Source organism: Euphorbia lathyris, chromosome 2 (assembly GCF_963576675.1).
Source record: "Euphorbia lathyris chromosome 2, ddEupLath1.1, whole genome shotgun sequence".
Lineage (NCBI taxonomy): Eukaryota > Viridiplantae > Streptophyta > Magnoliopsida > Malpighiales > Euphorbiaceae > Euphorbia > Euphorbia lathyris.
Window position 1 is genome coordinate 95,808,638 of NC_088911.1, and position 71,910 is coordinate 95,880,547.

Here is a 71,910-nt window from a genome sequence, read left to right on the forward strand (position 1 = left end):
TGTGACATAGGTATAGGGGCAGTACTTATGCAGGAGGGGCACCCTATAACTTTTATCAGTAAGGCTTTGGCACCTAGACATCAAGGTCTATCTGTCTATGAAAAAGAATTGCTAGCAGTGGTACATGCAGTGAAGAAATGGGACCATTACTTAGGGCACAATAAATTTATAATTAAAACTGATCACAGGAGCTTGAAGTTCTTGCTGGAACAAAGGATTACCACCACACATCAACAAAAATACATAGCAAAGCTGTTTGGCTATGATTTTGAGATAACCTATAAGCAGGGCAAGGAGAACATGGCTGCAGATGCACTATCCCGGCTTCCAGTAGCTGAATTAATGGCACTCACGGTTTCTTCTCCCACTTACAGCTTGATGCCAGAGATCGAAGCAAGTTGGCAGACAGATCCCAAATTACAAATTGTTATCAAGGAATTGCAGGAAGATAACAAAAAGGACAGCCCTTATACATGGCAAGGAGGCCTCTTACGAAGGAAGGGTAAATTGGTGGTAGGAAATAGGCCTGATCTCAAACTCAAATTATTGCAGCTTATGCATGATACTGCTTTAGGAGGGCACTCTGGAATGCAGGCAACCTATAAAAGATTGCATTTGTTGTTTTACTGGAAGGGCATGGAAAAGGACACCAGGAATTACGTTCGAAATTGCACTATATGTCAAACGTGCAAATATGAAACAGTGAAGAGTCCAGGGTTGCTGCAGCCACTTGCAATTCCAGAAGGAATTTGGACAGATGTTAGCATGGATTTTATAGAGGGACTCCCAAAATCCAATGGTAAGGAAGTCATTTTGGTGATTGTGGACAGGTTGAGTAAGTATGCTCATTTCCTGAGCCTTAGCCACCCATACACTGCACATTCTGTGGCCTTACTCTACTTGAACAATGTGTTTAAACTACATGGTCTGCCTACAACCATAGTGAGTGACAGAGACCCCGTATTCTTGAGCACCTTTTGGAATGAACTTTTCAAATTACAGGGAGTTGAGTTAGCTTGATCCACCGCTTACCATCCACAGTGAGATGGACAAACAGAGGTGGTTAACAGGTGCTTGGAGACTTATTTGAGGTGTATGACTCATGGCAATCCTAAGAAGTGGGAGGGATGGCTTCCATTGGCAGAATGGTGGTATAACACCAATTTCCACACCTCTACACAGATGACTCCATTTGAGATTGTGTATAGAGTGCCACCACCAATCCATATTCCTTAGTTTCTAGGTGACTCTAAAGTAGAAACATCAACTACTGAGAGATAGGGAATTAGCTTTGGGAATCATGAAGTATCAGTTGCAGAAAGCCCAGAATAGGATGAAACAGCAGGCTGATGGAAACAGGACAGATAGAGCCTTTGAGATAGGGGATTGGGTGTATGTCAAACTCCAAGCTTATAGGCAACAAAGTGTAGTGCAGCGGGGTAACCAAAAATTAGCCCCCTTGTTTTATAGTCCCTACCGTATTGAAGACAAAATTGGACCAGTGGCTTACAAGCTTGAATTGCCTGCTACCTCTGCTATACACCCTGTATTTCATGTGTCTCAGCTTAAGAAGAAGATGTCGGACTCTGCAGTGTCTTCTACTGAATTACCAGGAATTACAGACCCACTTCCAACTCCCATGATGATTTTGGACAGGAAAATGGTAAAGAGAGGTAATAAAGCTGCAACTAAGCTGTTGGTGCAGTGGACTGGAGGAACCATGGAAGAAGCTACCTGAGAATTTGCTTATGAACTGCAGAAGAGGTTCCCGAAATTCGACCTTGAGGCAAGGTCTTAAGGAGGGTGGAATGTTATGTGTTAATTTCATCTAGTTATCTTTAAATTGCTGTTTGCGTTTTACTCTTTGAACTCTGCGTTTTGGTAATTTTGTCTGTAGCGTTTAAGTTGTCAGGGTTAGTTATGCTGATTAATAGAAAGTTCATGTTCGTCCTCCTTAGATTTCTCTCTGTTTCTTTCTCCCCTTTTCTTAGCTTAATTTACCAGGCATCAAAATGCTTATTCTGATTGTGGAAATCGGGTTAGCAAACAAGTACACAACACTATGATTATCACGTCGATCCCTCTTATGGAACATTTCCGAACTAACTCCCTGCAATTGGACCGGCGTTATTTGTCAAGCAAACAGAGTTGTTGAGTTACGCCTGCCTGCTATGGGTCTCTCCGGCCGCCTTCCTTTAACTATCGGGAATCTCTCAGAGCTTCAAACTTTGTCTCTCCGCTTCAACGCCCTCTCTGGTCCGCTCCCTGCTGATATCGCCAATCTTGCTTCTTTACGCAATTTGTACTTGCAGGGCAACTTTTTCACTGGGGAAATTCCTGTCTTTATATTCAATTTGCACAACTTGGTAAGGCTTAATCTGGCTAATAATAACTTCACTGGTCCCATTTCCCCTGATTTTAATAAATTGAAAAGATTAGCAACTCTTTATTTGGAGGGGAACCAGCTCAATGGTTCAATTCCAGACCTCAATTTGGGATCTCTTGATCAATTCAATGTTTCTTCTAACAACCTAACTGGTCCTATTCCTGAAAGGTTAGCTAGTAAGCCTGCAAATTCATTTGAAGGGAATTCTCTATGTGGGAAACCCTTGTTACTTTGCAATGCTACTTCAAACGGGGATAATAGTAAATTGTCAGGTGGAGCTATTGCTGGGATTGTCATTGCTTGTGTTATTGGATTTTTGTTAATTTTGATGATTTTGATCTTCTTATGTCAAAGAAAGACAAGTAAACAACATGGAGAGGTTGGGGTTTCCGGTGAAAAACCGGTGGCTGATAGTGGCAGAGCACCAGCTTTGGCGGCGCAAAAAGGTGGAGCTAAGAGTAGTGGGACTAATAAGGGTTTGGTTTTCTTTGGGAATATACCAAAGGAGTTTGATTTGGAGGATTTGTTAAGAGCTTCTGCAGAAGTGCTTGGGAAGGGGACTTTTGGGACAACTTATAAGGCTAGTTTAGACGTAGGAATGATAATGGCTGTGAAAAGATTGAAGGATGTGAACGTATCAGAGAAGGAATTCCGTGAAAAGATTGAGGCGGTTGGGAAGATAAATCATGAGAATTTAGTCCCCTTAAGAGCTTATTATTTTAACAAGGATGAAAAGCTTCTTGTTTGTGATTACATGCCTATGGGAAGCTTATCTGCTCTTTTACATGGTCAGCCTTTCTTTTCTTTCTGTGTTTGCTTTTGGTTTATGTGCTCTTTTACCTATATAGAATCATATTTCAGTGACATTGTTTTTCCAAGTCTAGTCTCAGTATTTAATCCTAAATATAAACTTGAGGCAAGTAGAATTGCTTTGGAGAATTGAACTATTCTTGAATTTACAGAAAACTTTTAGACAATCTCTGAGATGCTGTAGAATTGATTATGCAAATGGATTTCTTATATCACAAGTGCAGGAAACAGAGGTGATGGCAGGACTCCAATAAATTGGGACACCAGGTCTGGCATAGCCCTTGGAGCTGCTAGAGCAATTGCACACCTTCACAGTGAGGGCCCTAGAATGTCTCATGGAAACATAAAATCATCAAATATTCCCCTTACTAGGACATTTGAAGCTCATGTGTCGGATTTCGGGCTGGCGCATCTTGCAGGAGCTACACCTGCTCCTAACCGTATTGACGGGTATCGTGCCCCAGAGGTGACTGATTCTCGGAAAATATCCCAGAAAGCAGATGTTTACAGCTTTGGCGTAGTGCTGTTGGAATTGCTTACAGGAAAGGCTCCGAACCATTCACAGTTGAATGAGGAAAGAGTAGACCTTCCAAGATGGGTGCTATCTGTTGTAAAAGATGAATGGACATCAGAGGTGTTTGATCTGGAACTCCTACGATATCAGAATGTAGAGGAAGACATGGTTCAGCTGTTGCAGGTAGCAATCAGTTGCACTGCTCAGTATCCAGATAATCGCCCTTCAATGCAACAAGTCAGCACCCAAATTGAGGAGCTGTGCAGCTCACATGACAAGTCATCTTCATAAAGTTTTCCCAATTTTATATTTTTGATTTTTGATTTGATGGGCTGTGCATTTCCATTTGAAAAGAACAATGTGATTTTTACTTGGTGTGAAATGTGAATAATTAGCACTGCAAGTTTCTGAAACAAACAGTTATTTAACGGAGGTAGGTGAGTGGAAGGTCAAATTGATTAAGAATAAGAGGTCAATTCATTTCATGGATAAGATAAGGACTTTGCTTTGTTTTTTAGCATTCATCACTAAACCACTCTTTATATAATGTTTGAAAGCAATTTTCATTTATTAATATGTAAAATGTTTGTTCAAACTGAATTGTATTGTTAGAACAAAACCTCATGATTGTGATATGTAATGAAACTGAAAAGAAATGGGATTTGATTAAAAAACAACCTCATCAAAGCTGAAGCACTTATGGGATTATACGTAACCACATAATTTCCATCATAGTAGGTCTGGAAATGCGGTGGTGATGGAGATCGGCAACATTGCCGGTTAGCGAACGGCTGCAGTGGATTTTTAGTTGACAGAACGAGGAAGAGAAAGGAAAACGCAAAGAGAGAGAAAGAGAATTAATAAAGAAAAAAAAAGTGTTTCATCAGATTTTAGGTTTCGGTATTATGAAAAGAAGAAGGAATTCAACATCAAAGACTGCAATTCTTGGTTTCGGTTCCTCCTCCTCGTGACGTCTCTCATTCCCTCAAATTCGAATAATCTTTTATTTTTTATTGTGGATTTTCGTTTCAGAAAAGGGATCCTCCATTAATGAAAGAGAGAGATGAAATATGAGAGAGAGATGAGTTACAGTGAGAGAGAAAGGAAAAAAAGGGAGAGAGAGAGAGGAGTTGTAAAGAAATGAGACAAGTTATTTTAGTAATTTTATAATAGGGTGTTAGTTTTTTACTTTTTAAAGTGGTCAAATTGATGACATGACATAGTTGACTAGCGTTGACAGGTCATAAAAACCGGCTATACACTTTAGTGGGAGGTGACCTGAAGCTTGTACAGTTTAGTGTGACAAATTTTTGATTGTACACCAAAGTATGAAAATGGGTAAAAATTGTATACCATGTATGTAATTTACCCCTCTAAAGATAGAGTAAGGTTTTAGAGTACCATTGGAGAGTACTTTTTACTCTAAAAATAAATGGAGTATGGTTGGAGACGACCTTACATATGAATACAACATTACCCCTAATTTATTTTTAAAAATTTAATTATTACCATCAACTATTCAAATATTTACTAGGGTAAATTCCAAAAAAAACCCATGTGGTTTGACGTTGTTCCAAAAAAACCCTTGTGGTTTGCTATTACAAAAAAAAAAGGACTGTAGTTTGCGCCGTTACCCGAAAAACGGAAATGGGCTTAACGGTGTTAATTTGCTGACGTGACACAGAGGTAGAGTTGGAAATTCAAATTTTTTTTTTATTTTTTATTTTTCTCTCTCCTCTTCTTCTCCTTCCTCCTTCTCCTTCTTCTTCTTCCTTCTTCTCCTCCTCCTCCTCCTTCTTCTCCTCCTTCTTCCTTCTTCTTCTCCTTCTTCCTTATTCTTCTTCCCCCTCCTTCTTCTTCTTCTTCCTCCTCCTTCTACCTTTTTTTTTAAGTTTCGGAAATTTCCAGATTTCTGGAAATTTTCCAGAAATCTGAAAAATTTCAGATTTCTTCGGAAATCTGGAATTTTTCCAAAAATCCCACGGTTGGTGCGATTTCATCCCTTCGTCTACTGTATTTGATTCCAAATTAGGTTATCTTTTCAATAATGATTCTGTTCTTATCACTGCCGAAATTTTAATCCTTAACGAATCTGTTAGTTTTATCCGCGACAATAATGACTTGCAGTCAACCTCATCATCAATGATTATCATCCTCTGTTGTTAATGGTCCAGTATCTGATGTGTTAAGCGGCAAATTTACTTGGAAGGTGCATAATTTTAGTTCCAGAGTTCCGTAAATGGAAAAGGATTGAACGTCTGAATTTCAGACGTAAATTTCAGAAATTAAAAAAAAATAGAAGAAAAGAGAGAGAGAGGAAGAAGAAGAGAAGAGAGAGAGAGAAGGAGAAGAAGAAGAAGAAGAAGAAGAAGAAAAAGAAAAAGAAAAATTTAAAAAAATTTAAAAAAAAAAAATTTCCAACTCTACCCCTTGCCACGTCAGCATTTTTAACGGTGTTAAAGCCTTTTCCGTTTTTCGGGTAACGGTGAAACCACGGTCCTTTTTTTTTGTAAAAACAAACCACAAGGGTTTTTTTGGAACAACATCAAACCACAGGGTTTTTTTTGGAATTTACCCTATTTACTATATATTAAAAGTGAAAAAGGGGAAAACACGAAAAACATAAAACATGAGAAACCCAGAAAGCACGAAAGCGCAAAATACAGAAAAAATGCAAAATAAACGAAAAACGAAAAAAATGCAGAAAACGAAAAAACATAGAATATAGAAAAAGGGGTAAAAAATACGAAAAACAAGAAAACGGAAAAACACAAAATAACGTATAATATGAAAAAATGCAACAAACAAGAAAAATAAAGAATACGGGAAAAAACGAGAAAAACAGTAAAAACTGAAAAATGCAGAAAACAAAAAACAAAAAAACGCATAATATAGGAAAAGGGTAAAAAATACGGAAAACGAAAAAAACACAATAACGTATAATATGGAAAAATGCAACAAACGAGAAAATCAGTAAAAACTAAAAAATGCAGAAAACAAGAAAAATAAAAAACACGCGAAAACTCAAAAACCAAAAAAATGCATAAAATCATGAACAATGAAAAAATATGAAAATGGAGAATATAGGAAAACCGCATTAAAGAATGGTATTCTGTACTTTCATGTTTTCCTATATTCTGCATTTTTCCAGCATTCTTTTTCTTCATGTATTATGTGTTTTTCACATTTTCACATTTTCTCCATATTCTCCGTTTTCCATGATTTTTCTTGTTTTCATATATTATGTGTTTTTCATGTATTCTACATTTTCCTCGTATTCTATGTTTTTTATTGTATTTTGTGTTTTTCTCGTATTCGCCCTTTTCACATTTTTCCATTATTCTGCGTTTTTTCGTATTTTTTTTTATTTTTCGTGTTTTTCCTGTAAATTTCGTTTTCATGTATTCTGTGTTTTTCCGTATTTTCCGTATTTGTAATTTTCTTGAATTCTATATTTTTCTCATATTTATATATTTTTTTATATTCGGTGTTTTTCGCGTTTTCTACTTTTTTTCCTATTGTTCGCATTTTCTCCATTTTCTATGTTTTTATTTACTGTATTATGCATTTTCTTGTATAATATCTTTCATGTATTCTGCGTTTTCCTTGTATTATGGTTTTTTCCATTTTTCACGTTTTCGACGTGTTTCACATTTTATGTTCTTTCTTGTTTTCCCCATTTTTCACATTTTTCCATTTTCCATGGTTTTTTGTTTTTTACGTTTTTCGTATTTTTTTACGTTTTCCCGTGTTCTATGTTTTTCCTATTTTTTCCGTTTTTTGCATTTTTCTACGTTTTCCAGTATTTTGCAATTTTCCTCTTTTTTCCGTTTCTTGCATTTTATTTCTATTCTATGTTTTTTTGTCATATTCTTCATTTTTGGCTTTTTTCGCCCTTTTCTCGTTTTCATTTTTTTATGTTTTTCATATTTTTCTCTATTCTGTCCTGTTATTGTTATTTTGATTGGTAGATAAAGAGGTATTTTTGGAATGTAATGATAAGTCCGAAATTTACTTTTTTATCGCATGCATTTTCACGTTTATATTCATGCATTTAGCTTAGTTTATTAAATGTTATTGAAAGATTTCACATGGTTGTTTGTTATTTGAAATAAATAGGTTTAATGAGGGTGACAGCTCAATATTAAGGAATATCAGCAACAAACGAGCAAAAGACAAAAAAAGAAGTGTGAATTAGGGCAAAACTCTTTGTCACGTTTGTGACACTACTCACATTCGTGACACGCAAAATTCCACCACCTTTGTAGTTTTCACATGTCGCGAACGTAACACCACTGTCCCATTCATGACAGGTACTCCTTCAGCAAAAAGACATGATTTTTCATGTCTAAAGCACATCCTTTTGTCTGGATCAACGTTTCTCTTCACTATTGGCTATGTTCGTTCATCACACTTTTATCGAAGAGTATTATACCAAAAGACATAATCTTTCATCATATATAAGAAGAAACTTCCTCTCCATTCAATGGTATAGATTGATAATTACAGAGATATACTGAAGTTATCAATTTATAAATATTTTTAGAGATTTAAATCCAAGCACAGAAAGAAGTGAGGTCAAGAGATTAACTTTCTCGAAATACAAAAGAGAAGACGAACCCAAGGCTTGACAACCTTACAGAGACAGTAAAAGGATTCACAACCCATATACTTTCATATGTTACAGTCTTTGTTCCATGTATTCTTTACTTTTGACATATGACCCACGGTATCAATACTTGTTTATCATAAACAAATCAATCAAATGCAAATTATTCTATGTTTATTATCTTATTTATTATTGATTTATGTATATTCTAGGAAAATCCATATAAGCAAGATATAGAAATAGTTATCATTTTATGAATCTAGAAGAGATTCAGTTTATAAAAGGATAATTGCATCACATCATTTACTTATTCTGTTTTTAATTCTTAATTCTAATTCACTACGATAGGTCAAGGAATTAGAATTATCTATCTAAAAACACTTAAGTCATTTAATCATGGATCGAGAGATTGGATTAAACATGTTCTGTCTAATACAATTGCATAAAGATTGAAAAGTATTAACATGTTTATATTTAGTAAAACCATCAATATATCCCGAGCTATGTGTTGTCCTTTTAACAGACTCTAGCAAGTGCACTAGAAACAAGTAATAAAGTGATAAATAGAGTATCGTCTCCATAGGGATTGATGACCAAATTTTACTAGAAAAACCTTGTAGCACAGGGTGTTCGTGGTGTGTGACTTCGTGATCTTGAGATATATTGTGAAATGGTAACAAAGTCAATGTTTTAACTTATGAAAAAGAGTATTTGATAATGATAAAAGGTAGAACAGGCTAGGCACAACTGAACATGTTACTTTCAGTCTCTAAACATCCTATTTATTCATGAATGAAGTAAAGTGAAGTCAAGGTTTCTGCTTTAATGCTCACTTAAGTCAACTCTCGTGTGTTCTTAAGATTCTAAGACTTACTACAACCGTAAGCGTCCCTAAGGTTGGTTCTTTCTTGCATTACGATCGAAACAGAATTTCAATAAAGAAAACCCTTGATACAACCTCCTAACATTCCTGCTTCGGGGTTGGACGTTTGATAAAAAGTTCCGTGAAGATGAAAGCAGTTCCCTATCATTCATCTAACACTAACATACATGCATAAGCAATAGAGTAAAAGCTTTATCACACACATCATAATATTGTATCAACATTCATTCATAAATAAGAAAATAGAGGACTTATATAACAGGCCCTAACTGGCCGAACCAGTTCAAAACGACTACTCACTCATACTACTGAGTATACAGTCTGCATTGTATCTACCAGACTCCATCAATGGAGTCATCATCTTCTTAGAGAGCTTTTCTCTCTACCAAGACTTCTATCTTCAGTTCTCAAAAAGGTGTACCCTTCCTTTCCCTCCACTACGTCTATAAATAGGAGGAAAAAGCAATCAGTACACAAAAGTATTCATAAAATATTACAAAATAAAATAGATTGTTCAACTAATACTAGATTACTAGAAGTGGTTAAGATATTTTTGACCCTTGAACACTCAAGGGTCGGACACTCTTGTCATCTTGTTACTTTTAGCCGCTATTTTCCTGCCGCTCCTTCCTGTCGCTCATGCTGTTTGTCACGTCGCTATCCGTCATGAGACACGCAGCGTTTAATTGCTGGATCAAAGGTTGCTCATCTCCTCATGGTTTCTGCAAAACAGGCTGCTTATAGTCTGTTTGACTTAATCTTTTCCAATCTGCATAAAAACACTTATAAGACCTTCTTTTACGTAATATTACTTCTAAAACACCCTTAATTCATCACAAATAGTATGTTTAATTGTAGTCATTTTCATGCCTAACACTATGCATGGAAATAAATCATAGGAACTAGTTTAGAATTTATATTAAGTTTCAACATAACCATTTACCAAATTGATTATTTTCTATAAAGAAAAAAATGAATTAATAAATTAATATTCATTAACAGTAAATAGTTTTCCCTGCGGGATCGATATCTTTTATTACTACAAGCGAAAGCGTGCACTCGTGGAATTCGCCTAATATGTAATAAAAATATAATTTAAGGAATATGGATTCCTCCACTTGTGGAATAACAATTCCATGACAAAAACAACAACAACCAAATATATGAATAGGAATAGACTAGGAATAGTTATTCTATTCTCAGCCTATTCCGTGAACCAAACAAGCCTTAAGATATCTATAACTCATATATGATGGTGCATTATATAATATGTTTTGATTTCTTTCTTCTATTACAATACCGAATTGTTTTATGCTTTGAACTTTATCTCACACATCAACACTCTGAACACTCATTAAACTGTGCATACATTACATATCTGCAGGACCTCTGATAAAAGAGTCATCCTATAAGTTGGGAATTATAATAAGTTGAAGCAATCTTAGTAGACTGAATTGCTGAAAAGCTCAGTAGAGTGAAATTGCCTCTGATATTGAAATCACCCTCTGTGTTTTATTGACTTGAGTAAGAAAAGTTTTTAATGGCGTAAATTACTTAATAGTTCTATTCATCTCCCTTTTATAACTAATTCGCCTTATTAGGGACCAACAATTGGTATCAGAGCTAGTGTTCTATCTTAAAGATATACCTATCTTGAGTTAAAGATCCCCCTAAATGGCAATCAATAGCAGATGTCACCTTCCTGGTAATGAGACCACGCAGATCCTTGTAGAAGGATTATCTATTACCAGACCCCTTCTGTTCTTTGGATCAAATTATATATTTTGGAAGAACAGAATAAAGAATTTTATCCAAGCTCAGAGCATGAGTGTGTGGCTGGCAATAGTCAAAGGGCCACATATTCCTACTGAGATAGTAGATGGGGGAAAATATGGTTAAATTAGAAGAGAAATGGACTGATGAAGATTTTAAAAAACTTCAAAAAATTCTTCAGTTCTAAACATGCTTCACTGTGCGTTAGATGCTGCAGAGTATAACAAAATTTCAAGTTTTCGAATCAACACAAGAGACCTGGAACAAGATAAAGGTTACTTATGAAGGAACCAGCAAAGTGAAAGAGTCCAAGATCAACCAGAATATGAGGTTGTACGAACCGTTTGAAATGCAAAGGAGTGAAGGCATCTTATACATGAATGCCAGATTCACCAATATCATCAACGAGCTCAAACGTCTGGGAAAGATTTTCTAATAAGAGGAACAAGTGAAGAAAATCCTCAGAAGCCTCCTAAAAAGCGGGCAAGCCAAGAAAACGACTATTGAAGAAGCTAAAAACCTGACTACCTATAAATACAATGAACTTATATGATCTCCTCTCACTCATGAGATCTTTATAAAGAATTTTAAGGTGAAAGAAAAGTCAGAAGATAAGAAGCAGAAGTCCATCATACTGAAAGTTGACTCAATAGATGAGCGCTCAAAAAATGATGAAGAAATGGCTATGTTCATTCGAAAGACGAAAAGGATGTTAAAAAAGAGTGACATATATAACAAGAAGACATTTAGAAGGTCTGACAAACCTAAAAAAGAGTACAGTGATGATAAGTTCAAGAAGGAATGAACCAACCTATCACTTGCTTTGAGTCTCATCAACTTGGGCACATAAAGTCAAACTGCCCAAACATGAAGAAGGAGAAGAGACATGTAAAGAAAGCTATGGTGATCACATGGAGTAAGAACGAGGAATCCCCATCTTCCAAAAATGAAGCATCTGATGTTGTGAACATATGCTTCATGGAAATAAAGACAAATGAGCACATAGCCTCTGAGGAAATTGGATCGTCCAATGCTACTGAAAATACAAGGAGTCTGATCAGAGTATTGAGGTAAGTCCCTCTTCCGAACTTAGAGAACAAATGATAAATGCTCTCTGTGATCTTTATTTTTTAGTGAAGAAATATAATAAAAAGATCAATGTGCTAAATAGAAGATGTGATGAAATAGAGGATGATAAACTTACTGACATCGGATATTTTCTGGAAGACAGTTATCATTTAGATGAGAATGTCAAAGTTTTAATGAAGAAAGTCAATCATGTTATGAGGAGAATAAATCTCTTAGAAACATCACATCACTTTAGAGTCACCAAGTGACTCAGAAGGCTAATAGCCATCATCAGTACTCTGGAAGGAAAATTTCTAGTGGGAAAGGATGGAAATCTAAACCGTAGGTTGCATTCAACTTCGGTAGAAAGAAAGACCATACTACTGAAATGTGTTGACACAAGAATGGCTATTATAATCAGTATGATCAAAGACATGTTAAGACTAACCTCAAAGAACCCAAAAGATTTGGGTACCTTAGAAAGATTAATTGCCTTGTAGTTAGGCATGAGATGTGCATACGAGTAAACAATATGGTATATTGACAGCGCATGCTCAAGGCATATGACTAGTGATGAAAACTCAATTAATCACAATGGAACATAAAAGATGAGGAAATGTAAGTTTCAGAGAGAACAAGAAAGGAAAGATAGTAGGATCTAGATCTATCATAACCAATCCAACTATTGACAATGTCTCCCTAGTTAGAGGACTGAAGTACAACCTTCTGAGTGTAGCTCGGCTCTGTGACAAAGGTAGCAAGGTTATCTTTGAATCTTCTGGATGTAAAAATCATTGAAAATAAGACTAATCTAACATACTTACTGTTCCAATGGTAGAAAATGTTTTCATGCTGAATCTAGGGGATAATTTTTCAAAAGACATTTGTTTAGTCTCAAAGGAAGAAAATTCTTGGCTATGGCACAGAAGGCTTGGTCATGTAAGCATGGATCTTCTTGCCAAATTAGATAAAAACCAACTTGTTGAAGGATTGTCAACTCTAAAATTTGAGAAAGATCATTTATGCAAAGCCTATCAGTTTGGAAAACAAACTCGAAAATCTTTTAAAAGCAAATATGTTGTTTCAATCGAACGTCCTTTAGAGCTACTAAATCTGGATCTCTTTGGCCCTATTTATCCTCTGAGTATGGGTGGAAAAAGATATTCTTTAGTTGTAGTATATGACTATTCTCGCTTTACATGGGTCATCTTGCTCAGTAGCAAGGATGAATCATTCGAGACTTTCTTAGCACTTTGTAAGAGGATTGAGAATGAAAGGGACTTAAAAATTTCTCACATCAGAAGCGATAATGGTGGAGAATTCAGAAATCAACCCTTTGGTGAACTCTATGAAACTAGAAGCATTGACCACATTTTTTCTGCTCCTAAAACGCCTCAAGAAAATGGGGCTGTTGAAATGAAGAACATAACCTTAGTCGAAATGGCTAGGACAATGTTGAGTGAAAATAACATTCCAAAGTACTTATTGGGAGAAGTTGTTAACATAGCATACTATGTTCTGAATAGGGCTCTCACCAGACTCATTCTGAAAAACACTCCATATGAACTCTGGAAATGGCGTAAGCCCAAGATTGGTTATTCTAGAGCTTTTTTATTGCAAATGTTTTATTTTAAATATAAAAGACAGTCTTGCAAAATTCGATTCAAAAGCTGATGAAGCTATCTTGCTTGGCTATTCAACAAACACTAGAGCGTATAGATTTTTTTCAAGGGTTAAGATGCAAAAATACCCCTAACGTTTTAGGTTATAAGCAATTTTACCCCTAACGTCTAAAATGGTTCAATTTTGCCCCTAACGTTGGAAGTCAAAAGCAATTTTACCCCTAACGTTAATAAATTAGGTCAATTTTAGACTCTATTATAAAACACAGATATTTTTATTCCTTATTCAGCACCAATTGCATAACAATTCGTTCTGAAAAACGGATTTCATGTTTTTTTATAATTTAATAATAGAATTTGAGATTAATATTTATAAATTTGGTGAATTTTTTAAATTTATTGTCTAATTCGTACAAAAAGACAGTATATTTTTTATTTTTTTTCACATCCCAACGTATGTTTGTGATTTGTTACTGATAAAATGGCACACGTATGAAGTGTAGATGACAAGATTCATGATCGAGATGACAGTTTGATGAATTATTTCTCAAATTGACCCAATTTATTAACGTTAGGGGTAAAATTGCTCTTGGCTTCCAATGTTAGGGGTAAAATTGCATCATTTTAGACGTTAGGGGTAAAATTGCTCCTGATCCCAAATGTTAGAGGTATTTTTGCACCTTAACCCATTTTTCAATAAATGGACATCTACATTAGAAGAATTTGTTCATATTGAATTCGATGAGACTAACCCTGTAGAAAAAGTCAGCAAAAGCTCTGAAGGTGAAGAACAAGCGTGAATACCTATTGAAGTAAATCAGACTACTAAACCAAGTTCAATCAGAACAAGATAGTTTTTTTGGTAACGATGATTTAACTGCAAATTTTCTTCAGCTTTCCTCAATTGTTGCTTGACGTTTGCCATCTCTATCGCATATGCAGCTCGTATGTTGCCATTTCTTTTTGCATCACCCCTAGGTTTTGCCCAAACCGACGAGAAACTTCATCTACCAGTAGTTGGTATTGACGTTCCAACTACGACCGACGGCCAGCTTCCTAAGTAAAGACTATTTGTGAGTTCTTGAATTAACATATAAGTATATGAGACTATATCTGTCTATTTATAGGATAAGTCTCAAGCCTTGCTCGTCTAGGAATCCATGTCTAGAAAATGAAAACATAGAGAAGAATTAAGTGTTCAACATAACCACTCACGCTATCACAAATGGACATGACATTATAATTGAATAGAAAAATTAATAATGAAGGTGGTGGACCGATAGTATCTGATAGTTCTTACATTTACAGTATATTATTATTATAATGTTATTTGGGTTTGATACGATACGAGGAACAAAATCATGAGTAAAAAGAACCTTGGACCTTGGTGGCAGTCATGATTTTTTTTTTTGAGTTGCATATAACATATCTAATTAATTTCAACATGATGACAATAAATGACACAAACACTAAAGGGTTGATACACATATTTGTCCTTGTATTTATCCGTTTAAACAGATTTGCGCCTATATCAAATAAACACATAAATATATCCTCATATTTTTAAAGAAGCAACAAAAATGCCCTAATCTAACAGAATAGTGATCTGGCATTGACGGTGCAACCAGTGGCGGATCCAGGATTTCAGAATCGGGGGGGCTAATTTTAGCCCAAGGTCTAAAAAAAAAAATCTTGCATATATAAAAAAGTAAAATCAAATTATACAAATTCCATAAACTATAAAAACCCTAAACTAAAATTCCTAAATCAAAACCCTAAATTAATTCACCAAATTAAACTATCAAAACCCTACAAATTCCCTAAACTAACAAAACCCTAAATTAATTCAACAAATTAAACTATCAAAACCCTACAAATTTCCTAAACTAACAAAACCCTAAATTAATTCAACAAATTAAACTATCAAAACCCTACAAATTCCCTAAACTAATAAAAACCTAAATTGATTCAACAAATTAAACTATCAAAACCCTACAAATTCCCTAAACTATCAAAACCCTAAAATAATTCAACAAATCACTAAATTAATTCAACAAATTATAAATTAAAAACCATAAATGAAAATTAACCTAATTTTATGAAAGAAATTACATACCTTAGGAGATTTAGAGGCTAGCCGGAGTAATTAGAAGAAGGAAAATGAAAAGAAAAGGAAAGGGAGGGATGAATTAGAAAATTTGTGGAGGAGAGCAGAAGAATTGTGGAGATGGAGGGGAGAGCAGCGAAGTAGAAGAAGCTGCTGAAGCAAAGTGGCTTTTAAAAGCCACTTTGCCCAAGGATTGGGGATTTTCCCCCAAATCCTTGATTTTCTTTTAATAATTTGGCCCCCAAAACGACGTCGTTTTGATTGGGGCCAAATTAAAAAAAAAAATAGAGGAGATCAGGGACCTCCCGATCTCTTTTTTTTTATTATTTTTAATTTGGCCCCAACCAAAACGACGTCGTTTTGGGGGGCCAAATTATTAAAAAAAAATACAGCCCAGCCCATTGGGCTGGGCTGTTTCTTCTTCGCTACATCTCCTGAGAAGGAGATGTAGCAGGGGCCGCTGCGCCTAAATCGGGAAGGCATGGCAGCGGCGCCGGGGGTGCTAATCTTTAGCCCTCCCTAAACTCTCAATGGCAGCTCCAGCGCCGTAGGGGCTGGAGTCCCCACGGGCGCCGGGCTGCCTCCACCTCTGATCACATCATTACAAAGATGGAGACCGCATAGAAGAATCAATCTCACGAAGTAGTATTTGGACCCATCTCAACTTGAATCAATCTCACATCATATAGTTGAATTTAAATTTTATATAAGCACATGTACTATTATATTTTTAATATAGATCCTATTTTTTTATTAATTAAATTTTATAACTTAAATTATAATTAATTTTGTGATTTAAATTATTTCCAAACCATGTTTGGGACTTAAAGTCTCGGACACTGTAATTTATGTAAAGCGTCTGGAACTATAAATCCCAAGGTCCAATGGAATTCGTAGGTATAGATATAGGAAGAAGCCCTGTTAAATAGAGATTTTTTTTTACCATCTTTCGATTGTTAATACGATATATAAGGACCACTACTACAAAGAGTACTGCACCCCTGATCATGAAATATCGATTGCTTATTGAAGTTGAACCCTGTGAATTGCGTGAAAGTAAGATACTCCAAATTCGAAAGTCCAAGAGTTTTATAAAACGTTCTTGATGGAAAAAATGTGAATGAAAGATCCAACTGAACTGAACTGGGTCTATGAATCGAAGAAATAGTGAGAATTCTTGATCTCTCTCAATTCGAAAATCCAGGATTTGAATTGATGTCCTTTCATTATTCCTCCTAAATTGCATTGATTTATCCTAAAGATTTCATTTCAATTAGAAGAATCCTTTGGGTCTTAAAATATCAATAGGTTGATTGTTTTGCTCCTGTATCTTCCAAAAGGAAAAAAGATATCTGAGAGCTCTTTCCCTGATCTGAATCTAACCGGGGTTCGCGGTGGTGGAGAGACTGGATCGGAAAAAAGAGGGATTCTAGTTGTAAGATATCTAATAAAACCGTTCTAGTTGTAAGATATCTAATAAAACCGTTCATTGGAATTAAGATCTCATTCAAAGAAAAAGATATCAAATATCTGGAGTTTCTTTTTTATATTGGCCCTGTTTGGTAAAGAGCGTTTTGGGATAAAAAGAGCGGTTTTGACCAATTTTAGAGGTTTGACCACTGAAACTGCTGATTGGAGTGTTTGGTGGAGAGAGGTTTGGGAGAGAGTTTTGAGATGAAAACGCTAATTTAGAAAAAACTCTTAAAATGAGCTTTTTCAATTAGCGTTTTGGAATATTAAAATTAATGGACTTCTTTAACCCTAATAGATAGACTCCCTCTTTTCCTGCACTAAAATTAATGCCCTTATTCGTCTTTTTGCACAAACCGCTATTATCAATCAGCTAATTTTTACCAAACAGGTCTACACAAACAGCTAGTCAAATCAGCTAATGTATAAGGTAATCAGCTAACAACTAATTCCCAAACAGGACCATTATATGGATGATCCGATTTTTGTCTGGGATTTATAGTTCCGAACGCTTTACATAAATTAAAGTATTCAGGACTTTAAGTCCCAGAAAATAATATTATTACCTTATAATCATCAAATGTTTCCACAACCCTTTAAATAGATAGATTTTTTCACAATCACAAACATATCTTTAACCCAATGAACATTTGATAGTGAATGCATAAACTGAGACAATACAAAGGATATTTCAAAACGTGTAAATGTCAAATACTCGAGGCTTCCTATCCTTAAAAACATATGAGGTATGATATGCAAATGTTCACTTGGAACAGCTTAGACTACCGACAATCTTGCATTCTCCCTTCTCCGACTTGTCTAAAATTGACTGAACATATTTAGATTGATGAAGGAGCATGCCCTTCAAATAACAGGTAGCTTTTCAATACCAAACAAGTAATGTAACATTTCCGAGATATATATGTACATATATAATTGTTAAAAATAACTATAGTATAAACTCATGTTTAAAGAAACTTGTCAAGTTATTTCTACAGGTTTCTTCCAAATACATGAGATTAAATATCCCAATTCTTTTACAATTTCGGCAGACCAATCTTCAACTTCAATTGGTGAAAATAACTTGACAAGTGCTACAACTTGTTCTCAAGCCCCCTTCAACTTTCTTCTCCATCATTGGATTTTCACTGTGGATTATAATTTTCTCCAATACTCTCCCAAACTCTAGAAAATAGTTCAGAAGCTGTAGCTCATCTTGCAACCCCACAAATTCGAATATTTCAATTATCTTAAGATTCATGCTCAAACATTCGGGTACGATTTCTGGATGTAGCCAATAGAAGCGGTTGTAATCTTCCTGGTCTAAGGTATGAGTCACAAGTCCCTAATAGCAGCACAATAATCAAAACTTCATTTATTACAAACTCAAAAGAGATTACAAATGCTAAAGGAAACTTACTTTAGGAAAGATAAGAACTTGTAGATTTGGTGAAGAGTGGAGCAAGTTAGGCAACACTCTCCAATTAGTTGGTGATGGCCATCCATCTCCGACAAGAAGCTTCAGTGTCTTCAGATTTTTAAATATAGGCAAGGTTGAATTACGAATAATATCTTCGAGACTCTATAGATGGGGCTGATTCCATTGTGGAACCAGAATTAGTTTTCGTGTTTGTCAAGACAATGATAATAATGTAATCAGTAAAATTGATAGAGATGAAAAAAAAAACAGACAGTAATATCACACAAGATCTAAAACAGAGGTGCTAAAGATCCCAACTCATATCAATTCTTTTACAAGTACAGATCACTTCTTCTTAAGGCAGCAGATTTATCAAAATTAGGCCTTTCTTTACGCACAACTTCAATCAGTGAAAATAACTTCACAGGAGCTAGAACTTCTTTTAAAGCTCATAACTTCACCAGTGCTACATTTTCTTCTCATGCTCAACACTTCAGACATAACCTTATCCTGTTTCACTTTCTCCTCCATTGTTGGACGCATTGCTGGATGCTTACTAAGAACAAATCTGTGGATTATCATTTTCTCCAATACTTCCCCACACTCTAGAAAATACTCCACAACATCTAGTTCCTCCGGGAAACCCACAAATTCAAAAATTTCAATTGTCTTAAGATGCATGCTCAAACTTCCAGGCACAGATTCTGGCCGTTGCCAATTGAAGTGGTGGAAATCATCATTATCAAAGGTAAGCGTTACAAGTCCCTAAGCAGCACAATGATCAAAATTTCATTTATTACAAAGTCAAAAAGACTATAAATGTGAAAGAAAACAAAAATAATCTATATCACAACTTACTTCAGGAAAGATAAGAACTTGTAGATTTGGCGAGGAGTTGAGTAAGTTAGGCAACACTTTCCAATCGGGTGGTGCTGGCCATTGAACAAGAAGCTTTAATGTCTTGAGATTTTTGAATATAGGTATCGCTGGATCATCAATAATATCTTGGAGACTCTATAAGTTGAGAAACATAAATTCCAAGATTATCTATTATGACATTGCATAGGAAAAAATGAATCACTTGATGCAATGAAACTTATTTCCAAAATATACCATATCATTTGTTGTCAGAATTAAACATTCAACTTGAGAGATTGCATTGAGTAGGTACATATCAACACCTATAAGTTCTGCATGAACTAAAGAAGATGTGAAGTTCACCAAATAACTTAGTGCATCATCATTACCTATCTCAAGGTGCTCCAGGCGTGGAGTATTAATCTTAGTCTGAATAGTATTACAGTAAATGCACAATCTTTTTAATGAAGGTACAGAAATATTCAAAATTTGTAAACAACCATTCAATCTTCGAATAACTAAATCTTCAAGGACCGGGCAACTAGAAAGGAGTCTTTCGAAGGAATCATCATCCACAAACATGGTCATTAGAATTCGAAGGAGTTTAAGGCATGGAAAACAAACATATGTAGGTAGGTCAATGACAAAATTTCCAAAAATTGTCAGATCCACTAAAGTATTGTTGGAAAACAACCTCCAAGGTAGTTGATAATACCAGCAGCTCAGAAAGCGGCCGTGAAGAGTTAATTGTTGGACGTTGCAAGTTATCACAGCGAAAATCCAGGTATAGAGACTAGAGGCAACATATTTGCTGTGAAATGACATATCACATGTTCGTATATTCGATCCACCATGGTAAAAAAGGACCCTATCCACGTAGTCCTGGAAGGATCTCATCTTAATTGTGCGATCATTTTCATTTGCATTTTCATATCTATAATCAAATAGCCAAGTATCGGAAAAATCAAGATCAGATGTTAATGTCCAAAGATGTTCCCATCTTTTGGACAAAATAGTGGTGGACACAGCTTGTTTTGTTGGGAGATAGGAAAGTATTTTACCGAGAATTTCATCAGGCAACTTGCTGATCCTATCTATAATATCAACACATTCAAAATACCTCCCATCTTTAGGCACCGGCAAGTTCATATCCATAATTTCTGCAAATTAACAGAACAAATACCAACATCATCAGGAAAACTAAAAAGAGAATAAAACATAGACTTGAATGTCATTAGTATTATGAGAACTTATGACCATGTTTGTGGATTATGATTCTAATGGAAATAGAGGCATGAAATTCAAAGAGAAACATGGATTACATTTAAGCATTCTAATTCAATTCAATTACAGTTCTACTGCTCTGGCTTCAATCATGACAAAATTACACAAGCAGGCATCATTTATCAAGAATGAAAGCTTTAATTAAGAAAAAGAAGACAAGTAATTCGTCCAAAATAGAACAGAATAACTAGATTTGTGAAGATGAGGGCATTTTTCATATTTCCCCAAAATAAAAGAAAAATGATGAGAAAAAGAAGAGTAGAATTAGAGTTAGGGTTTTACCTGCCTTGATTATGTGATTGTAATGGAAGAATAAGAATGGTTTTCTCCAAATTACTTTCATGGATTTCGTGCCTCACCTACTAATACCATTTCAAGCTCATACTTTCTGCATTTTTGGGCTTGATTGGATGAAGGGTAGGGAATGGTTGAAGGAAGGGTAGAGAAGGGGAAGGAAGAGTAATTTCTAACCCTTTCAAACCCACCAAATTGGAGGGTTCAAAATTGGATGCAATTTGTTAAAAAGAAACCCTTCAAAACCCCTTCAAACCCTTTACCTTCTAATTTTTTTTTATGTTTTTGTAGAAACCCTTACTAACCCTTCCTCCTTCCAAACAAGGGTTTCTATCAACCCTTACTAACCCTTCCCTTACTAACCCCTTTAAACCCTCCATCCAATCAAACTCAACTATCTTCCCTTCTCTTCCGCTTTCCATTATTTATCTCTCCTACATCCAGAAAAGGATTAATTTGACACTTTTATTTGGACTAAAAGCTTTAAAATGGTGCCTAATGTTGACAGGAATGATCAATTTAATACAAATTAGTACAAATATAATTAATTTTAATACTTAAAATTTAGCTAATTCCTAAAAAAATGAGTAGGAGTGCAAGTTAAATTTGTTACTTCCAACTTATTTTTCGAAATTTAATATTAAAAGAATAAAGTGTAAAAATACCTTCAACGTTGAAAACAAAAAAAATTTACTCTTGTCGTCATAAATATTATAGCTTTAATGTTTAAACTAGACCAATTTTACCTTTAACTATAAGATATTTTACGCAGTCATGAATCTCGATATCTTAACTTCACTTAAGTATTACGTTATCAATAATCATTAATAGATCACAAACGCATGAAGAAAAAATTAAAAAGTTTTAAAAAATATCTTTTAACGGGATTCCATATTGTACAAGTCTTTGATATTCCTTCTCGTTATCAATTTCCTCCATCAATATATGTAACTAGACAATATTTAAAACGGATCTCATAAACTGTTATGCAGTCAAGTTTTTACTAAGTTCATTACCGAAAATACTAAATTAATATTTTTAAAATTATTCTATACGAGATTTCATATTATGAAATTCTTGAATATTTTTTTCCAATATTAATACGATTAAATCTCTCTAGCAATATATATAATGAAACAATATTTTTCAAAAAAAAAAAATAATAAACAATATTTAAAAATCCATCTCCTAAATGGTTACGTGGTCGAGTTTTAACTAAGTTTTTCGCCGAAAATACTCTTTCCATCGATACAGTTAACTACAAGAAAATCGCGAATTACCAGCAGAAAATTCCGTCGGTAAGGTCCCAAATTCCGTCCGAAATTCTTATTTCCGACGGATTTCCAGCGGACTCAATCCGCTGGAAAAAGGGCCGCTGCTCCGGCACACCGACCAGGGTTTCTGTCCGCTGGAAATATATTCCATCCCATTTTTCGGTCGGAGAATTCCGTCTGTAGTTTTGGGCACCGACCGATTTATTCCAGCGGATTTCCATCAGTGAAAAATTATTACCTACGGATATTTGCCAGCGGATTCCGTCAGAAATATCAAATTCTAAATTTTTTTTTTTTTTGGTAAGAAAATTCTAAATTATTTTAAATTAAATTAAAATTATACTATTTTATTTATTTTTCAATTATAATTTTTTATCTAACTAGAAAATATTGGAATAAATTATAAAAGTGAACAATAAACTTGTCAAACCAAATATTTATATATAATTAAATAACATTCCGTTGTCATTAGCACAAAACTATTCGATCGAGATAAACCATACGGAAAAACTATATATGTCCGACTTAAATAAAACTATATATCTAGATAAAACCATCCATCCTATGTTAAATCATTCTCATCTAGCTCATCTCTATCTATAGATCTACCCGGATTGGATGATGAATGTTGTGCTTGGCTCTCACGTATCTCGGCCATCTCCAACTCAAACCGCACTATAACATTCTGCAAAGATCCAATAACAGACATTTAATTAACTAAAACAAAGTACTAATTAAGAGACAGTGAAGGAAACTCATTTTAAGTAAGGTTTTCAGCATTTCTAAATTTTGAAAAAATGGAAATATGGAGCTGCATATATTATATAAGAAAAATCATATGCAGACCAAACTCGACTGCTAATTTATGCAAACCAAACTGGATGAATATAAATTAGGATATGTATGGCATTTTTCCTATTGAATTTGGAGAGATCCCAAATCCATTTCCTAGTTGATTAACACTAGAAATAAACCAGAACCAGCAAACACATTCCAAATTTTGGAGCTGCTGCAAATGAAATTTTGGGCTACTGTTCTACTAAAAATTATGGGTGGTTGAGATTGGCACTAATTAGTGAATAAGACCTTATTGAAATCTTATGGTCATTTTATTACTCTGTTTACCATTTGTATTCTGATTTAGTTAACCTGCATTTTAGTTCGTTTTTAATGTTTTTATTCCTTGTATTTCTTTATTTTAGTGTTTAATTTAATCTAATTAGAAGTGATTAATTAGATGTTTCTAAGGTGTTTTTGGTGTTCCTCAGACATGTTGGGAAGGATCAGAGTTTCAAACAGGGATCTATGCGAGTCAATTTACACATGAACCATGCGACTCAACTCAAAGTCCTTATGGACCCTCGTTATCCTCACAACAAGAAATACAAATAACAACCTATAAACTATAAAATACAAAGCGAAAGCCATTAATATTGTAAATTAATCTATGTCATATTAAGTCAAATTCAGCTTTTGAACTTTTATTTTAAGTCATGTGGAGGACTTCTCTAATAATGATAAAGGCTTAATACAACAAAACAGAAATGTGAGGGTCTAATAAAGTGAAATCAAGAAGTTCAGAACCAAATGCCTTTCCAAGAGTATAAACTAATAAAACAGTAATGATTAGTGGAACACAATTCGCTAGCATATCAGGAAGAGAATAACAACTGAACACAGAAACCCGAATTAGGTTCCAACAATTCATTGCATAATAGGAAGTAAACAAATGACAATTAATTTCTATATCTACTGAAAATAATTTAGAATGTAAAATTATAGAGATACATACATAAATAATATAAATACAATCTAACTTGAAAGTAACATCTTATAATTTTTTGCACATTTCTTTGTTTATGCCTCATCTCCTTCCAATACTAACCATTTACTTAATCAGGGAAAATGAATGTATCATACAAAATTGATGTTAAAACATAGTATCCAAAGAGGTTTCATCATTAGAGACTTCAATTCATTCCCATAATGAGTGATAATCTCTCTAAATGCACAAATATGTAGCATCAATTAATTATTCAAATGTTGAACTACCTAAATGTGATAGTAGCAGAGTAGAAATTTGTTAATCTTTTTTTAAAGCAACTATAACTCAAAGCAATCAAACCATATGGTAAAGCTACACTCTTGACTAAACTGTATATATATGCAACAGAGACAGATCACACAGTTAAAGCTACACTCTTGAGTTTTACCATATACAAAAGAAACCTTGAAACCATTCAACAAACTGCATCGCCTCATTCACTTAATTACTAAAACGGATTCACCTTTTAATGCACTCAAACAAATTACAATTATTGCCAAAAAAAAAAGTACCGAGTACATTTATCCCTTTGCTAGGTAACACAAACAAAACTTATTCCTTTTCTCTCTCTCTCTCTCTATTTGCACAGAAATTCTGAATATCAGTCAGAAAATAGAAAACTATTGATCTGCTTCCAATGAAATCCTAATAGGGTTTTACTAATACCTTGAATTCAAACATAAAAATGTAAAAAATGTGAATCGCTAAACCCTAAATCCCAAATTAAGGGGGAAATCCTTAAACCCATCCAAAATCAAAGAAAACTCAGTCAAAATTAAGAAGCTCACTGACCTAAATTAAAGCAAAATCCAAGGCTTGTGTAGAGAAATCTAGGTCGAACTGCTGCCGTTAAAAAAAACAATGGGTCAAAAAGAGAAATATCAAACTGAACACGATTGGAGCAAAATACAACTCCCAAAATACAACTTTTATTAATGAGTAATATAAAGGGGTGAGGGGTTACCTGGGTTACCTGTTGAATGAAAAACCTAGAGACAAATAGAAAGGGTTGGCTGGTGTTTAAGTCAGAAAGAGGAAACGGTTGGCAGCTGCTGTATTCTCCATGAAGGAGGAGAGGTTTGAGAGAGAAATAGGAAAGGGCGGGTGAAAGATCGTACACTACATTTGAGAGGGAAAAGAAAGGGAAATGAAAAGGCATATGAAAAAAAGGGGGAGAACGATTTCCCATTCCCGCTAATCAAAAATCAATAAATTATTCTTAAATAATAGTAAATAAAATACATATTTTATTATTATTCATACCGACGGAATTCCGCCGGTATGTAAAATTATGCGCCGGTAATTTTACCAGCGGATATTCATACCAACGAATCCGCTGCTGAGTTTAATATTCACCAACGATTTTTCAGTTCCGCCCCAGTTCCGCCGGTGATCTGCAGCGCAATCGATTCCGCTGCTATTCCGCCGGTAATCAGCAGCGGATTACAGTCCGCCGGTAATTTTCGCTGGTAATTCACGATTTTCTTGTAGTGGTTACAACAGGTAAAATAAAAGCTAATCTCTTTCTTCACATCCTCATTCTCACTCCACAATTATAGTTTTTAGTTCAAGAAACAACATATATAATTCTTAAATTTTACTATTTCTACAATTAGATTTAGAATTTCTCATATATTATAAACTAAGAGTGAAATCAAATAATATAACACAAGAATTATAGCAAATAATAATTCCTCTTTATATAATATAAGAGTTTAAATTTAATTAGGAATATACAACTACAATTTACGAGTCTAGTCTAAATAGGAATATACAATTCAAACAATATAGGAAAATTGTCTATTATATCCTATTTAGAATTATTTACATTATTACTCCCCTCAAGTTGATTGGATGGTCACAAACTTGTAGGTTGCATCTCGAAAATATCTACTATTTCATCATTAGTGAAAATATATATTGTACAAAACAACGTTTGGATAAGACTTTATCACGACCAAAATAAAAGGCATAATATATCCATAACCCTCCAAATTGTCTAAAAACTGTAATTGACTCTCTACATTTTAAAATTTTACAACTGTAATTGATTTTGAAAAATCGGTTTAGAAGACAAGTACACATCGCTATTATTATCACACCATAACAAAGTTAAAGACCACAACAAAAAATCAATCTCATGGAGTAACATTTAGACCTAGTTGAGTTTGGATGCAGTTAAAGCAAGTGCATGATACTCGACTTCTATAGATGACTAGGAGATAGTACTTTGCTTTGGAGACAACTAGAAAACCAAAATAGGTCCCAAAAAGTCTATATATTGATAGATTTTTACATCATCATAATTCTCACTCCAATCTGCATCAAAAAATAATGTAACTACCGAATATTAATGCACATAGAAGAGATACCATGAGATATATTACCCTTCAAATAAGGTAAAATCCATTGTCACCCCTACTAAACAAGACTTTTATTTATTTTATTTATGTATTTGAATTTTCTTTTCTAAATAAATATGTTATTATTATTGATTACTTTCTATAATATCTTTATCTTCTTAACCTTTTTTTAACTTCTTTTCGTAAATCAATTTTTAAAATTTATGAGACTAAAAAAACTTAAATTTTAAATTAAATTTTACTTTATAAAAATTATAAGTAATTCATAATTAAAAATAAAAAGATAAAAGTTGTATGGTTTTTAAGATATTAGTGATGGATTTATAAAACATTAAATATATCTATTTTTTTTAGGTTTAGTATTTTTAATTTTTTAGCATTCTATACACTAATTTTTTTTTTTTGGATGAAAAAAATTTAAATTACTTTCTATATATCTTTTTTAGCTTTTTAACCTTTTTGAACTATTTTTTTTTCTAAATCAATTTTTAAAACTTTTGAGACTAAAAAAAACTTAATTTTTAATTGAATTTTACTTTATAAAAATTACAAGAAATTCATAATTAAAAAATAAAAAGATATAAGCTATATAGTTTTTGAAAAATTAGTGTTGGATGTATAAAACAAAAATTATAATATCTACTTCTTTTTTATATATAGAAATTGGGACGAGACAGAACTAGGGCGGGATGAACACCCATAACCCAAGAAAACCCGCAATATATTAATAAAAGGAAAAATGAATGTTTGAACAAGAAGAGAGGAAGGAGAACAAACAAAAGAAGAGGGGAGGACAAAAAAAAACTTGAGCAGTTTCAATTTTTTAGCATTTAATACACCAAAACAATAAAATTTTAAAGTGCTAGAGACCGAAAATATTTGTCCAGCCGTAACGGCTTGGATTTTAGAAAAAATTTCAACTCCATAAATCTAACTCCAACACCGGTTGCAATGGCCAAAATTAGCGTCTCCACGTATAAATTTCTGGCTCCGCCATTTGATATATCGTTAGATCATTAAAAACATATGAGGTATCGATATGCAAATGTTCACTTGGAACAATTGGACTACCGACAACCTTGCATTCTCCCTTCTTCAACTTGTCTAAGATTGACTTAACATATTTCGATTGATGAACGAACTAGTCTTTCAAGTAACAGATAGCTTCAATGCCAAAGAAGTAATGTTCCGACCTGAGATTACAAATATTATTTCATATATATATATATAATTGTCAAAAATGAAATTCGTAAAATAAGTATTTGGTTTTTATAAGTTGATCCCTCTAGGGGAATAAAATATTATTTTTACTCCAACACGTTTTTTTCACAAAAGTTTATAATTTCATTTAAAATAAAAAATAAATTAATTCTTCATTTTTATCTACTGGAAAATTACAATTTCAAGAGAGCCTTTGGAACAACCTGTTATAATAGGACAGCAACTCCTTAATTCTTTTTATTTAAAATAAGCAACAATTAGAATAAGCATGGAAAATCTCACTCTCTCTTTTTGTTAACCATTCCAATTTCGTTATCTTTTCCATTCATTCGATTTTTTCACAAACATATTTGTTATCTTTTCCATTCATTCGATTTTTTCACAAATATATTTGGGATTACGATCTTCCTTATCTTTCTCATTCATTCTATTTTTCCACAAACATATTTGTGATCGTAATCTCATAGATACATATGATTCTATATGAAAAACCGTATTCGATAAAAGTTGTATTTACGATTTGGAGAGAAGTAGCCCCAAAGTAGAATTGACCGGTGGTGGTTGGTAGTAGCTCCAGGAGGTAGCCACTCCCTTCTCAGGAGCTAAGACCACTCTAATGCTCCCTTTCTCCATACCTAAACTGAACCAACAATTAGAATAAGCATGGAAATCTATGAAGTTAAGACAAATGAAAACTCTCAACCCATCCAACCCCATGTGATTCGTAAGCTCTCAACCAACAGGTTAAGAGCTTCACTACCGATAAAACCTTTTAATAAAGTCGTTTTATAGTCATATATAGACATATATAACCATAAATTACTGTGGAAAATATTGGAAAAATTTCACTAAATAAGAAATGGTGAGAATAATACATAATAAAACTAGTGAGATTTATACTGAACTTTATAAGTATATATAATAGGGTTTACTGTATATAATAATATGGTAAATCTTTTCTCTAATTAATTAATTATTCAAAAGAAACCTTGCTGAATTTTATATTCATGAGTGGTCAAATGAGAAAATCAAACACCTAGCTTTCCATGTTAATTTGTCCTAATCAAAAGCCAAGAAAGCAACGATCTCAGTCAAATTCATAAGATAATCAATGGCACAACTGAATCTGATATACTGTTTCTAAGATATATTTAATATATTTATAAGCCTTTAATTTCGGATACAAATTAGACCCACTAAACATCAGTTCTTTTACAAGTTTAGGTACGGGTGACAATTTTCTGACACAAAAACACGATTTATAGAAACAACCCGACTGATACGATACGATTGACATGAAATCATTTTTCTAGAAGTTATATCATATATAACCATATGGAATATATATATGAGATAATCCGATTTTGACACGAAACTTAGAAATTACCATCTCTAAGTGCAGATCACTTCTTCAACTTCAATTGGTGAAAATAACTTGACAAGTGCTACAACTTGTTCTCAAGCCCCCTTCAACTTTCTTCTCCATCATTGGATTTTCACTGTGGATTATAATTTTCTCCAATACTCTCCCAAACTCTAGAAAATAGTTCAGAAGCTGTAGCTCATCTTGCAACCCCACAAATTCGAATATTTCAATTATCTTAAGATTCATGCTCAAACATTCGGGTACGATTTCTGGATGTAGCCAATAGAAGCGGTTGTAATCTTCCTGGTCTAAGGTATGAGTCACAAGTCCCTAATAGCAGCACAATAATCAAAACTTCATTTATTACAAACTCAAAAGAGATTACAAATGCTAAAGGAAACTTACTTTAGGAAAGATAAGAACTTGTAGATTTGGTGAAGAGTGGAGCAAGTTAGGCAACACTCTCCAATTAGTTGGTGATGGCCATCCATCTCCGACAAGAAGCTTCAGTGTCTTCAGATTTTTAAATATAGGCAAGGTTGAATTATGAATAATGTCTTCGAGACTCTATACATTGACAAACATAACAAAAAATTATTGCATGAAAAAATAATAAATCACTTAATACAGTAAAACTTATTTCCAAACATACCGTATCATTTGCTGTAAGAGTTAAACATTCAACTTGAGAGATTGCATTGAGTAGGTAAATATCAAAACCTTCAAGTTTTGCATGTATTAAGGAGGATGTGAAATTGACAGAATATCTCCTTGGTGCATTCTCTTCACCGTGATGTATCTCTACATACTCTAGGTACGGAGCATTAATGTTAGTCTGAACAGTAGTAAAAAGTCCGACTGAAATGGTCAATCTTTTCAAAGAAGGTACAGAAATATTCATAATTTTCAGACCATTCTTCATTCCACGAATGGTTAATTCTTCGAGTACTGGGCAACTAGAGAAGAGTCTTTCCATGGAAACATCATCCACAAAATCGGAATATTCAATTTGAAGGAGTTTAAGGCATGGTAAACAAACATCTGTAGGCAAGTTAATGACAAAAGTTCCAGAAATTCGCAAAACCACTAAAGTGTTGGAGGAAAAAAGCATCCAAGGAAGTTGATAATAAGTTCCGCGCTTGTATTCAAAACAGCAAAGAGATAATTGTTGGACATTGCAAGTTATCATAGCAAAAATCCAGTTATAGACACTAGAGGCAACATATTCGCTGTAAAATGACATATCGCATTTTCGTATGTCCATTCCGCAATGATAAAAGATAACCCTATCCACATATTTCAGGAAGGACATCATCTTAATCATGCGATCATTTTCATCTTTATACTGCATTAGCCAATTATCAGAAAAATCAAGATCTGAGGTTAATGTCCAAAGATGTTCCCATCTTTTGGACAAAACAGAGGTGGCCACGGCTTCTTTTGTTGGGAGATAGGAAAGTATTTTGCCAAGAATTTCATCAGGAAACTTGCTGATCCTATCAATAATATCAACACATGTACATTCAATACATTGTTCATCTTTAAGCACCGGCATGTTCATATCCATAATTTCTGCAAATGAACAGAACGAACAAACACCAATTTTAGCAGGAAAACTAAAAAAGAGAATAAAACAAACTTCAACGCCATTAAAATCATGAGAAAGCATGGTAAGTAATGAAGGTAGAAGATATCAAAAGAGAAACTCTTATGACATGAAATTCACCAGCGACTGAATTGAACTTGAATGATGTAAATAGAGAGTCAATTTTCAATTTTCAATTTTATTTACAACATTCCAAATTTCCAATTCAATTACAGCACTGTTCCTCTAGCTTCAATCATCACTAAATTATACAAGCAGACATCATTTATCAAGATTTAAAGCTTTAATTAAAAAAAAAGGAACAGGTGAGAATAACTACCGTTGTGAAGATAAGGGATATTTTCATATTTCCCCAAAATTAAAGGAACAGCTGAGAATAATAAGAGATAGATTTATGGAAACAAGCATACAGGATAACATCCACACCAGTCAAATATAACAGTAAGCAACAGCAACACAGATAGGGACACAATCTACGAAATAATGCATACTAGATTTAATAATTTATTTTTTATAGAAACACTTGTATCTTCCATAGATGAAGAAACAACAAGTACAATAGAAAAAACATAAGAATAAAATTTACAAGATCTGTAAAGGCACTAAAACGACTACAAAGAGCAACAATAACATAAAAGGTACTAAAAACATAGAAGAACAAGAAAACATATGCTTCTCATAAATCCAAATCGATAGAAAAGGATATACAATCCAATCATCATCATCTAAACCCTTATGAACATTAGGATGTAAATCCTTACTTCTGTTACAACCAAGTAGATCTATTGATCCATGAACAAGCTATTTCCGCTAGTGCTAAATTTGAAAAGATATAAACAAACAAAAATAGAAAACTGATACAATTTAAACGAATAAAAGAATTAGATGAAGTATATATAAACAAACACAAAAGAAAAATAACAATAATAAAAAAAAACAACAAATCTAACCGGTGGAAGAGGAAGAAGTAACACAAACTTCTTTCATCCTTGATAGATTCACAAAATAAGGCAACAATGTTACACCCTCGATATCCGATATCTTACCGGTAGCAGTAAGGGGAGACGGGATATCCTAGGCCTATCCTAGTCTTAAGTCAGACCTAAATTGAGAACTCGAATTAAAGTAAGAATTAGAGTTAGCGTTTACCTGCCTTGATTATGCGAGCCTGTTGCAGATGGGTGATTTTCTACAGAGAAAAGAGTAGGTCTACGGAGCTAAAGAAGAAGAATAAGAATGGGTGTGTTTTTGTAGAGAGGGAGACATTTTTATACTAGGGATAGGTATTAAAACAAGTATATGGTTTTATCTGAAGTATCAATTTAGGTTTACGTCTAAATATCGTTAATATAGATTTAATGTTTAAAAAATGTATCAATTTAGATATGGATAATGGCACGTGATATATTATTCATATTAATTCATTAAATTCTGTCAATTGCACGTGGGGAGAGAAATAAAAACTTAACATATTAATATAAATGATGTGTCATTTTTTGTTATGAAGACCTAAATTGGCATTCTTTTTTAAACGTTAAACATTCGTTTGTGGAGCTCATATTGATTATTTTTCTAAAAACCTTAGGCCTATTTTGGTATCTTATCCTTTTATATCATGGTTACAATTAGTCATGGCCCACATTGGATCGACTTTAGCAGGATTTCGTCTAAAAATCCTAGTTCGTTATTAATTTAGATTTACTCGTTATTAATTTAGATTTGTTCGGACCAAACTGAATCGGGATTTAAAAAATCAAATTTTGACCCATACAAAATCTAAAAATAATATATTAATAAAAAATAATATTTATAATTATAAATAAATATTTAGTATATATATATATGAATTTAATAATTAATATAAGGGTAATTAATTTATTAGTCCCTATATTTTGATAAAACACACTGTTTAATCCCTGTATTTTCAAAAACACATGATAAAGTCTCTAACCTTTTTCTCGATGAACTGTTTAGTCCTTAATGTTTTTCCCGGTGAACTATTTAGTCTCTGCCGTTAGACTCTCATGAAGATTTTGTTAGTCAATTTGGATTTGCGTTCTTCTTTTCATTTATTTTCTTTTCCTTTAAACTCTAATGCATCTGAAATCAACTTTGGGTGTTCTTTTTCTTGATTTTCTTCTTAATCGTTCAAATTCTTAAGCTTTGGGTCTGTTCTTTTTCTTGTTCTCCATACAAATAGCTTCTTCTTTTAAATTGGATTTCCTTTTCTAAAGTTTGAAGGTAAATAGTAAAGGGTAATTTAGTCATTTTCGAAGTCATAAACGGTTAAAAATCTAACAAACAGACGGAAGGACTAAACAGTTTGCTGAGAAAAATGTTATGGACCTTATTATGTGTTTTTGAAATTACAAGGACTAAACAGCGTGTTTTATCAAAATATAGGGACTAATAAATTAATTACCCTTAATATAATTATAAAATTTTACTATTTTTTATACATAAGTAGCTCGCCTTGAAAATAATTAGACTATTTTACTATCTTATTAAATATCATTTCATGCTCATGGTATTTTTTGGGTGTTGTTATACCTAGCCTCAAATTCCCACCACTAGCCTCGTGAAAGGACGAAAATGCCTTTTCATGGGTTAAGGGTAGGAAAATGCTATTTTTTAGCTCTCTCGACACGCGAGCGTGTGGCTATCACGCCTCACCGTGTGGTCGGGCGTGATAGTCTCACGCCTCACCTTGTGGTCGGACGTGTAGCTATCATGCCCGACCACACGGTAAGACGTGGGGCTATCACGCCCGACCACACGGTGAGGCGTGATAGCCACACGCCTGACCTCACGGTGGGGCGTGATAGCTACACGCCCGTGTGTCGGAGAGGGTAAAAAAAATTAGTCCGCTGTTGAATTAAACCCGTAAAAAAATTAGTCCGCTATTGAATTAAACCCGTAAATACCTGAATTAAACAAAATAAAATTTACAACAACTAAACTTAATTAAAATTTACAACATAAAAATTTAGTTAAACTAAATTAAACAAACTAAAATCCGCGTCAATATCTCCCCGAAAAAATTGGTTGTTCACCCTTGTGATTAACTCGAATTAACCTTTTAGAAATAAATTATGGCATTTTAACTCGGATTACCCTTTAACAAATAAAATATAACAACGTAAACATAATATCGGGCTGATCCACAATCGGACCCCTCCGCACCTGCTCCGTCGCAACCCCTCTCCGCCTACGACCAGATATATCAATACCACGCAATCTCGTATGTCGTGGTGCATCATCCTCGTCGTCCATATCTAGACGACGAGCAGATGACGGGATGGATTTCCCCCCGATAGTAGGCCGCTCCGTCTACAAAAAATTACACTAAATTAATCTAAAATTGTAACATATAAATTATAATACAAATTAATCTAAAATTGTAACATATAAATTATAAATTACAAATTACAAATTACACTAAATTAATTTAAATGTAACTATAATTTTTTTTTAAAAAAAACCCTCGGGCGTATGAACATCACGTCCGACCTATGGTTCGGGCGTGATGTTCTTACGCTGGAACCACAGGTCGGGCGTGATGTTCATACGTCCGACTACGATTCTGGTGTATAAACAGAAACGCCCACAGATCCCAATTCGAACCGTAAATCAAAAAAATAAAACCGTAAATCTTACCATTTTCTCTTTCCCTTTACGGCCTCTTTGACGATCCATGATTTGGTTCAAAAACGAGTCCGGATTTGATCGAAGAGTGTATAGGGTATTTAAGAGGTTTTGTCTTTTTTCAATTTTTGGGAAAAGGGTAGTTCGGTCAATTCCCGAAACTAGAGGTAGGAATTTGTGGCTAGGTATAGTAATTCACTATTTTTTTCATTCTCTCTGCTGCATCCAAAATTATTATGATAATTTTGAATATATTAATATAAAAAATTTGAACTTACTATAATAAATATATGTACGTAAATGTATAACTAATGTTAATTCATATATTTATTTTATAAGTTACAAATATTATTTTTCTTAAAAATTTAATAAATTTAAGATATCAAATACAATTGTATGAATAATATAATACTGAGTTATGAATATTATTTTTCTTTAAGAAATTAATAAATTTAAGATATCAAATACAATTGAATGAATATTATAATTCTCAAACTATAATGTATGTCTTCGATGCTCGAATCCGTTTCAAAAAAGTTACCGAAATTCACATTCTTTTAATAAAATAATTAAAATTTATTTTTTACCTTAATAAAATCATTTTGAACAATTCAAACTAAAAAAAGTCATTAAAATAGCGAAACAATCACGTTGGAAGGATTTAATTTTACGTATAATATGTTAGTCATCACGTGACAGGAAAAAAACATAAAAAATATTATATTTTTTTATTTACTTTTTTTTTAATGAAACCGATACCTTTATTGAATTAAATCATCAGTCAAAACTTCTACGAGAAATGAAGGTGGAATAGACCAGTCTCTACAGACAGACATTTTTTTATTTACTTAAGTATTTAAAACTGTATTATAAATAAAAAAAAAACAATTTGAAACTGCTAACTGAGAACAAATTTTTTTTTCTGATATGTGCTACACATTTAATTGTCATGTTGTGTTAAAATAAGTTATTTGTGATTTAGTTGTTGTTTGAATTCACCAAAATAATTTTATTAAAATAAATAATAGAGCTCAATGATTCCTTGGAAAAGAAAATAATGTTCAGTAACCTTTTCAAAATTTATCCAAATTACCATCTATGTAATACCTAAATATTAGTCTTTTCTAATTGAAAACACTTTATTGAAATAAAAAAATTATATATATATATATATATATATATATATATAGGGTTCTTTACATAAAATTCACAACTATAATCATATTTATTGTTTATTCAATATCAATAATTTAATTAGTATGATATCAAAAGTATGGATTTTTATTTTACAAATGTCAAATTGTGTGAGTGGTTTAGTGGGTGAAATAGTAGTGGAAATTGTTAACTGCCTACCTTGACATAATTCACAATATTTATTGATAAAGTTAGAAATAAGTTTTTTTTTTTTTTTTTTTTTTTTTTTTTTTTTTTTTTTTTTTTTTTTTTTTTTTAAAAATGTCATATCTCATTTCATTGATATAAAAGGTACAACATACAGCACGAAAATAAACCCATACAGGCTATAGCCAGTATAAGCTCCACAAAGGGAAGAGAAATGACTACAAAGAGCAATAATAACCATAAAAGGTAAAAATACAATAAACATAGAAATCATATTCTTCTCGTAAGTCAAGTCCCGTTGAAAAACCTCTGTAATCCATGCTTCATCATTTAGGCTCCTCCGGATGTTCGGATCTGAGTCCTTTCTGTTTTTGCAACCACGCAGATCTATAGATCTACGGATAAGATGAAGCTTTTCCGCTCTTGCTAAGACCGAAAAAAGACTAAAAGAAAGAAGTATAGAGAACAGTTGTAGATCTGACGGAAATAGAAGTTCAAGAAGAAATATAGATTTCAAACGAACAAGAAAAAGTTAGAAATAAGGTTTTAATTATGAATTTTCGTGTAAATCCCTCATATATATAGGGGAGGGATCAAGTGAGAACCTCCTCTTAGGTAAGGACACTTTCTTAGGTGAGAACCACCAAAACTACGTAGTTTTGAGTCTAAAAATTAAAAAAAAAACGCTGCTACCATGGAGGTTCAAACCTTGGACCCTTTGTTACACTCCAAATTACTTACCACTGAGCCAATTACTTTCCTTGTGGAATATGTGTCGTGCTGATTAATATACCATCGCACTGTAGCTTTCATTGTTTAATATTTGACGCATGCACTTATTAATATTGATTAAATATGCATAATAATGAATTATTAATAGAAAAAAAAGAAATGTGCATAATAATGAATTATTAATAGAAAAAAAAAGAAATGTGCATAATAATGAATTATTAATAGAAAAAATTCAAGAACATGCTCCAATTTCTTTTTTTTTTTTTTGAACTCAAACATGCTCCAATTTTTTATTTATTTAATTCCTTTATATTTTGTAATTTATGTTATATAAAAAAAATATATTTTTTTAAACATACGTTATAACATATAATTTAATTTTTTTTTGAAACAACATATATTTTAACTTTTAAAACACGAACTATGAAGTTTAGAACGTACAACATATTTTTTAGAACATACGTTATGTTTTTTTAGAACATGTGTTATGTTTTTTCGAACATGAGTTATAAATTATATTTTTGGAACAAATGAAAAAACGATCCAAATATCTACTGATTTTTTTAGAACATTATACTTAATTTTTGGAGCACAAACTATAAACTTTAGAACATACATAAATGTTTTTTAGAACATACGTTATATTTTTTTAGAACATGTGTTATGTTTTTTCGAACATGAGTTATAAATTATATTTTTGGAACAAATGAAAAAACAATCCAGATATCTACTGATTTTTTTAGAACATTATACTTTTTGGAGCACAAACTATAAACTTTAGAACATGCGTTATGTTTTTTAAAACATACGTTATGTTATTTAGAATACGAGTTATAAATTATATTATAGAACAAATGCAAAAATGGTCCATATATTTACTGTTTTTTTAAACATTATACTTAATTTTTAGAACACAAATTATAAAGTTAAAAACACATGTAACAATATTTAGAATATCGTCCTTAACATTTTAAAACATAAATTACAAAAATATGGAGGAATTAAATAAATAAGAAATTAGAGCATGTTCTTGGATTTTTTTTCTATTAATAATTCATTATTATGCACGTTTCTTTTTTTTATTAATAATTCATTATAATGCACATTTAATCGATATTAATAAGTGCATGCGTCAAATATTAAACAATAGAAGCTAGAAGTGCAGTGGTATATTAATCAGCGCGCGACATAACACATAAGAAAAGTAATTAGCACAGTGGTAAGTAATATGGAGTGTAAACAAAGGGTCCAAGGTTTGAACCCCCATGGCAGCAGCGTTTCTTTTAATTTTTAGACTCAAAACTACGTAGTTTTAGTGGTTCTCACCTAAGTAAGTGTTCTCATCTAAGAAAGGGTTCTCACAAGAGCCCTCTTATATATATATATATATATATATATATAAACTTCATTAAATGAAAATGAAATTCACTAATATTTTTTTTGAAACAAATCCCAAACTTCAATGATCATACTTATACATAATTACACGTCAAAACTTGCAAAGTTTTGCTACTTCGTACTTTGTGCGTTTCTTTTAATTTTTAGACTCAAAACTACGTAGTTTTAGTGGTTCTCACCTAAGAAAGTGTTCTCATCTAAGAAAGGGTTCTCACAAGAGCCCTCTCCTATATATATATATATATATATATAAAAACTTCATTAAATGAAAATGAAATTCACTAATATTTTTTTTTTGAAACAAATCCCAAACTTCAATGATCATACTTATACATAATTACACGTCAAAACTTGCAAAGTTTTGCTACTTCGTACTTTCTATATATATTTTGAGTTATTATATAGGGTAATTAATTTATTAGTCCCTATATTTTGATAAAATACACTGTTTAGTTCCTATATTTTCAAAAACACATGGTAAGGTCCCTAACCTTTTTCTCAGTGAACTGTTTAGTCCTTCCGCCTGTTTGTTAGATTTTTTACCGTTTATGACTTTGGAAATGACTAAATTATCCTTTACTATTTACCTTCAAACTTCAGAAGAGGAAATCCAATTTAGAAGAAGAAACTATATATTTGTATGGAGAACAAGAAAAAGAACAGACTCAATGCTTACGAATTTGAACATTAACAAGAAAATCAAGAAAAAGAACACTCAAAGTTGATTTAAGATGCATTAGAGTTTAAAGGAAAGGAAAATAAACGAAACGAAGAACGCAAATCCAAATTGACTAATAGAATCTTCATAAAAGTCTAACGGCAAGGACTAAACAATTCACCGAAAAAAACATTAGGGACTAAACAGTTCACCGAGAAAAACGTTAGGGACTTTACCGTGTATTTTTTAAAATACAGAGACTAAACAGTGTATTTTGTCCAAATATAGGGACTAATAAATTAATTACCCTATTATATACTCAAACTTGTAACTTTTTACGGTTTGCCATCTTAAACTTGTCAATTTTCTATTTACTGATTTGATTAATTTCAAACAAAATCCATATTGTAACACCATACACCAAAATTGATAAGCTCGTGAAGTTGAACAGTAAAAAGTTGCAAGTTTAAACATGTGATAGATCCAAAATATCAAACGATAAAACATTTAGATCCAAAATATCAAACGATAAAACATCTTAATTTGTTTAAAAGTGACCTCACGTTCAATTTATCCTGAGTAGGCTTAAAGAGTTATATCACTTTAAGCAAAGTTCAATTTATAAGTTGAATTTATTAGTATGAACAACTTTTAGGTGTGTACCATTTTTTACATATATTAACACATTTACCAGCAGCATGTCTATAAATGCACCAAACACAATTTTCACATGTTCCACATTCAGGACATAACAAAAAAGTCTCTTACATCAGAACCTTTTTCAGAAGAAAGAATGTTCTAGCTTTCCTATTGCCTTTTAGTCTCTCATATATATTTGATTATAACATTCTTTCATAGCCTAATGGAAAGGGGAATAACTTACAACAGCTAACCCATTTATTGCCCCAATAATATTAGAAAAGAAAATACAAAATGCATCAAACTTGCAAATATTTGATGGCAGTGTGTACATCCTTATCCCCTCTCCCACTGCAGTTGAGTACTACCTTAGCTCCATCTGGGAGTGTTGGGCAGAGCTTCTCCAAATAAGCCAGTGCATGAGATGTCTCCAGAGCCGGGATTATGCCCTCTAATCGCGATAATCTCTTGAATGCTGCATTTACATCACAAAACAATCATTACCAAAGTGTTTAACTTGGTTAAATAAAGTAAAAACAACTAATACCTTCGAGTGCTTCCTCATCTGTAACACAGTAGTATTCAGCACGTCCTTTCTCTTTCAGAAAGCTGTGCTCCGGTCCAACTCCAGGATAATCCAACCTGCACAAAACAAACAAAATGCAGAATGCAACACAGAAATATAATTAGATAAGCTTCATCAAAATCCAATTGAAACACACTGTTAAAATCCTTACCCTGCGCTAATAGAATGAGGCTCAATGATTTGTCCATCATCATCTTGTAACAAGTAGCTCATAGCTCCATGCAGGACTCCAACTTCTCCTTTGGTCAAAGTTGCAGCATGCTTACCGCTATCCAAGCCTAGACCAGCAGCCTCTACACCTATCAATCGAACATCCCTATCCTTCACAAAATCATCAAAGAGTCCCATGGCATTTGAACCTCCACCAACACACGCAACTAGCACGTCTGGCTTTCCGCCCCACTTTTCAATTGCTTGTTTTCTTGTTTCTATACCGATAACTCGATGAAACTCCCGAACCATCATGGGATATGGATGTGGCCCTGCTACAGATCCCAAAATGTAATGGGTTGTCTCCACATTAGTTACCCAATCCCTTATAGCTTCTGATGTAGCATCCTTCAGTGTGGCTGTCCCAGAATGAACAGGTCTCACCTCAGCACCGAGAAGCCTCATCCTGAAAACGTTAAGTGATTGCCGTTCCATATCTTGAGCACCCATATAAATGATGCACTGCAAACCAAACCTTGCACAAACTGTAGCAGTTGCTACACCGTGCTGACCAGCTCCAGTTTCAGCTATAATACGCTCCTTACCCAAACGCTTAGCAAGCAAAACTTGGCCAATTGCATTATTGATCTTATGAGCACCAGTGTGGTTAAGATCTTCCCTCTTGAGGTAAATGTGAGGTCCTTCACCATTAGGCCGCCTATAATGCTCGGTTAGCCGCTCAGCAAAGTAAAGAGGAGTTTCCCTACCAACATAATCTTTCAAAATCCCAGCTAGTTCTTTCTGCAAGATTACATTTATTTTACAATTTGAGATATCACTAAATACCTATCAGAAAAACAGCTCCCAACAATAATTTTTTCTAGAAATTTCTTAGAACCCCAACATAATTCATCAAATAGTTACCAATAAAAGAAGAATGAAGGAACTATCATGATTTCAATCAGCTATTTCTTATACCTCTTTCAGGATGCTATTTGTGAATCCAGAATGTTACTTGAGTTAACAATAGACTTGGACGCCATACACATTCAGTAACTAATGAACCCAATATGCTCCAATGAAATCAATCTACCATTTATATGACCAAAACAAACATAATGCAAAATCGCAAAAAAAAAAAATTAACGCCACAATCTTGAGAGAATCGAAATGAAAATGGTATGCTTGTAACCAGATGAACAAACATTCAATAACCAGAAAAGATCATCAAACACACTAACAAGACAGAAAGGGATTAAAAAAAAAAGGAACCTGAAACTCCAAATCATCCTTGAGGTCATTAAACGCAGATTCGAGTTCAGTGAGCGCATACATTAAGGTTTCAGGGACATATTTCCCACCGAATTTACCAAATCGACCGAAAGAATCAGGGCGCAGCCATAAGGCGGGGTCAGACTCCTTATCCTCCATTTGGACAGCTGCCTCCCGGGTCAGAGTGCAAGAGACAGAAAATCTAGATGTGAACTTGCTGAATCCAAAAGGCAATTGAGAGGATGAGGAGGAGGATTTGGAGACAGGAGAAGAAGTAGAGAAAGAAGAAATCTGAGCTCTGCAAGGTGAAATGGTGGAAGCGGCCATTAGGGATTTAATTTTTCTTATTGTTGTTTGTTTCTACTTTTTTAAAGACCGGAAATTGGGATTTTTTTTTATATAAGTTCAGGGCACGTGAGGTAGGTGATGCCATTTCCCTCCTTTTTATTATTGTATTTTCAGTGTCTGACGTGGCAATTTATTGGCCTATCCACCCATCAAAGCAAAGTAAATTGACAATCCAAACGGCTAGCCGACATATATGTAAATTTCAAATCTGGTAAGCTCAATTTTGTAAAAACGGGACATCAATTACAAACCACTCCCATCAATCAAATAATTCAGACTGATAGGAACAAATAAACTTTACCTATATTATACAGGGTTAAGGTGTAAAAGTACCTCTAACGTTTTGGGTGAGGAATAATTTTACCCTTAATATCTAAAATGGTATAATTATACATCACTTTTTTTCAATAATTAAACTATTATATATCTCTTAAAAATTAGAATTGTTTTTAAAATGGTAACATAATAAAGTCTATAGATTTATGTTACCATATAACTTACATAACAACCATTTTTATAACCATTTTTATATTAAACTGTTAGTATTTTAAAATTTAAAATTTATTATTTAAGTAAAAAATTTTGATGGAGAATCAACCAAGGCCATTAGCAGAGGTTTGTGATGCTCCATGGAATAAGCTTTGGCAAATTGATGCTCCTCCGAAGATTAAAAATTTACTATAGTGTGCTGCATGGAATATATTATCAATTCGGAAAACTCTTCACAATCAATATATAGAAATTGATACATTCTGTCCGTTTTGCCAACAAGAGTAGGAGGAACACACAATCTCACTTGTTTCTTCACTGTCCGGTGACGCTCCAGGCTTGGGAATCGCCATCACTGAGCAATTGCAGGCCGAGAACGGATTCTAATTCTGACTCTAGTGATTGGTGGGTTACACGTATTTTGGCAGATTCTCAGGAAACGGCAAGGGCTTCGGCTACTTTCCTATGGTATGTTTGGTACTGTCAAAACAAGAAGGTATGGGAGCAAGCTCAGGTGAACGTAACGGGATTGGCAGATTGAGCGGCTTCAATTTTAACAACATGGCGGGACGCACATCAGCCAAGTGCAGCACGAGGCAACGGTTCTATGAATATCGTTATTGATAGCTGGGTACCACCACAATATGGACTTAAGGTAAACTCCGATGCAACTTTTGTGCCTGGTACAAGCAAAATTGGAATAAGAGCGGTTATCCAAAATGATAGAGGAGAGTTTGTCGCAGCACGTTATGGCCAGATTCTGAAAAATTATAATCCGACATTGGCAGAAGCAATCTCATGCCGTGAGGCTCTAAATTGGATTAAGGAGTGAAGAGATGAGTATATTTGTATTGAGGGTGATGCTCAGATTGTAATAAACGCGTCATGTCATGAAGGTATGGAAGACCTATCGAACTTGGGATTAGTCATTGAGGACTTTCGAAACCTCGCAGTCTCAATAACACATTGCAGATTCCGCTTTGTTAATCGAAGTGACAACTGTGTCGCAGATATGATAGCAAAGTTAGGTTTCTCTAATCTTTATTGACTGTAACCAATATTATTCCCTCATCCGTTGTAAGCTTGATGGCTAATGTTTGACATATTATTTGATATCATTATTTCATTAAAAAAAATAAAAGAATTTGATAAATTATGAAAATATTGAAGGTTAAGATCCAAAGTTTTTTAAAAGTAATTATTTTTTACTTAATCTTTTCTTTTAATTAATTTTGAAAAAATCGAGGTCATCTTAAGTTTCGAATGGACCGTCAAATCCCAAATTAACTCTGATCCTTATCGAATTATTAAAAGTTAACAAATTCAAAATGATCCAAATGAAAATTTATCTGGTTCTTGGTCCTATCGGTGAGACCAACTGCTCTGATCTAGATCTAACAATATTGAAACTTCTGTTAATTAGGACTATTATATCAGTAAATTAGACTTATGTTAAATTTATTTTGATAAAATACATATTAAGTTTCTAATCAATTAATTTTTTATTGATTAAATCTTTAATCTTTTTAAATAGATATATTAAATTATACTAAGCCACTAATCAAATACTTTTTAATATTATTTAGCATGCATAAAACTATGAAAAGTAATAGTTAAGAAATATCGATCGTGACAATCTATATGTCAATTGACGTATTAAAATGGTGACATATTAATAGTCATGTTTACGCTAAATGAAGTTGGTAAAAAGTATCATTAGGTTAGACCATTGATCTTTCATTTTTTTTGTTCATTAAGCCCTTGATCTTTTATTTGGATATATTAAGCTCCTGATCATTATTTTTGGTCTCATTAAGTCCGTTACGACCAAATTAGTAAGTTATGGACATTTAATTCTGTTAAAAATACGTTATTAACTTCATCTGTATTTGAAATTATTAAAAAATATATTTTTACAGTTTGAATTAAAGTTTTTATAGTTTTCCTACCGTCACATTACACATCCAAAACTGCATTCAGCTAGTGAATAAATACAAATTTTGAATGCAGTTGCAATGAATAACAGTCTGTTAACCGAATTTTATGTTCAAATTTACTTTTTTTTTTGTCATAAAGGGCTTAATGAGACCAAAAATAAATGATAAGGGGGCTTAATGTATCTGATGAGGACATCTTGTCCCTGGACGCGGGGCGTGAGAGAGGACACGCGGAGCGTGAATCCGGAGCCGAGAGAGAGGAAGAAACCACGCGAGAAGGGGGTCACTTGGGCAGTCCACGCGGGACGTGTTGTCTAGTACGCGGGGCGTGGATCAAACCTTCGGAGAGAACCAGTTCCAGGAGCTCATGTACGCGGGGCGTGCCTCCTAATACGCGGGGCGTGTCTCCTCAGGCGCGGGGCGTACAAGACCACTCTTGGAGCATTCAAACTCAGAGACACTTTCACGCGGGGCGTAGTACGTGACACGCGGGGCGTGTTTCAGCTGAAGAATACTTCCTCCCCAAGTTCTCCATACTTGGGACCACTACCTATTTACAACTCTACCACTCCTTATTTACAAGCATGCCACCCCTTTACCATTAACCCTACTTTACCCTTTTATACTTGTATTGTAATTAGTAGATAGTTTACCCTTTTTGTAATTTGGCAATTAGGTTTTTGAGATGCTATAAATTCATCTCTTTCTCTTTGTAATAAAAAAACTTTTATGAAATCAAATATATCATCTTCTTCCTTGTGAAGTTTGTTAAGGTCTTATCCTTCAACAATAGGGGATTTCATATTCCTATGTATTTAGTCCATGAATTAGGATCCACTCCTTCTAGTTTAGCTAGATAAGTTGTTAGCCTTTGTGAGTTTACGGTTTAAAACTCTCAGTGGATTCCGCACTGCATCATTTGGTATCAGAGCCGATCGTTTTCCTTGACCGGAGACTTCTTTCGACTATGGTTCAACCAAATCTATCTCCAAGCTATGAAGAAACCATCATCAAGGGGTTGGAAAACCTCAAGGCCAAGATGATGAGGTATGATGAGAGTTGTAAGGAGGACTCTCGGGTGATGAACGGGCTAATGAGAGAGATGGCGACATCCCTAGAGAGTCTCAAGCAAGAATACCAAAAACCTTCTCAACCTACCATGGAGGTTGTTGAAACACCTTTCCACAAGATTTTGATTTGACAAAATTAATTAAGTGAAAGTAAATATTCTACAACACACTAAGTTTAAATGCTTTGGCTTATTGTTACTAATGTGTTTGTTCAATGTTGAGTTTATAATTTATCATAAGACATAAAGATCATAAGGCTCAAGCCCTATATGGAAGTCAAGGCCCAAGTCAAACAAACCCAAGATCACTCAGCCCGCGTGTCTTCAAAACGTTGCCGTTGAAGTAATGAGACGCATGCTGAGTAAAGAAGGATCGAGAAGATCCACGTAGACAACTTCGGTATGAAGCTGCTGAGCTGTCTCGACAAAACGTACAAGACAGCTGATGACCATAAGACAGCTTCCAGACAAAGTATTTCCTCCTTAAGTAAAAACCAGAAGACACAGCAAGCTGTCTGGTTGACATTACCCAAAATGGAGGAACATACTGTCACACTGACCGAAGAACAGAAGACGCTGGAATCTGATTGGCTAAAGAGAACTGCTGGCAGACTCAGTGAAAATGACTTGTAGCCGTTTCCCTCCAACGGTTATTTCGAAATTCAAAATAACCAGAAGCTCTCATAGCTCTCTATAAATAGAGCATTTAGAATCCACATTCCACAGAGAACTTTGAGCAAAAAGCCGTTGCGCTGACCAAACGTATACAAAAGTTCTCCATCAAAAGCAAAGCAAATTCTTACACTACAAAGCCTATTCATTTATGTAAAAGTCTAGAGTGATTGTTTTTCAATCATCTAAGGTGTTCTAGCAATTGTTGTTTAGGACAAAATCTTTATCATTTCTAGAAGTAGAAAGGAGAGGCTGAGTACTCGGTTTTAAGTACTCAGCGGAGAGATTAGGATTGAGTAGAAGTATAGAAGAAGGTACTCTTGTCATACTCAATTGTTGATATTGTAAAAGGTTTGAGGCTCTACCTTTAAAGAGCTCAGTAGAGGATTTGAAATCTCGGAAGTGTTCCAGGGACAGGACGTAGGCTTAGAAGAAGCCGAACCTGGATAAATCTGCTGAGTGAAGTATTTCTAAACCTTAACTCCTTATTTACATTGCTTGCTTAAAACAAACTAAAACTGACCAAGTAAAAGAGGTCAAACTGAGTTGTGCGCTACCAACGAGAAGGTTCAGGAATAGACTCTAAGTGCTATTTCCTGACCTAAGCAACGAAGCTGTCCTAGTCACTAGTTGACTAAGCCAGTGTCTTGCTGAGTGCTAAGCACCGCTGTTAGATAAACTTTTCTTAAAGAAAAGAAATCTGCCTAAATTATTTTAAAAAGGTAAAATAGCTCCTAACCCCCCCTTGGAACTATATTTGCAACCTTACAAGGGACCAACAGAGGTCCCTCCTAAAGATCCTTGACTAATCTTTTCTCCATCACATGTGGTAAAGGTAACTCCTAAGCTTCCAATCTCTAATATTGAAGTTTTGGATATTCCTATTGCTATGGAAGATGTTGGTGATGTTGTTTGTGATGATGAAGTGGATTTAGATTCTTCTTTTGAAATTATTGATAATGAAATTGTGGAGGAGGATTTAGATTCATTTGTGGATGGGGAGGAGAGGTTGTTTGTAGGTGAGGTTGTTGGGGAAACCCATGTTTCAAGGGATGCTTCCCATGTGTTTGATGAAATACCCCTTAAGCATAACCTTGTTTGTATGGTTGAGGAAAGTGGGGGTATTATTCTTGAGGAGGGGAAGAATGGCTTGGGGCTTGTTGATCTCTTTGAGGCGAATGAGGAAGTCACACTATGTGTAGAGATTGATGACTATGGAGATGGGAGAGATGTTGGTGGTTCTACCATATTGGGTGGTAGTAAGTCTTTTGAGTCAAGCGGCTTAGCACGTGAGTTAGTCGGCTTGAGCTATCGAGGGAAGCAAATGGAAACGATAGGTCGTGGGAAGAGGCGGATTGGGAACGAAGAGGGAAGTGAAATTCCGTATGGTCAAGAAGAAGATGAGCTAGGAGAGGAGATTGATGGAGAAGGGAACTTCGACATTGAAATCATTATTGATGATGAGCTTGACTATTATGAGCGAGAATTCCGGAAGGGAATGGAGGAAGGTGGTGACGTGGGACCAACGTCCGAAGATGGAAAGTATGTGTCCTTCAACGGACAACCACGGGGCATTCTACCTTTGGGGAAGATACCACGTGACATTGCATGGGATCCGGGAGGTCGTATGCTATGTCTTCCTCATGATCATTTGAGCTTAAAGGAAATGGATAAAGAGTACGTTGTGACACCTCTAGAAAGAAATGAGATTCCTAGCACATGCACACTAGGAATGAACCGAGCCTTCCACTTGGTAAATTCGGAACTTGATATTTTGTTCTTGATTGAGATGCATGTGTTGGGATATATGTTATGTTTATTGGGGGGACATCAACCCTATGAGGAGTCAATGAGGAGTGATTTGATGGTGAAGAGAGTGAGCTTCAAAGAGTATTTGGTGAATAGGAATGGCCGTCCGGGTGAGGTAGAGAGAATGGAAGAGATTCAAGAATGGCGGGATAGTGGCCAAGTTAGTGGACAGGCGACTCGAGAAGCCGCGAGATTGTTAACCCAAGACAAAGGAGGGATCAATACAAGTGCTCTTGGGATCACTACGAAGTGGGTTGACAAGTGTCGTCGGGACATCCCATTTGATGTCGGCTGTGAGCGGAATAAAGTTGTGATCAATGTCCATGTTCGTGAAGTGGAGAAAGAGGAGATTCGGGGTTGGTCGGTTAGACATGTCGTGGGAGTGTGGAGGAGCTTCCAAGACATTGGGACAGATTGGTTTGATCAACTTCGTCGAGATATTCCGTTTGATGTCGGTCGGATATGGAGGCGAGTCTTATGGGGGATGTGCACCGGGAACAATACACGAGTTGAGGTGTGGGGAGAGTTCATAAAGATAAGGGGAAGCCGGCAATATATGGAGTGGCTAATACCTACCGAGCACAATTCTTATTCTATAGTTGAGTTGGGGGCCAACTCTTTTGAAGAAGAGGAGAATGATGAGGACATCTTGTCCTTGGACGCGGGGCGTGAGAGAGGACACGCGGAGCGTGAATCCGGAGCCGAGAGAGAGGAAGAAACCATGCGAGAAGGGGGTCACTTGGGCAGTCCACGCGGGACGTGTTGTCTAGTACGCGGGGCGTGGATCAAACCTTCGGAGAGAACCAGTTCCAGGAGCTCATGTACGCGGGGCGTGCCTCCTAATACGCGGGGCGTGCCTCCTCATACGCGGGGCGTGTCTCCTCAGGCGCGGGGCGTACAAGACCACTCTTGGAGCATTCAAACTCAGAGACGCTTTCACGCGGGGCGTAGTACGTGACACGCGGAGCGTGTTTCAGCTGAAGAATACTTCCTCCCCAAGTTCTCCATACTTGGGACCACTACCTATTTACAACTCTACCACTCCTTATTTACAAGCATGCCACCCCTTTACCATTAACCCTACTTTACCCTTTTATACTTGTATTGTAATTAGTAGATAGTTTACCCTTTTTGTAATTTGGCAATTAGGTTTTTGAGATGCTATAAATTCATCTCTTTCTCTTTGTAATAAAAAAACTTTTATGAAATCAAATATATCATCTTCTTCCTTGTGAAGTTTGTTAAGGTCTTATCCTTCAACAATGGGGGATTTCATATTCCTATGGATTTAGTCCATGAATTAGGATCAACTCCTTCTAGTTTAGCTAGATAAGTTGTTAGCCTTTGTGAGTTTACGGTTTAAAACTCTCAGTGGATTCCGCGCTGCATCAGTATCCAAATAAAAGATCAAGGGCTTAATGAACTAAAAAAATAAAAGATCAGGGGCTTAATGATGTTTTTTGCCAATGAAGTTTGAATCACACGCATAACTCGATCATTGAATAGGGGTTTAATGTATTAAAAAAATAAATGAGCAAATGCTTAATGATACCGTACGAAATAAAGTGACACGTGGAGTATTGAGAGCCTTCGGAGCCAAGAAACACATGAAAGAATGCGAGTTCGGATTTGATAAACTTCCGAGAATTGTTTTCCTTCAAGAAAAACCCCCCTGCCAGCTAATTGAAACCAACCAGAAGAAGACTTGTAAGGGAGTACTTCTCATAATCAAAGAATGATTCTTAACAAAGGAAGAACTCAAAAAAGAGGGATTTAGTAGAAATGCTATAAATAGACATATATGACAAAACCGAAAAAAATACGTTAATATTACTATCTCACAAGTAATTCATCACCTTCAACCCTTGTTTCCTTAGGCATCGAAGTGGATTAGTCGGAGTCTGATCCCTCACTGACTATCCGTTCTATTTGTAGGTACCATATGGGAAGGTTCGGAAGGAGCTTCAGAAAGAGAAATAACACTTAATGTCTCCATTTATAAGTTTAGGGGTTTAATATGATAAAAAGTAAATTAGTCGGTGATTTTTCCGGGTGTCACTTTGACGTTATTAATCTAAACTTAAGCGGTCATTCCAATTCAGAACTCATTAAAAGAGACACACAATTCTACATTCAAATGAATGGGTCCAAATTTCCTTTTTTTTCATTATTTCATATAGGTTTAAAGCACTTTTTGGCCTCTGACCTATCCAAAATTTGTGCATTTGGTCCCTCATCTATTATTTGGTCACATTCGGCCCATGACCTATCAAATTAGATAAAATTCAACCCATATTGAATACAAAATTAACTTTGTTAGAAAATTAACAGCAGTCACCAATATAAAAACGACACATGACACATAAATAAAATTAATTTTCAACTAAAGATGGTAATAGCAACTATTTTACACAGTAAAAAAATCCTAAAAACTTTTCTAGTATTCTGATAGAGTGAAAATTAATTTTATTTATGTGTCATGTGTCATTTTTGTATTGGTTACCTCCGTTAATTTTCCAACATAGTTAATTTTTCATTCAATATGAGTTGAATTTTATCTAATTTGATAGGTTAGGGGTCAAATATGACTAAATAATAGGTCAGGTGCCAAATGCACAAATTTTGGATAGATCAGGGACCAAAAAGTGTTTTAAGCCTTTCATATAATAAAAGATAAACCTAAATGGCTCATTTTAAATAAAAATAGTATGATGTAGATTCTTCAAAGAGAACAAAGCTTTTTGCCTCATGACAATGCAGTTTAGCAAGCGAAAGTAGTAGCAATGTATAATCATTTCCTACACGTCCAATAAGCCAAAAGGCGGTTAAGAGATCAATGAAAGGTAAAAAAAAAAATAGCAAGTGCATCTTCTTTAAATATAGATGAAGGATTTTACAAACAAATAATAAAAAAAAAAGTTAAAGTTACTAAAGATTTAGTGAAACAAGAGATAACATTTCTTCATAATCAGGCTAAACATGTTAAATAAAAAGATTTCAAAATTTTCATGAAAAATACTTATGTTGGATAAAATGAATAAAATTATGAAATTAATTTAAATATCAATAAACACGTCCTTTCATAAGGAGTCATGTTCGTTCGTAAATAGTCGTGTCCGTTCGTGAATAGTCATGTTCGATCGTGAACAATAATGTCTGTCCGTGAATAGTCGTGTTTGTTCGTGAACAAACATGTTCTTTCGAGTTCTATTTATATAGAATGGAATTGTCAAAGACAACATACAGAAAAATAATAATACTCTCTGAAATTCCTTGCTCTCTGTATATTTACGTTGTTCTTGTTTTCCTACTCCGATGATAACAAATTTACACACGGTAAGAGTTCGCTTGCGTAACCTGTTGTATACTGAGAGATGGTCGTCAATAGCGACACAATTTGTCTTAAAGAGACTGGTAATAATGGCCTCAGATTTATCTAACTATGTTCTTTTGATTTCTATTTGTTGTTCATATACATTATGATTAATCTGTCTATGAGTTTCTTATAGACCCTGATTGACAAATAGTTATTAGTTGATTACATTAACAGCTAGCTGATTACCTCTTTGGTTAGCTGTGTAAAGTTGTTTGGTAAAAGTTAGCTGATTCCTAATAGTTGTTCGTGTAAAATGATAAATAAAGACATGATAAAGCCTTTATTTGGGATTAAAAGATAGTAATTAGGGTAAAAATGTCATTAAAAAGAGATGGAGCAATAAGCTAATTGAAAAAACTTGCTAAAACCAGTTTTTTCAAAATTAGCTTTTTGGATCCAATAAACTCTTTCAAATCTCTCTTCAACAAACACCACTATTAAAGGTTTGACTAGTCAAAACCTCTAAAGTAGTTCAAACATATGATTTTACCCCAAAAAGCTCATTACCAAATAGGGTCATAGTCCTTAGGGAGCGTTTGATATTTGATGGGATAGAGACAAAGATAAATGTCTGGGTAGAGATACATATAAAAGATTGAGACAGGGATAAAAACAAGATGGTTAAGAATTATTATACAATGTTTGGTAAGGGTGCGCATCGGTTCAAACGCTTAGTCATATCAGGTGTTTGACCCTTCTTCCCCCTTCCCTTAATTAGGTAGTTCATCTGCTTTGTCGCCCGAAGGGTCTACATCCATCCTTGAATTCATCGGGTACTGTTCACTTCCCCGCCATTCTTGTAACCGTAACCTGCGATCACAACTTCGAATATGGAATTCAAAGGGGTTCCTCACTTAGCGGCGGAGTCACATTTAAATTAAGGATCTCGCTCCCTAGCGTAGGAAGACCGAATGATGATCAAAGCTTTGGTTTAGGCCCATTTGGTTTGGTTTAAACGAAAGAAGAGATCTTTCTAGCGATTGGTAGAGCGAACAAAGAGCGCTTGAGGCGAAATTCCCCGGAACTGAGAATGGTCACAGGGTGCGCCACGTCGGGGACTAGCCTACTTATCCTTCTTTATTCTCTTCACTATATGTAACAGGCCAGCTCGTAAACTTGCTCCTCTGAATGATTAAAATAATTGACATCGACACTAACACCGAATCGAATAATAGGTAAAACCGAAATATTTGATTTGATTTGGTTTTAAATAACCAAAAAATTTGAAAATTATTATCTCAACAACAATAATAAAAAAAAAAATCAATGGATAAATTTTAACTAACTCTTTAATATGACTGTTAACGACCTCAAAATGAAAATATTCAAGAATTAAAATTATTCAGAACGACATTTACCATGAAACCACATTTTTTGAAGCTTTCTCTCTCTAAAAATTCACTCTTTCTCTCTCCTAACAAAACAACACCTAAATGACCTCAAAACGAAAATTTTCAAGAATTAAAGTTCCTTAGAATATCATTAACGCTTTAGATTTTTTATGTTTAGGCCGTTGACGGTTGTTTTGAGACGTTGAGTGACCACCGATGTTAAAAAGTTTAAAGTTCAGTAACTAAACTGTTAAGAATTGAAGTTCATTGGCATAATATTAAATGGGTAAAGTTTAGTAGCCATGAGTGTAATTTACCTAAAACCAATATACAGACTGTTATTTCTTTTTTTCTTTTTTTGTAGTAAAACATACTAATTTGACAGGAGTACAGTCATCTACATATGTAATTTTGCAGTAAAGCACACTAATTTACATAAGATGCTAAAATAAATGAATCAAAATTCAAATTGGTTTAGAAAGAATAGATATAAGAAAATTGTAATATATATACGAAAATTGATTGGTGGATTATGTGACATTTCATAATATATATATATATATATATATATATATATATATATATATATATATATATATAATATATAATATATGTAATTCGGTGCGGTTTGGTTTTTCTACCTTTTTCGTCAAATTGAATCGAACCGAACCGAATACCGAAATATATATAAAATTGAAACCGTTGCCGAACCGAAGTATCAAATCAACCGAATTCAATCGGTTCGGTTCGGTATACGGTTTAAACCGAACTGATGCATACCCTTAATGTTTGATATGTTGGATATGGATAATGATAAAATAATATATTTTACTATATTACCCTACTTATAAGATTTGAAGTAAAACTCTTATCTTCATATATCCTATCTCTAGGGATGGCAACGGGTAGTGTACCCGCGGGTACCCGGCACTACCCGATCTTAATGGAACTACCTGTACCCTGTATAAAAGGGTATGTGACGGGTATGGGATTAAAACCATTACCCGTTAGGGTAATGGGACGGGTATGGGAATACCCCCTAGGGTACCCGATACCCGTTATAAATTTTTTTTATATTAATAAATATCATTGTTTTTTAGATGTAAGGCGTGAAATTTAAACCTCAACCATTTATTTTTCAACAATTGAGTGATACACTAAGCTGCTTTATTCTTATTAATTAAGGTTCAATTTATTCAATTTTTAGATTGATGATTTATTAAATTTATAGTTTGTTAAATTTGTAATGTTTTTTTTATTGATTCTTAACGGGTAAGGGTACCCACGAATTAAACGGAAAGGGTATGAGATGCAAAAAGTATACCCGTTAGGGTAATAGGACGGGTACGAATAATTAAAAAAATAAAAGGATAAAGATTTGGGAATAGCATTACCCGCGCGTATCGTGGTTGTTGCCATCCCTACCTATCTCAAATGGAATAAATGAGCCTTACATTATCCCACCACATTTATCTTTTATACAATTATGTTGGGAGCCCTCCTTGTGTAAAGTACTTGGTAGTCAATTTTGTAGCATACACTAGAACAAACCCACAATTCAACCACTGCTATCATAAACGGAACTTAAAGGCCACATATATAGAAGAATACAAATAAATAAAAAGGGCTTATTTATTCATCTTCAATCTCTGTTCCAATAAAAGCTTAAGCAGTAGATGATCCATTCCTAGTACGGTTGTTGTTGTTGTTGTCAGTTACACCCAAGAATAATACTCTTATGAAGCATGTAAGTATCTTCAAAACGACAGCACTGCATCCCAAGAATATGAGAATGCCTGTGTATATCTTCTCCCATTTCTTGTCTGCCTGCAATATCTCAAGTCCTTGATAGATGTTGATGATGCTAATTACTATTATAACATACCCCGGAACCCCCACACAGTAGCAAAAACGAAAAGGAGAATGCCGAGGATCCTGTGCGTCTCATGCCTAATTCCACCAGAATCACTGCCCAGTTTCATGCCTGTCCCCCACCCAGCAGCGCCGATAATATAGGCGCAGATTTGCCAAACACAAACCATGAAACCGCATACCCAAATCCGGTTCAACTCCCATGCCTTTAGATACCTACCTAACATGATTCCCACAGGCATCATAATCCCCCACCCTACTCCGTTCAGAATCCCATGAACGTTCTTTTTCCTCTTGTTTGCAATCGAAAAATCAATCGTCGCAACACATCTTTGATTCGCCCCGGACATTGGATGCATTTTGAAACTAGTTCCAGACATCGGACCTTCTTGACAGATTTGATTGGTGTTAATCAAACTGTTGTTATCAAGATGCAATGTGGCAAATATTATCATCTCGCTGTTTGCATATTTTGCCCTAACATTTGAGACTCCAAAACTCAAGTTACCTTTCCGCATACTCGATCGGGTTATAGCTCTCGATTTGTGTGGTGTATGCAGTTGGTACGCCGGCTGAATTGTGGAAAGCGACGAGTGCCTGCGATCCTAACATTTTTTGGCCGTTTGGATTGAGAGCCCAAACGACCCAATTGGTTGTGGATGTTTCAGTTTTGCGGAATGCAATATCGGCGGTTAGTGTTTTAGGGTAGTAAGTCCAGTGAAGGAACGAACTCAATACAGGAAGATCGGTGCAAGATTGAAAGTCTTGATTTGTGGAGAAACGGTAGGATTTGCAGGTGGTCTGAGCCGAAGATGTAATTAGAACACAACAAAACCAGATCAGTACAGCAGCCATGGCGGCCATGCTTGAAATTGTTTAATCGAATAAGATGAAGATGGAATGAATCGACAAGTCTCTATTATGTATATAGTGAGAGCCAACGGACAGGACGGTTCTTAAAAGAGAATTCTGAATCCTTTTCAACTCTATATATAAGGTAACTTTAATTCCGTCAAACCTTCATTGGGAAGGAATAAAAGCGTTATAAATTGTTTAAATATCTGTACGGTAGATAAACAAGGCATAATATCATTTGGGTTTTAAATTAGAATTTTAAAATCAATTAGGACTTAAACTATTAAAATCATTGATTGGATTTTTAAATTAAGTGAAAATCATCAATTGAGTCCATATTTTAAAGAAAATTATTAATTGAGTTTCATCGAAAATCATTCGATTGAAACTTGTTTTTTTTCCTTAAATTCATTTTGAGCCAATACAGATTCATTACCATCCATGTCAAGTAGTCACAATTTCTGATTTTAAGATATGATAAAAGACTCAATTTATGATTTTTTTCTTAGTTTAGAGACTATTAATTGATGATTTTGATAATTTAAAATGCTAAATAACTTTAAAGTTTTAATTTAGGGATCAAAATAAGTGTTATGTCAATAAACAAATACTTTTTTGTGATTAAATATTTATGCGGAGGGAATTAACATCATCTCAATGAAAACAATCTCACAAGTATTTCAAAATATAAATATTTTATTTGCTATCTCATCCACGTCACTTTTTGTAATTAAAAAAAATACTCTAATACTAAGAGTCTGTTTGTTTTATCTGCTGTTGCTGTTTGCCGTTTCCTGTTACGGTTTGCTGTTTGCTGTTTGAAAAGGTTGCTGTTCCAAAAAGTAGGAAGTCCCTGCTTTTATAAAAAGCTACTTTTCGGCTACAAAAAGCAAACAGGAGGTGTCTAACCAAACACCTTAAACTCTCCTTTTCAAAGTGAAAAGGCAAACAGGAGGTCGAAAAGCAGCTACCAAACACCCCCTAAATAATTCTAAAATTGCTCGTATGATCTCACAAATTATTATTTTATATATTATTTATTTTAATTATAACTATTATTACATTAAATAATACAATATTTTAATATTTAATTGTATTTTTTTATTACAAAAATGATATAGCAAATGTACGAAAGGGACGCTAAAAAGTTACTACATCCGTTTCATATTACATGTCTTTTTAGAGATTCTTTTTTGTTTCATATTACATGTCATTTTATATGATCAGTACATGTTAAGTCATCTTTTTTGTTTCATATTACATGTCTTTTTGGGGTATTACATGTCTTTTTAGAGAGTCTTTTTTCGTTTGCAATTTCATATTCTGCCTGCCATCCAACCTCTAGGTTCTAACCATAAAATAAGACTTGAACTTACACATTTTCTATTAATTAATGAAAAAACTAATCTTCCATTGATGAGGTTATCTGCCGTTAATGACATTTGAAATTGCACCATTTAGTAAATGTTACGCTTAAAATTGCACCATTTAAAAACGATAGCATCCTATAAAACAAACCACGTGATGAAGTATATGAGAAGTCATCCAATGGTCTCGGTATTGATCCCACCCCTTAACTTTAGATCCCCATCGGACCCGGACTCTCAGAAGAAAGCCTTTAAACAGACACCCACAGCCAGGGGCACTAGGGTCATTTAACCCACCATATGCAGAACCTATAAATACCCCAAAAGTATCCAAGCTCAATGGTAACAATTTTTCTCACTAGTCCTTACTCTTTATCTCTCTTAACTCTGTTTATACTAACTTGATCGTCAGAATGTCTTTAGGGGACCACTCCTGGCATAGGTGGACCTTCTAGCGAACCCTAAAATCGTTTCCTCATCATTTGGTACGGTGAGCATGGATCGAACATATTAAAACCATTTGCAACAAAAAAAAAACTTAGCATGACAGGAACACCCCAACCCTTAGAACCCACACCCACCAAGGAAATAGTGGGCACCAGCTAACCCATAAGGTAGTAAGAAATCAAGGCGACGGCTACTAACCTCACTTTCGATGATGGCATAATGGCTAGCTTCAACTCAGAAGATGAGCAAGACCTCACGAAAAGCTCCTGGAAACTTTACACAAATTTCAGGCAGCTCAAAACTGGCAGGCGGAAGCACGTATGATGGCCACCCAGAAAGCAATGCAGGAGGACAATGATGTGCTAGAGTCGCCTAGTAGGTGTGTGTAAATATGGATGATGGGTGAGAATATTATAAGTATAAGATGTATGGACGTGTGTTATTGAACTCTACTAGACGCGACTACTTAGGGTCAAGTGTACCCCGTCGTGTCAAGTAATAATCTGGTTAAGACCGGATATCGAATCCATGAGATTTATAACCACAAGTATTAAACTACTCGGTTCTATTCGTTATCTAGGTAGTGAATACTTTAGGTTGGTTTGGGTGACAACTACAAACTACTCCTAAACTATTGTGAGACAGACTTTATATAACCGAAACTCTATGGGTTGCGATAAGTTATAAATATAAAGAGCAATGACTCCGAACATATACGATTGATACTTTACTCTTGCAAAGACGACTACGTGTAGACCGACCGACCCGTGAAGTACTTAGACTACATGGTTCCTAGTCAAGGCGTGTCTAATGCTGGGGATCAAAAACTAGGGCCCGTAAGTTCCGTGGCTTGTCAATTCCTACGGTTTTCGGTGTGTTACTTCCGGTAGGGCAGCACCTATATGGTTCCCTAAAGATGACCCGTCCAAAAGGGCGTCGGGTATCGTGTCCCCCTACACAATAATCAATTACAAATATCAAAACAAGTAGTAAACATCAACACGTATAGATAAACGGGAATTGCAATTCATATATTATAAATATGGAATGAAAAGAATATGAATACAACCAAGCCTAGTACATAGAAAGAGTGAAAGCTAATTAGCAAGTAAGAAGGGAAGAATCGGCCCTTGGAACTAGCTAACCGGACTCAAGGCCGTCTCTTAGGTCTTGGAGGTGGAACTTTTCGAGCTTGGTAGAAGAGGATGGAATGGAACTTCGACGGAGTGACGGGATAAGCGAATAAGCTCTCAAAGTGATAGAGTTTAGTTATATAAAAATCTGAATGAGGAAATGAGTGCTAATCACTCTTATTTATACAAATCAAGCTCGAGGGTGGAATCGGACCCGAAAAACTTTACAGGTCTGCGACACAGTTATCTACGCATTAAAGTTACAATCGACATCAGTAAATCACTCAAAACGGGTCAGAAAATTAAAAGAAGCGGAGGAGATTGGATATGGGTAAATATCAGGTATGAGCGGCTACCCCAACTCTGCTTCTTTTGTGGAATTATAGGCCACGCAGACAAATTCTGCCCCCTATTGTTCGAGAGTGAGGAGATTATAGCTGAGAGGAAGTTCGGTAGCTGGCTAAGGGCTGCTATCAGGAAAACCGGTATACAGAGAGGGAAAGAATGGCTAAGGGATCCCTCTGCAGAGGCCGATAACGAGAAATTTGAGAGGATAATTCTGCACAAACAGACTCACATAAGTATGGGAAATAGCAGCGGATCAGGCGGGGGAGCAGAACAAAATTGTAAAACAGGGGGTACACCAAAACCTCCTGCAAGTTTTGTGTATACTCTAACACAAACAGGAGGCATAAATGACGATGTTATTAACATTGATCCAAAACGACAGAGAACAACCACAGAATAAATGAATCTTGAAACACTCAATAACCAGCAACCACAGAACAAAGGAGAGGCGAGACCTGACGGACAGGTCCGCCCAGGAATATGAGTCTCCTCAGCTAGAACTGTCGGGGGCTGGGCAACCCTCGTACAGTTAATGTCCTTCGGGATTTGGTTCGTGCCCACAAGCCTCTAATTATCTTTCTAATGGAAACGATGATTAAGGAGGCAAAAGTTCTTAAGGTGTGCAAAAAGTTGGGGTTTGAAAATCAGTATGTTGTTGACGGCAGGGGCCATGGAGGAGGAATTGCTTTATTATGGTGAAGCAGTATTACAGTGAATATACTTGAAGCTTCACCAAATTTCATAGATGGTATGGTATCAATTCCTAATATTCAACCGTGGAGATTAACCGATTTTTACGGCTTTCCGGAACGGAGCAGACGGAAGGAGTCCTGGCAGCTTCTAAGGTCTTTGGCTTCATCTAATCAGAGTCTGTGGTGTTGTGTAGGAGATTTCAATGATATTGTCTCGGCAGATGAAAAGCGAGGAGGCTCAACACGACCGTATTGGATGTTGGAAGGTTTTCAGATGGCTCTAGGAGAATGCGACTTAACGAGTATCCCAACTAAAGGCTATTCGTTTACCTAGGAGGTCAGTAGAGGCTCCAATCGATGGATTGAGGAGAGACTGGATCGCGTGGTAGCTAACACGGTCTGGAGAGAGAATTTTAGCAATTCCATTGTTCATAATTTAACTGCAGCTTGCTCAGATCATTCGGCACTCCTTTTACAATTTAAAGTCTGGGTAGCAGCTCCTAAGGTAAAACGGTTTTGTTTTGAAAACATGTGGCTCAGAGAAAGCAACTGTGCGACATTGGTTCAGACGACCTGGGAAGCGAATGGGGGAAAGTCTGTAGCGGAGAAATTAGTGGCCTGTACTGATGCGCTTCAGATTTGGAGTAAAACATTGGATAACAACTTACAAAGATGAATTGATGAGGCAAGGAGGCAGGTAGAAATGCTACGGTTCAGAACCGATCGAATGGGAATGGAGCTGTTCCAAACTGTCAAAACTAACTATGTTAAAGCATTGCAGATGCAGGAAGAATTTTGGAGACAACGAGCGAAACAGCACTGGCTTCAAGATGGGGACAACAATTCACGATATTTTCATGCATACGCCTCATCTCGTAAACGGTATAACAGCTTCAGCGAGCTACAAAATAGCGATGGAAACTTGTGTGGTTGGGGCAGTGGGCTTGAAGACATTCTACATGATTATTTCAATGGCATATTCACGAGTAAGGGAAGCGAGGAGGGAAGCATTTTGAATTCAGTTCAGCATCGAATAACAATGGGCCAAAATCAGTATCTGATACAGCCATTCGAAATAGAAGATGTAAATAATACATGCTTCTCCATGCACCCGGATAAAAGCCCGGGACCGGACGGACTCAATCTAGCCTTCTTTCAATGATTCTGGGGTGTCATAGGTAACGAAGTAGCTACAACTTGTCTGGATGCCCTTAATAATACACAATTTCCTCCTCATCTCAACGATACGCTCATTGCACTCATCCCCAAGAAAGAAAATGTAGAGAAAGTTACTGACCTTCGCCCAATAGCTTTATGTAATGTCTTGTACAAGATAATCTCAAAAATGCTGACCTCCAGATTTAAAGAAGTCCTTCCTGATACCATCTCAGTCAGCCAAAGCGCTTTTCTCAAGGAGCGGCTCATCTCGGATAATGTCGTTGCAGCTTATGAGGTTATCCATCACCTGAAAAATAAAAGACAAGGCCAAACAGGTATCACTGCACTTAAACTGGATATGAGTAAAGCATATGATCGTGTAGAATGGAAATTCTTATGGGACATGCTTGCCAAATTGGGATTTGGAGACAGATGGATTGAATGGATGAGGTTATATGTAGAAACTGTCAGTTATAGGATCGGACATGGAGGAAGAGAAATTTGTCCGATTCAACCAACCCGAGGTCTGAGACAGGGGGATCCGCTCAGCCCATTCTTATTTCTAGTTTGCGCTGAAGGGTTATCGGCATTACTACAGGTTAAGGAACGAGCCGGACAAATTCATGGGTGTCAGATTGCACGGTCAGCTCCGTGTATCTCCCATCTTTTCTTTGCGGATGATAGCTATCTTTTCTTTCGAGCCTCAATTGCCGAAGCCAGAGTGATTAAACAATGTCTTCAGGAATATGAGAAAGCTTCAGGTAAGTGTATCAACATCGAGAAATCCGCCCTGTTCTTTAGCACTAATACAAGTCCCTTAGACAGAGATTTGATCAGTTCAGAGCTGACTATTCAGGAAGTACAGGAGCTAGGCTTCTATTTGGGTGCACCGGCAGTAGTGGGAAGGAGTAAAATGAAGACATTTGGTTTCCTCAAGGACATAATTCGAGCCAGGATTTACAATTGGAAGGAGAAGTTTCTCTCAAGAGCCGGAAAAGAAGTGTTAATAAAGGCTGTGCTCCAATCAATACCTACATATATAATGAGCATATTTTTATTACCATCTCAATTCTGTGAGGAAGTAGAACGAATGCTAAATCGTTTCTGGTGGAGAGGTGACTCCAATTCCGGTATTGGAATACACTGGATGCGATACGAACGATTATACGCACCCAAGAATGCTGGTAGAATCGGGTTTCGAAGACTACAGGACTTTAACATGGCACTACTTGCAAAGCAGGCATGGCGCCTCATCAAACAGCCTCACTCACTGGTTGCGCAACTATTAAAGGCGAGGTACTTCCCATCTACGGATTTTATAAACTCTACTATTGGTCACAATCCCTCTTATGTGTGGCGAAGCATACTATCAAGCCGGAACATGTTGAAAAATGGGCTAAGAAGAAAAATTGGCAACGGAATGCTTACACGGATTCAGGGAGACCCTTGGCTACCGGATCTGACAAATCCGAATCTAACCAGAACACTGCAAGCAGAATAGGATACATGGTTTGTGAGTGACCTGATACAGGAAGATGGCTCATGGAATCGAGACTTAATTCAGACAAGCTTCAACTATAGGGACCATCGCTTAATTCTATCCATCCCAAGAGTTGATAATCAATCCGAAGATTCCTGGTTTTGGGGATATGATAAAACAGGTGAGTATAAGGTAAAGTCGGGGTATCGCAGCATATCGGAACAGCACCACAGACAAGAGAACAAGCCTCTTAATTGGAATCTCATATGGCAATTAAAAACAACACCCAAAGTAAAAAACTTCCTATGGAGACTTTTATCGGGATGCTTACCTGTATTGAGCAATCTTCAACTTCGGCACAACTCCTTATCACCTTTGTGTCCGGTATGCAAGTCAACAAATGAAGATGTAGAGCACGCCTTTTTACTGTGCCCCTTCACACAGCAGAGCTGGTCTCGTTTCTTTCGAGATGACTGCATGGCTTCCATGGTGGACTAATTGGCTCCTTGAGAGGCTAACGGACAGAGGGAGTGAGGCGGAGAAGGAATTGGTATGGCTGGTATAGGGACTATGGAAAAATCGGAATTGTGAAGTCTGGAATAAAACACATTTATCGGCGGAGGGTCTGGTCACTACGGCAAATCGGGAATATTTGGAGTGGGTAATCGCACGGGATCTTCGTCAGACAACGGCTTCACCAAGCATTACACAACCAAGCTGTTGGGAAGCTCCATCGGCCGGCAAAGTATCTTGCAATGTTGATGCTGGAGTATTTCAAGAGGAAGGGTATTGCTCGTTTGGATTTCTAATCCGTGACCAGACTAGGGATTGTAAATATGCCCAACATGGTGCTCTACATGGTTACTTTGAACCGATTATTGCCGAGGCAATGGCCGTTAAAGAAGCACTATCGTGGCTGAAGGATAATGATTATAGAAATGTTGAAGTCCGATCAGATTGCCTATCCATAGTTCAAGCTATAAACAACAACTCCCAGACCTTGTCATACTTATCTGATATAATTTCTATTTGTGTTTCTTTGTTAAATGAGCTAGATAATACATCTATCTCTTTCGTTAAGCGTTCAGCGAATTACGCGGCTCATAGCCTGGCTAGAGCGGTCAGTTCAGAGTCTGTTCGCGGGGAGTGGTAAAGCGCACCCCCGTTTATTATTTCTATTCTTGTTTGTGATTCAACTTAATAAAGTTCATTCTTTGATTAAAAAAAAAGTAAGAATTCACACTATTTTTGCAGGTTTCACAAGGCACGCCTCGCGTGGAGGGAGGTACGCCCCGCGTCTCTGCCAAATTAGCCCATTCTGTTGATAATTTCTTCCGCGTGGACCAGATTCAGACTTGTTGACTCAACCATGCCCCGTGTAGACTGGAGTACGCCCCGCGTGGTTGAGCTCTTGGAACTCAATTGCTTGAATTATGCCTTGGGCAACCCGTGTGGTATGAGTTACGCCCCGCGTAGTTGAGCTTCTAGAATTTTATCTCTTGGTTCACACTATAGACGCCCCGCGTGGTAGGTGTTGACCCTGTGGGAACGCGTAATTGACTGCTGTGAATTAGGGGGCATTGTCTTACGCCCCGCGTCCCGGCTTCCGTGCCCCGCGTGTCCTATGAATCATCACTTGTTTATTTCTAACTTGCACCTGCAAAATACGATCCTCGAGAACCGAATTAGCTTGACGTTTATTTACTGAAAATTAATCAAAAATTAAGGAAATTTACTAAAAACATAAAATTTATTTTTATTTTGTTATTTTATTGAAAACACACTATTTTTGTAATTAAGCTTACTTATTTAGTCCAAAATTAAACCGTAAATCACGATAAAAGATAAGGACAAAACGTCCCTATCAGACAACCGAAAGATATGAAAAGTCGTCTAATCGAAGCATTCTTCAATCGTGGAACAAGCCACCCATAACAAGAGGAAGTCAACCTTCAATCCACAAAAGAAAAGCCTCCACCACCCCCCCCCCCCCCCCCAACGTAACTCTCCCCCCCAAACTCTAAAGAAGCATGTCGAATAGAGTGATGACTAGGAGACCTGTTTCCAGCGCTTTTTGGATAAAAAGTCCCTAGGGGGGCATGGGTGGAAGCATCACGTCAAGAAAAACCCCTATGGTCCAATGGATCATAGAGGCTAATTTCTCTAAGAACTGGAAAACTCTCTGACTACTGTTGTCCCTAAAAAGTGTGACTCTAGAAAGTGCACTAGGTACAAGTAATAAAGTGAAAGTAAATTATCATCTCCACAGAGATAGAATAGTAAAAAATCAAAGGCACTCCTATAGAACAACCAGGTTCTTGGAACGGTGAGTTGGTTGACTTAAAGTTGAGGTGTGAATAACTAAAACTATACTCGGATAAATAGAAAATAAATAAACGAAATAGATAAAAAAGCATGCAAGATAAGGTTAGAGTGATTAAAGATAATGTTGGAAAAAAATAAATAAAATTATATAATTAATTTAAATACCAACAACCTCCTTTTGTGAATAGTCGTGTTCGTTCGTGAACAGCCGTATCCATTGTGAATAGTCGTGTTCGTTTGTGAATAGCCGTATCTATCCATAAACAGTCGTGTTCATTCATGAACAGACGTGTCATTTTAAGTTCTATTTATATAGAATTGAATTACTAAAATTCAGAGTCTAGAAGACTGTTGGAAAAAAAATACTCTCTCAAAATTTTATGTTGTCTATTTGTTCATGTTGTTCTTATTGTCCTGCTCCACTGATAACGAATCTACATACGGTAAGAGTTCGCTTGTGTAATCTATTGTATCCTGTGAGATGATCGTCAATAACACAAAATCGTCTTAAGTAGACTGCTAATACATGCCTCAGATTTGTCTAATTTTGTTCTTTTAATTTCCTATTTACTGTTCATATTTTCTTTCTATTTTTGTTTTGTTTTTTGGATTAATCACATCTCACAGATAAAAGAGAACAGGCTGGAAGCGTATCCAAATAGTTAGTGAACAAGCAAATTCCTCCCTAATGAACGATTTTATACGCATAGACCCAATGTATCTTTCACTAATTTCACTAAGGGTAGGTCTCCCATTTTCCAAAGATCCTTGAAAAGCATGCAAACTAGTTTCCTTTGTGTTTGCATAACTCATAAGCATTAAGAACAGGAAAACATTTTAACGATAAGCTAAAAACCCTTGGCACATTGTTAATCATGTCTCCATCCTTAATAAATATGTGCTAAGTGGTGTTTCCATCTCCTAACCCAAGTTTCCTTGCAATTATTTGACTAAGATATAGGCTTGCTAGACCTATAATGAGTTACGGACCCAAAAGGTAATCATCTAAAGATGTTTTCATTTACATTAGGGGAGAAAATACTTACATTCACCAGCCTAATGCTGGCTTCATCCAGTAGAGTGATTACTCACTCATGCTCATACTCCAAACACAAAAGACATTTGAAGAAAACATGAATTGATAGTAGATTAAAGTGTTAGATTATAAAGGATCTAACTAAATTTTAACAAATACAAAAAATTTAGATTAAAAAATAGTTAAAAGATGGATACTATAGCCTCCTAACAAGGAGCTATATTGATGACTGGTGGAGAATTTCCGATTAGCTTCCGTCCCTGTGAGGGCGTCGTTGGGTTCGACGGGGGGAAGCTCCGATGCTAAAGTCAGTATAATGAACGGAGGAATAAACTGAATTGACAAAGTAGAGTTTCTAGGATTGTGTGAATGTGTACCTTGATAGCTTGAGATACAAGCTATATATAGTCATGTAGTTGTAACCCTCGGTAACTAGAAAGTCTCCATTAATGCCCCATTAATGGCGGTTACAAGTTTCCCTTTAAGTATGGTCGTTAGCTCATTAACGGCTCATTTACTGTCTTTATTGAAGAGTCGGTTCAGCTGCTTAGCTGGCGGATCGAAGGGTGATGGCGGATCTCTCGTAGGTTTAACCACGGATCTCATGTGGCGGAGTCCCGGTGATCCGCCTTCGGATGACGTGCGTGATACGCCATCCTCCTTTTCAAGTCGCTCCCATACGTGGTCGTTTCGATAAATATCTCTTTTGGTACTCAGGAAAATGTGGCGTTGTTATCAGAAGCCCCCCCAAAGTTCCTTCAAAGTTCTTCAGGGCTTTCGAACTTCTTCGCGCGCCATCATGATGAACCGTATTAATTGCCACTGGGTTCGAGGCCATTCACAAAATGACAGGTGTCCCTTGCGTGCTGTTCGAGGTGGGAAGTGTGGCTGCCTTCAACCTCTCTCTTCCGATTCATTTCCCATTTCTCTTATTTTCGCTTTGAGTTTTCACGAAGCTTTTTCCAGAATCAAGAACTTTCAAAGCTTCCAGTTTTCATGTAAGTAAATCTTTCTGCCTTGTTTTCTGGGTTTTATGAGTTCTTCGTCTGGGTCTACTACTGAACTGTTTAATTTGACCTCCCCTTCTTCTGAAACCCAAATTAGTTGGTCCACTTCCTCTGAAAGTTCAAGTTTTTTCGAAAGTACGTCTAGTTGGGATTTGTGTGACTCGGTGAGGGAGAGTAGGAATCGTAGAACTCGAAACTTTCTTGCCGCCGTGACTCGTACTGTTCCGGCGGTAGATTCTAGGAGGTTTTCTGGGATGGAGGCTTCTTCTTCAGCCCCGTTTAGAAAAAAGGCGCCACGTGCGGAGTCCACTCCGCCTCGCATGAGCGCCGCGGATCTAGCGAATCTGGTGGATCGCTATCCATGGATTAAGAATTATGAGACTGAATTAGCGGCTGCTCACCATCGACCCGCTTGTCCACCAAGGGGATATCTGTCCGTGTACAGTTGTCATGTAGAAAGAGGGTTCCGGCTTCCTCTTCCTAAGATGATGGCAGATATCTTGTCATACTTTGGAATCACTGTCTGCCAGCTGCATCCAAATGGCTGGTTAGATCTGGCTCTGGATTGTTATTTAGCTTCGAACTTAGGGGTAGTCTGTAACCCTCGTGTCTTTCGGTCTCTTCACAAACCAACGAAGAGAAAGGCTGAGTCCTTTTTCACTTTCGCTAAATTCAAGACTTATTCGCCCTTCTACGGTAAGATGTCAAATGTCCATCTTTGGGACGAAAGATTTTTCTTTGTAAAGGTAAAAGAGGGCGAATCTCTAGGATTTTCGTTGGTTTGGAATGCCAAACCTTTGCATATGGCTGGAGACTTGCGTATATTGACGGAAAATGATGAGAAAGTGGCAGATCTCATGAAAAGCATCAAGGCGGATGCCTGGACATACGCTGACGCTTTGGAATTCATGATGAATGACATTCCCCTGATCCGCTGGGATGGGGACAAGATTACTTACGCGAAGTTTACACAACTAGATGGAGGTAACCTTATTTCTTCCTTGAACTTTGATTATTTTATTGTTCCCTTGTCAGGGGTTTGTCTGAGGTCAGTCGCGCCCTTATAGAGATACGCAAGAAACAGAAGAAGGAAGAGGCTCGGAAGAATGGGCAGGTAGCGGATCCCCGTAATAGTTATGGGAAGCGTCCTGCCGGTGATATGGTTGATCCTCCACTGCCAAAGAAGAAGAAATCCGTGTCTACCAGTGGGGGGAAGTTACTGGCGGATGCCATGAGAGCCGAGAAACCAATGGCGAGGCTTGAAGAGGTACGTTCATTTTATCGTTTTCTTTTCTTTTGTTGGGATCTTATTTTCTGCCTCTTAATTCTTGCATAGGTGGTGAAGCCGGACTTAGGAGGTTACTGGCTCGCCAAATATGGTGACAAAGGATCTTTAAGGAATGAATCTGTCATCAATGATCTGGACGAAGCTCTTGGTCAACTAGGCGAGGTACGGGAGAGCCAAAATTAGATCTCGGGATCAGCCCATGTCTAGATGGGAAAAACAGAGCTTCTCACGGTAAGTTTCTTCTATCCCTTTTTGCATTTTTGGATAAAAGAGTGATCTCCTTTAGGGAGAGTTTGTTTTTATTCTTTTGTTTGAATTGGCTTTTGCCTTGATAGGTATATACTCGCATGCGTGCTATAGAAGCGGATCTCCTTCAAAGAGTGGCAGACAAGGCAACCATAGAAAGGTTAGAGAAAGAGGTCATTGTTGCCAACGCGAACGCTGCTTCCGTCGTTGCTCTTAATGAGAGTAAGGATGCTGAGATCCTTAGATTGAAGGAGAAGATAGATGCAGATGCTGAAGATCATAAGGCTACTTTATTGAACACGGAGATCCTGGCAGGGGAACAAGCTTACTATTATGGTGAGTGGATCATGGCGTATGTCAAGCTTGCTCATCCCGAGATCGATTTTATGGATCCTGAGTATGTGGTCCCTGAGGTGGAGGATTGCCTTAAGTATCGAAAAATCCCGAACGTCAAGGACTTCATCCGCGATCATATTCGCAAAGTGATGAATGGATCTGCCGAAGAGAGCAAGCCCCTTGTTGATCTCGAACCAGAGGTCCTCGATGGAGTATCCCAGAAGGCGAGTGAGCTGATAACCGATTGTACTGTTCCTCGGGAAGGAACCATTTCTGTAGAGAAGGAAGCCTCACTAGAGGGCGCATCTGGTGTGAAAGATGCTGAGGAGGATGCTCCTATAGATGTTTAGTTCTTTGTAAAACTAAGTACAATTTTATTTTAATCCTTGTTATAACCATTTATCTTTACTTTACGCTTTATATCTTTCAGTAAGTAAATCCATAGGTTTTAGGATTGATTCGAAGTAGGTGGCCAACCATACCTCGGAGTGTGAGCCTTGTTGGTCCCTTATAACATAACAAGTTAGTTCCAAGGGGGGGATAGGAACTATTTAAAATTTTAGTACGTTAAGGCTGACTTCTTTTTCTTTGAAAAAGGATTACACAGCGCGCTGAGTAAATTAAGACACTAGCTTAGTCAACTGGTGACTAAGTCAGCTTCTTTCTTTGAGTCAAGAGATAGCACTTGAGTCTATTCCTGAACTCAGATACTCAATACACACAACTCAGCGTGACCTCTTTACTTGGTCAGTTTTGTTTAAGCAAGCAATATATATATTAAAGAGTTTAAGGTTAGAAAGATGTTACTCAGCAGATTTATCCAGGTTCGGCCTCCAAGCCTACGTCCTGTCCCCGGAACACGTTCCGAGCTTTCGAATTCTCTACTGAGCTCTTTAACGGTAGAGCATCAAAACTTTTACAACTTAGAAGCTGAGTATAACAAGAGTACCTTCCTCTATACCTCTACTCACTCCTAATCTCTTGTTGAGTACTATAACCGAGTACTCAGCCTCTCCTTTATAATCTCTAGAAATGATAAAGATTTGTCCTAAACAACAATTGCTAAGACACCTTAGATGATTGAATAATCACTCTAGACTTTTACACAAAAGATATAAAATTTTGGTCAGCGTAATGGCTTGATAAAGTTTTGTGTCAAATGAAGCAACTGAAAGGCCCTATTTATAGAGACGTCTGAGGCATCAGTCATTTTGAATTTCGAAATAAACGTTGGAGGGAAACGACTTCCTGTCGTTGTCACTCAGTCCTGCTCAGTGCTCTTGGCCAATCAGATTCAAGTATCTTCTGTCTTCAGTCAGTGCTGAGCAGCTTTTAGTCAGTCCAGCAGAATGTCTCTCCATTTATGGTAATGTCAACTAGACAGCTTTCTCTGTCTTCTGAACTTTACCCAAAGTAGAAATACTTTGTCTGGAAGTTGTTCTTGCTCAGCTGCTGTCTTGTACTCTTTGTCGATACAACTCAGCAGCTTCGTTCCGAAGTTGTTCAACGAAGGTCTTCTCGATCCTTCTTTCGCTGAGCTGCATTTTGTACACAACGACAGCGTTTTGCACACGCGGGCCGAGTGGTCTTGATCTGTTTGACTTGGGCTTTGACTTCCGTATTGGGCTTTAAGCCTTTTAGTCTTTATGTCTTATAAACAATTTAACTCAACATTGAACAAACACATTAGTATAATAAATCAAAGCATTTAAACTTAGTGTGTTTAGAATATATTTAATTTTACTTAAATAATTTTTTCAAATCAAAATCATGTGGAAAGGTGTTTCAACAAACTCCCCCATTTTGATGTTGGCAAAACTATTCAGCGAGGAACTCAGTGTTGAGCTCTCCCATGATAGTTGACCTAATATTACTTAGCAGACTCCCCCGTAAGGGTTGAGCTACTGACTTAGTTTTACTTAAACATTTTAAGGTTTAATCGAGTAAGTCTAAGGTCAGTTTTCAGATATAGGTCAGCTCATGGAACATATTCTATTTTACTCAGTGTTAAGCGGAAGATTTAACATTCAGAGAGCGCTGAGTATTTTATTGTTCAATGGGTCTTATGAGACAGTGTTTAATAAGAATACAAGATAATGTCAAACATTTTATCAACATAGTATACAATCAACAAGTATTATAAACAGTAAACACAGTTGATGTATTTGAAGATACATAATAACATAATACTCAGCATCATATGAAATAACTCAAGTTTGGATAAAAGATGCAAGTATTGTATTAAAATAAAGTAGTCAGCATATACAGCAAAAAGATAAGCAATAAGAAACATAGAAACTACAAAGTAAAGAACAAGACTATGTTAGCCTATTTCTTTTTCTTCTTCTTTTGCTTAGACTGACTACTTCTAGCAGCCTCCTGCTGAGTTCTAGCTTGTTCTTTCTCCCCCGTTTTGTCAGCATCGGGAGGAGGAGGAATTCTAAAGGAGTCGGTTAAGGCCGCATTGGTCAGTACGGCGGACAGCTCCTTAAGCTTGTCGGCACTTTCATTGATGCCGTCGAAGACAACAACGCCTTCATCCAAGACCTCTTGAGGTATACCGAGTTCAGCTGCGCTGAGCATGCTCAGTATGTAGGCTTGAGATTTACCCACCCAAGTAATTGTATCTGACAGTGCAGCAAAAACTTGATGAAATGTCTTCAGCAGGGTTGAGTCATAATATTGACGCTGGATATTGTAATGACGCACATGGGTGAAAGTCTTTTGGGTAGTGACCAGTATCTCATTCTGCTTCATCTGGTCAGTTTCCATCTCTTGCTTATTCAAGTTCAGCAAACGAACGGCTTCGCTAATTTGCTCCACCGAGCATTGAGAGTAAGAAGCCAGTTGATCGTTGGTCTTGTTTTGCTCAGTGTGAAGCTGGGCAAAGAGCATCTTAACTTCAGCAGAAGTTGCATATTGAGTGTTCGCAGCTGACAAGGTCTGGAATTGTCCCTGAAGAGTGTTGAGATGTTGAACCGTTGTTAGTTGGAGCTCAGCCAGCTTCGTTATTGAGTCCTGCTTGGGCTGTTGTGATTGAATTGAGATCATATCACTTAGCAGATCCTTCAGTCCTTTAACTTCATTTAAAAGCTGAGTAACTTGGGACATCTGAGTTGACTCATTGTTGGTAGACCCAGCAGAAGGTTCAGCATTTTGATGAAGATTTTTGATTAATGACTGCATCGATACCAGACTCGGTGGCATGCAAATAGCTGAGTGATCCTTCATCAGGTTACCGAGTTTCCTCAGTGTGACCAGTTGATGGAGGAGTCAGATTTTTCTCAGGGACGACATGGTCAGTGACTGGAAGGGGGTTATCAATCTGCATTTGGTTCTCTTGTAGAGATGATTGATCGACAGGAATGATTGTTAAGGCAGAATTAAGCTGAATGTGTTCAGTGCTGACAGTGGCAGAAATTTCCTGAGTCAGCACAGTGCTTGGAGCAGCAACATTATCGAGAACTTGCTCGGTTTGGCTTGTAGGGTTAGCAGAAGCATTCAAGTCGGCTTGTTCCTGTAGTGAAGAAACAGAGGCTTGCTTTTCAAGAGAAGTTGGCAAAGAAGAAGAAGTTTGTTTGCTGAATTTTTTTAGCTTAAGTGTAGAAGGGTCTTTGGTCGGCTTCTGGACAGGGAGGTCAATGACAGTTGTCTGACTTGCCTTTACTAGTCTTATTCTTCGAGGAGGTGTAGTGTCAGTTGGGATAGACTCTACTGAGTGAGGAGGAGAAGTCTCGTCTTGATCAGCATTGAGCTGGTCAGCTTGTTCTTGTTATTCATCTGCAGCCAACTCAGTATTAGTTGGGTCAGCAGTTTCCTCTTCACTGGCTGTCTCCTCAGTGTCATCCTGACCACTTTCTTCTTTCTCCTGTTGATCATTCCCTTCGTCTTCTTCTAGCTCTTCTTCAACCTGTGTGATGAAGTGATCATCCAGTTGTACATCGTCTTCTTGATGCTCAGCTTCAGTTCCCTGACATTGTGTGAAGTGAGAATCACCAGGAACAATGAAGTTAGTGGGGATAGCATCAATAGGGGTCAGCTCTAAAGACTTCTTCTTCTTCAAAGGTTGCTCATCAGTATCCATTCTTTCTTCTGTATCAGGCTCATCTTGCCTG

General features: G+C 35.8%; 4 protein-coding genes, 2 long non-coding RNA genes and 1 pseudogene across 11 annotated transcripts; 1 reads left to right on the forward strand and 6 right to left on the reverse strand.

The window, feature by feature from the left end:
- The first annotated feature begins 1,939 nt into the window (after nucleotides 1-1,939).
- LOC136219033 (probable inactive receptor kinase At1g48480) lies at nucleotides 1,940-4,179 on the forward strand. The gene is made up of 2 exons (XM_066006239.1): nucleotides 1,940-3,174; nucleotides 3,421-4,179. Exons 1-2 carry the CDS (start codon nucleotides 2,172-2,174, stop codon nucleotides 3,999-4,001), a joined length of 1,584 nt encoding a protein of 527 aa, XP_065862311.1. The 5' UTR covers nucleotides 1,940-2,171; the 3' UTR covers nucleotides 4,002-4,179.
- A 5,227-nt stretch (nucleotides 4,180-9,406) lies between these two features.
- Nucleotides 9,407-15,954, reverse strand: LOC136220735 (uncharacterized). Its single transcript, XR_010684702.1, has 2 exons — nucleotides 15,782-15,954; nucleotides 9,407-9,971 (listed from the first exon to the last, which is right to left on the reverse strand). It is a non-coding gene; the product is annotated as an uncharacterized lncRNA (long non-coding RNA).
- Nucleotides 15,955-18,280: 2,326 nt separating this feature from the next.
- Nucleotides 18,281-21,313, reverse strand: LOC136220736 (putative FBD-associated F-box protein At5g56440). 2 transcript variants are annotated; one of them, XM_066008523.1, is made up of 6 exons: nucleotides 21,087-21,313; nucleotides 20,582-20,680; nucleotides 19,776-19,852; nucleotides 19,521-19,676; nucleotides 18,663-19,427; nucleotides 18,282-18,587 (listed from the first exon to the last, which is right to left on the reverse strand). In XM_066008523.1, the coding sequence occupies exons 1-5, from the start codon at nucleotides 21,145-21,147 to the stop codon at nucleotides 19,065-19,067; spliced, it is 756 nt and encodes a 251-aa protein (XP_065864595.1). In that variant the 5' UTR covers nucleotides 21,148-21,313; the 3' UTR covers nucleotides 18,282-18,587; nucleotides 18,663-19,064. The 2 variants fall into 2 exon arrangements, with proteins under 2 accessions (XP_065864594.1, XP_065864595.1); XM_066008522.1 differs by having other exon boundaries at nucleotides 18,281-18,587; nucleotides 19,776-20,680.
- Nucleotides 21,314-22,800: 1,487 nt separating this feature from the next.
- On the reverse strand, nucleotides 22,801-25,385 carry LOC136220737 (uncharacterized). Its single transcript, XR_010684703.1, has 3 exons — nucleotides 25,162-25,385; nucleotides 24,990-25,040; nucleotides 22,801-23,057 (listed from the first exon to the last, which is right to left on the reverse strand). It is a non-coding gene; the product is annotated as an uncharacterized lncRNA (long non-coding RNA).
- Nucleotides 25,386-28,117: 2,732 nt separating this feature from the next.
- LOC136219035 (F-box/FBD/LRR-repeat protein At4g26340-like) lies at nucleotides 28,118-32,045 on the reverse strand. Of its 5 annotated transcripts, none has more exons than XM_066006245.1 (5): nucleotides 31,704-31,889; nucleotides 29,800-30,719; nucleotides 29,553-29,714; nucleotides 29,169-29,477; nucleotides 28,118-28,416 (listed from the first exon to the last, which is right to left on the reverse strand). In XM_066006245.1, exons 1-4 carry the CDS (start codon nucleotides 31,738-31,740, stop codon nucleotides 29,199-29,201), a joined length of 1,398 nt encoding a protein of 465 aa, XP_065862317.1. In that variant the 5' UTR covers nucleotides 31,741-31,889; the 3' UTR covers nucleotides 28,118-28,416; nucleotides 29,169-29,198. The 5 variants fall into 5 exon arrangements, with proteins under 5 accessions (XP_065862317.1, XP_065862316.1, XP_065862318.1 ...); XM_066006244.1 differs by having other exon boundaries at nucleotides 28,118-28,421; XM_066006246.1 differs by lacking the exons at nucleotides 28,118-28,416; nucleotides 31,704-31,889 and adding an exon at nucleotides 31,907-32,045 and having other exon boundaries at nucleotides 28,909-29,477.
- A 7,183-nt stretch (nucleotides 32,046-39,228) lies between these two features.
- Nucleotides 39,229-41,552, reverse strand: LOC136219036 (tryptophan synthase beta chain 1). The gene is made up of 4 exons (XM_066006248.1): nucleotides 41,175-41,552; nucleotides 39,904-40,703; nucleotides 39,714-39,808; nucleotides 39,229-39,641 (listed from the first exon to the last, which is right to left on the reverse strand). Exons 1-4 carry the CDS (start codon nucleotides 41,499-41,501, stop codon nucleotides 39,466-39,468), a joined length of 1,398 nt encoding a protein of 465 aa, XP_065862320.1. The 5' UTR covers nucleotides 41,502-41,552; the 3' UTR covers nucleotides 39,229-39,465.
- Nucleotides 41,553-53,870: 12,318 nt separating this feature from the next.
- Nucleotides 53,871-54,941, reverse strand: LOC136217269 (cytochrome b561 and DOMON domain-containing protein At5g47530-like; annotated as a pseudogene).
- Nucleotides 54,942-71,910: the final 16,969 nt, after the last annotated feature.

Bases quoted from the DNA above. Each gene is read 5' to 3' on its own strand.
- LOC136220736 (XM_066008522.1), bottom strand. From the start codon at position 21,147: ATGAAAGTAATTTGGAGAAAACCATTCTTATTCTTCCATTACAATCAC. The intron at 20,681-21,086 runs GTAAAACCCTAA...GTTAATTTGCAG, and splicing joins CAATCACATAATCAAGGCAG to AAATTATGGATATGAACTTG. The intron at 19,428-19,520 runs GTAAGTTGTGAT...TGTGCTGCTTAG, and splicing joins AAGTTCTTATCTTTCCTGAA to GGACTTGTAACGCTTACCTT.
- LOC136219035 (XM_066006245.1), bottom strand. From the start codon at position 31,740: ATGAAAGAAGTTTGTGTTACTTCTTCCTCTTCCACCG. The intron at 30,720-31,703 runs GTTAGATTTGTT...GTTCATTTGCAG, and splicing joins TACTTCTTCCTCTTCCACCG to AAATTATGGATATGAACATG. The intron at 29,715-29,799 runs GTATGTTTGGAA...GTCAATGTATAG, and splicing joins CTCTTACAGCAAATGATACG to AGTCTCGAAGACATTATTCA.
- LOC136219036 (XM_066006248.1), bottom strand. From the start codon at position 41,501: ATGGCCGCTTCCACCATTTCACCTTGCAGAGCTCAGATTTCTTCTTTC. The intron at 39,809-39,903 runs GTAAGGATTTTA...TGTTTTGTGCAG, and splicing joins CCTCATTCTATTAGCGCAGG to GTTGGATTATCCTGGAGTTG. The intron at 39,642-39,713 runs GTATTAGTTGTT...ATGTAAATGCAG, and splicing joins AGATGAGGAAGCACTCGAAG to CATTCAAGAGATTATCGCGA.
- LOC136219033 (XM_066006239.1), top strand. From the start codon at position 2,172: ATGGGTCTCTCCGGCCGCCTTCCTTTAACTATCGGGAATCTCTCAGAG. The intron at 3,175-3,420 runs GTCAGCCTTTCT...TCACAAGTGCAG, and splicing joins CTTATCTGCTCTTTTACATG to GAAACAGAGGTGATGGCAGG.